The sequence below is a fragment of the Triturus cristatus genome, chromosome 2_1 (assembly GCF_964204655.1).
Source record: "Triturus cristatus chromosome 2_1, aTriCri1.1, whole genome shotgun sequence".
Taxonomy (NCBI): Eukaryota; Metazoa; Chordata; class Amphibia; order Caudata; family Salamandridae; genus Triturus; species Triturus cristatus.
In genome coordinates, this window is record NC_140581.1 from 210,870,844 (window position 1) to 210,942,932 (window position 72,089).

The following is a 72,089-nucleotide window of genomic DNA, read 5'->3' on the forward strand; positions in this document are numbered from 1 at the left end:
TGACAGGGCTGGGGGAACCCAGATGGGCAGGGCTAGGTAGCCTGGTGGTGAATAGGACGATCGACAGGTAGATGGGTGGGAGGAGTGCTACTAGGCTCTGAATAGGACAGTGCTCTGCCACCTCAATGCTGGCTCCGCCCCCTGTGGAGCGTCTGAGGACTCTGCCCTGCACTCTGAAAGAAGAAACCTGCATCGCGTAAACAAAGTGCTCAGAAACCGGACTGGACTAGGCAAGGGCCCCCCTGGCCTGGGAGAACAAAAGATTTGCTGTATAAATGTAGGAGCCCTGCTCCTGAGAAACTAGATCCGCTTTTGACCAAGAAGAATCTCTGCCTGAGGAGGAGGCACCGGGAAAGCTGTAGGAGGAAGACTGTCCCTATCCTGGGGGATTGGCCTGCAGTGGTGACCTTGCTGCCAAAGGGGAGAAGAGAAACTGTTGCTGAAGACTTTGCTTTATTTTTACTTTCAAGACTTGTGCTTTTCCAAAACGATCTCCAAGGGCTTGGAACTGAGCTTGCCCCCTGAACTGAGCACCAGGACCATTGGGCTCTACCTGATCTTCACTCGCCTGCCGCTGGACTGTGGTGTCCTTTCCCTCGCCGGAGCTGTGACCCTCGTGCCTCAGTCCCTCCCTGAGCCGTGACCAGGACTGCTTAGCCGCCCCCGCCTTGGGAAGAGCCTCGCTCGATCGGAGCCGCTCCCCCTACGCTGTGCTGGGCTGCCCCTGTCACCTCGCTCGCCGGAGGCTCGCTGCGCACCTTCACCCTCCCGCCGGAATCGGCATTGCATCTCCAAGCCTCGGACGGCCCGGACGTAACCTGCATGCCCGGCTGCCCCGCTTTGTTCACCCGCCACCTGCAAACACCCCTCTCTTGTCGTGAGCCTGAAGATCAGACCCCCATCGTGAAGTGTGGGAGCCCCGGACGCCGCCTCGCTCTTCTGTCGAAGAGCCGCTGAAATCCCGCACCCGCCTTTGCGTCAAGAAACAAGGTACCGTGCTTACGAACTCAACCGTGAGCTCGCATCGGATCCAGGGTCCGCAACGTTCTGATTTCCCTGTCATCTGCCGTGTGCTTCCTGGTCGCCGCCTCAGTACGGAGTGCGCTGAGGCCCACAGTACCTTGTGCCCGCCTAAAGAACTTTCCGTAACAAAGAGAACTTTACCGTATTTCCAAGAATTGTGGCCCCATCAGTTCAACGTTACTGGGCCTTGTATTTGAATCTGCTGAATCTACATAAAAGCTTATTTTTATATACTTCCGGATTGGTGTCCGTTTGTGGTGCATGCAAGGGGTTTGCTGTATGTGTAATTGCATTTGCTTAACCGTGTACGCCTGAGACTTAGCCTAGACTGCTCGCGCCACGCACCTAGAGGGTGAGCAGGGGTTATTCTGGGGAGTCATCCTTCGCCCTGACAAGAAGTAAAGGGTCCCTGCTTGTTGTGGGTTCACACCTGCGTCAACCAGAGCCCCCTCATTTCTAACACTCATGATGTACCTTTAGCTGGACATCTGGGGCAGGACAAGACCTTTGAAAGGCTTGTCACCCACTTTTATTTGCCCCAGATGTGGAAGAGTTCAGATACTCATTGTAGGACCTGTCAAACTTGCCAGGCAAGTGGGGAAAGTGGAAGGAAGCACAAGGCGCTCCTCTCCAACCTTTCCCTGTAGTCAGTACCCCCTTTGAACGGGTGGGAATTGACATTGTGGGGCCACTGGACCCCAAGACAGCCATGGGCAACAGGTTTATCCTGGTCTTGCTGGACAATGCTACCCGGTACCCGGAAGCCATCCCAGTCAGGACAGTGACAGCCCCCGTGGTGGGACGTGCACTGATGGGGATTTTCTGCCGTATGGGGTTCCCCAGAGAGGTGGTGTCAGACAGTGATACGAATTTCATATACAGTTATATGAAGTCCCTGTGGATGGAGTGTGGTGTTACCTACAAGTTCACCACTCCTTACCACCCCCAAGGTAATGGGCTGGTTGAAAGATTGAACCGGACCCTTAAAGGCATGATCATGGGTCTTGAAGAACCAATGAGGCGTAAGTGGGACATCCTCTTGCCATGCCTTCTGTTTGCTTACCGTGAGGTGCCACAAAAGTCCCTAGGGTTCAGTCCCTTTGAACTGTTGTATGGACACCCGGTAAGAGGCCTTTTGATTCTGGTCAAGGAAGGTTGGGAGCAATCTCCCAGGAAACCTCCCCAGGATGTATACAGTTACATGCTGGCCTTCAGGAACCAGACTCGGCGATTCAGAGAGCTCGCTCAGGCGAATCTGGAAGACAGCCAGGAAGAGATGAAGAGGTGGTACGATCAGAATGCCACTCTGATTGAGCTTCAACCTGGACAGAAAGTTTGGGTCATGGCCCCTGTAGAGCCTTGTGCGCTCCAGGACAGGTGGACCGGTTCATTTGAGGTGGTGGAGAGCAAGAGTGATGTCACCTACCTGGTGAATTTGCGGTCTCCAAGGAACCCTTTGCGGGTCCTACATGTTAACCGCCTGAAGTCCCACTTAGAAAGGTCCGAAGTGGGCATGCTCCTAGCGACGGATGATGGAATGGAGGAGGAGACAGAGCCTGACCTCCTGTCTTCAACAGAGCAAGATGGGTCAGTGGATGGTGTCAGCCTCTCTTCCACACTGACCACTGATCAGCAGCAAGATTGTCGCCAACTGTTGGGACAATTCTCTGATTTATTTTCCTTGGTTCCTGGTGTCACTGAGTGGTGCGTACATTATGTGGACACTGGGGACAGTCCTCCTGTGAAGCACAAGGCTTACAGAGTGACTGACAAGGTCAGGACTTACATCAAGGAGGAAGTCTCGGGGGGAGGAGCCTAGCGCGCAACCAAGATGGCCGCGTAGGCTTGTGGCTCCCAGGGCCTCCGCAACCTCCCACGTCTATCCTGTCATAATCCTGATCTTTTCGATGGGCTTTTGTCTATGATCTTACGCTAAGGTGCCACTCGTTTTCCAAATCGAAATTGGACTCCGGGAACCTGTTTTTTTGGCGACCTGAAGTTTGCGGCCTTCTCCGGCTTTGGTCCCGGACTCGGGTTGGTGAGGTGCCCGGCTGCAAAGTGAACAACAGCGGCATGCCAGGCTGGGCCTGCCCTGGAACTCGTACTTTCACTTTCGGTTTCGAGTTGACCGACCGAAACTGTTGAGGAGACATCGGGAGAGCTGCACCGAGTGCGGAGTGCCAAGCCTGGACATCAGCTAGCGGCCCGGATCCCCGGGCCTTCCTCCGGGTGCTGGAGGGTGCTGACCTTGCTGATCGCCAACGATGACGACAAGAGTGGATGGCGACAAGCTACAACCCAAATCTACCCGGAGGGGAGCCTATTCTCAGGCCAACAATATGGACCGCTATGCTCAGCCAAAGGGATCCCCTAGTGGATCACGTAAATCGCCTGAGCCGCCCAAGGAGGCCTCGGGCGCATCACCCGAATTGACTCTGCTGGATGTCATGGGGGCCATCGAGGAGATGAAGGTGACCGTGAACCAGCAACTGGATACTCTGGCCAACAAGTTGGACTCGGTGCTGATCGATGTCACCTTGGTCAGAGCAGACCTGTCGAAAACCAACGACCGGGTCGACTCGTTGGCCCAAACGACGTCGAGCCTAACGGTGGATGTGGCCGCTTTGCAGACGACGGTGCGGAGGTTGCAGCTCGCAAGCGATCTGACCGAGCGTCGCCTCGAGGACTCTGAAGGCAGGGCAAGGCGGAACAACGTCCGCATTATCGGCGTGCCCGAACGATCGGAGGAATCTGCTGTGGACCTCTTTGTGGAGGATCTAGTGGTGACTCATCTAGCACCCAAAGGGCTGAGCAAATTCTTCGCCGTGGAACGGGCCCACAGGGTTCCAGGGGGTGCGCCTAAGGTGGGTGCCCCCCCGCGGCCGATCATTGCCCGACTTTTTAATTTTCGGGATAGAGACGCTATCCTGCAGGCGTCGAGGGTGGCGGGGCCATTACGCTTCGAGAACTCTAATGTTAGCTTTTACCCAGACTTTACGCAAGCTGTTCAAAAGCAACGGATGGGTTTCTCGGCCATCAAACGGCGCTTGAGAGACATGGACTTTAAGTATGCGATGCTCTTCCCGGCTAGGCTGCGAGTCGAGCTAGATGGTCGCTCACACTTCTTCGACCGGCCGGAGGCGGTGGGAGAGTGGCTGGATGCCCTGCCCAAGAGTCGGGAGCCGGAGGGGCGGATGACGGAGAGCGGAGAAGGTTCGCCGGAGTAGGAATGGAACTGTGATTCTGGCGCTGGACTGCTTTGGTAACGTTTTGCGCCTGTGGCTGCACCGGACTCCAGTTGTTGACACTTTGCCCCGTGGTGTTTGGAGGTTGCGGGGGGCTTGCTGGGGCCCTTTCCTCCTTCTGGGGTTCTTTTTTTGTCCTTCTTGTAGTAAATTTTATAATGGGGCGACAGGCACACTGCAGGTTGGGGGGGCTGTTTGGGCTCACGCAGGGGTGCAGGGAGGGGGGAGTTTTGTTGGGGTTGATGGGACGGGGTTGGGGATTGTTTGTTTGTTTCACAAGGCGGGATAATATTTCATGCTGTTCTACTATGATTGTGCCACCCGGGAGGGGGATGTTCTGTGCTGGGAGGGATGGGGGGTAGGGGGCTGAAACTTCTTTCCTGGAATGTGAATGGGCTGGGGGACAGGATAAAGCGGGGGGTAGTCCTGCAGTTTCTGAAACGTATCTCGCCAGACATTGTGTTCCTGCAGGAAACACACCTCATAGGGAACTCTTTCCATGCCATGAACAGACGAGGGTATCGCCTTCTGGCCCATTCTGGCTTCACTTCTGGCTCGAGGGGAGTGGGCATTTTGGTCAGGACCTCTCTCCCGTTAGTGGTGGATGAGGTGATCCACGACGACAGAGGGCGCTACGCTGCGCTGGTGGGGAGGTGGGAGGGTAGATTGATTACGCTGGTCACGGTCTACGTCCCGCCGGGCCTGCAGACGGCCACCTATGCTGATTTGGGACGTTTGCTGCTAGGGCTCCCGGGGGGGGTGGTGGTCCTGGGGGGGGATTTTAACGCTGTTGTTTCCGGAGTTGAGGATCGATACCCCCCTAGGGACCTCCCTCGGGCCCAGAGTTGGTTGGGGGGTTTTCTGGATGCCCTGGGACTGATAGATTGCTGGCGGTTGAAACACCCTGGACAGGCGCAGTATACCTTCCATTCTGGGGCCCATGGTAGTCTTTCGAGGCTTGACTATATGCTAGTTCCTGCGGCCCAAGCTGGGATGATCGGGGAGGTGAGACACTTGGCACGCGGTATTTCAGATCACTCCCCCCTTTTGTTGCACCTGGATATCGCCCTGGGGGCGGAAGGGAGGGTGGCGCCGATCAACCCCTGGTACCTACGGAACCCCACGATTAGTGCAGACTTGGTCAAGTCTCTGGAACATTACTTCAAGGACAACGTGGGGTCGGTGTCTTCCGCCATCTCCCTTTGGGAGGCCTTTAAAACGGTGCTCAGGGGACAGGCCCTATCTCTCATTTCCTCCACCAAAAAATGCGCTGCGCAGGAGGTTGTTCAGCTAGAAAATGAGATTACTGAGTTGGAGAGTGAGTTGGAGCAAGGTGTAACGGATGACAGATTGCATATCTTGGAGCTCAAGCAGGCCGACTACAAGGCGCTGGTTACTGAATCTGCTAGGAGTGTGAGCAGGGAGCAACAGGGACGTTTGTATGATATGGGTGATAAGGCCGGGAAATTGATTGCTTGGTTGGATAAGAAGGAGAGAGCGAGTCGAGTGGTACCGGAGGTTGAGAGGGTGGACGGTGTGCGTATGACGGACCCCGGTGATATAGTTGATTGCTTTGCGGAGTATTTTCACGGGGTCTACTCTCCGGTCTCGGAACGCTCGGAGGATGACTCTCGACTGCTGCTTCGGGACGTAGCTCTGCCCTCCTTGTCCGATGAGGATAAAGTAGTGATGGATGCGGCCCTGTCGTCAGATGAGATTGCTTTGGCCATCCGCTCGATTGCATCGGGCAAGGCCATGGGTCCTAACGGACTCCCCATTGAATTATACAAGTTGCGCCCAGATGTTATTGCGCCTTATCTCAGGGACATGTTCCTTGAGGCTAGGGCGGCAAGCTCTCTCCCCTCTGACCAACGTCTCGCTACCATTGTTGTTATCCATAAGGAGGGGAAGCCTCGTGATCGATGTGCTTCTTACAGGCCCATCTCCTTGTTAAACGCGGAACCTAAAATCCTCGCCAAGGTACTGGCCAATCGTCTGATCCGGGTTGTGGGCGACCTGGTTCATCAGGATCAATCCGGCTTTATACCCCATCGCAATACAGCTTTGAACCTGCGGCGGTTGCATGGCGTCCTTGCTCGCGCACCATTCCTTCGTGAACCGGCCATCTTGGTGTCCTTGGACGCTACCATTGCGTTTGATACCCTGGAATGGCCATACATCTGGGCAGCATTGGCGAAGTTTGGTTTTGGCCCGGGGTTCATCGGTTGGGTGAAATTGCTCTATGACAATTCGCTGGCACAGGTAGTGGTCAACGGACGGGTATCGGCTCCCTTTATCTTGGGCAGGGGCACCCGACAGGGTTGTCCGCTGTCGCCTCTCCTATTTGCGCTTTGTTTGGAGCCCCTTGCGGAGTGGTTGCGATGGGAACCCTCGATGCGTGGTCTTAGATGGACGCCGGAATACGAGGACCGGGTCTCCCTATACGCGGACGATATACTTTTGTATCTTGCATCGCCGTGCAAATCGCTCATCGTGTTGGTGGACGTTTTGAGCTCCTTTGGTCGCAACTCCGGATTGGTCATCAACTGGGCTAAGTCCTGTGTGTACGTTCTTTCCGGGGAGGCCCCCCCCTTCCGCGGGGGTGCCCTATCCAGATTGCGACGTCGGGATTCACTTATTTGGGTATTTTTATAACACTGGACCCAGTGGCCCGCTACGAACGGAATCTGCTCCCCCCCCTCCAGCGCCTAAGGGCGGATGTGGCGGGTTGGCGGCGGCTGCCGCTTTCGCCACTTGGCCGGGCAGCGTTGTTCAAAATGATGTCGCTGCCACGCTTTTTGTACGCCCTACAGAACACCATGGACCTGGTGCCGGCCCGTTATTTTCGGGAGGTGGAGTGTCTCCAGCGTCGATTGTTTTGGGATGGGCGGCCGCGGATTGCTCTTGCCAAACTAACCCTGCCATGGTACGATGGGGGGGTCGCCCTCCCGGACATTAAGCGATACTACTGGGCCTCCCAGTTGGCTGCCGTCAATCACGGGATGTATGGCCCTGCTTTGAACCCGGCTTTTGAGATGGACAAATTGCTATTGCCGGGCGGTGACTATAATCGAGCATTATACTCGGGGTCCCTCGATGCGCGGTTGACGGGCCCGACGCGGGTCGCGGTACAGGTGTGGCATGCAGCAAATGCGGCGATGGGGTGGAGGGATCGCTTGACTCGGGCTACACCACTGTATACATCTCAGCGCTTGGGCTATCTGTATACTACGAAAGGCTTTGAGAAGTGGGATACGATTGGTATCAGCACGGTAGGGGATCTCTGGACGAAAGGGAAATTCAAGACGTTCGACATGCTGAAAACTGAATATCAGTTGAATGATAGGGAATACTATCGGTATGCTCAGGTTCATCATGCCCTGTGCTCCGTGTTTCCGGACGCGGCGGCTATTCCGGAGAATTCCCCGTTGGAGGACAGGGTCTTGGACGGCCATGTGCCGGATAGCACCATTTCGCTGATTTACAAGAAGCTTATTAATGATCGGGTGGGTTTGCTGGCCTCATTGCGGGAGACTTGGATTGCCGACGGTTTGGAGCTGGACGACGAGGATTGGGTGTCAGCGGTGGCCTCCCCGAAAGAGGTGGCTATCCCGGCCCGATTGCGGTTCGTCCAGCTTAAAATACTCCACAGAGTTTACGTCACGGGGCCTGGTTTGATGCGTATGGGATATTCGGTGGATGGGTTGTGTAAGCGAGGCTGTGGGCTACTGGGGAGTTTCCTCCATATCCTGTGGGAATGTCCGGAGGTGACTCGGTTTTGGTGCAGAGTGCATGCTGTGTTAGAAGAAGTCACGCATGTGGCCTTGTTGCCGGAGGCACGGCGATGTCTGTTGAATGTCTGGGAGCCTACTGATTACAATGCGACGCAGACGCAGTGGGTGACTCTGGGCTATATGGTAGCGAAGCGTGACATTGCACAATTGTGGGGCTCCCAGAGGCCGCCCACGGTCATCGAGTGGAAAGAACACATGGACTGGTGAATGTTCAGAGAGAAAACGGTGTACGTGGCGAGAGAAAACGGTGTACGTGGCGAGAGGCAAGCCTGGCAAGTGGAGTAAGGTGTGGGGTCCTTGGAACTCCTATCGCGGGGATATATGTGCCCCGCCTCAGACGCGTGAGATAGATGCCGCGCTGTCGCCCTAGCCCGCGCATTCCTGTACGCTCCTGCGACATGCGAGTTTGGTTTCTTCGGCCTTGCCCCCCTCCCCCTCTGTTTACCCGGGTTGGTTTACTCCCTCGATACGATGGGCACATGCTACTGCTCTAAAATTCCTTGCCTTGTGTGTTTGTTGTTTTTCGTTTCTTAAAAATATGAAACCTTTGTTTGTTCATGGACTGCAACTGCGGCCGACGGCAAGGATTTACACTCCAGTGACCCCCTTTTATGGCTTCATCGACGTGAATGTTCCAGTTGTACCTAGGGTCACACTGCATTTTAGCGGCCGGCCTATTGGTTGTAGGCCCATACTTGTATTTCTCTGAAATTGTAATAAAGGTTTTTCAAAAACAAAAAAAAAAAAACAAAAAAAAAGGAGGAAGTCTCAAAGATGTTTGCCTTAGGGGTGATTGAGTCCTCCAACAGTCATTGGGCCAGCCCAGTGGTCTTGGTCCCAAAGGCTGCCTCGCCTGGTGCCACACCTGAACTCAGGTTCTGTGTGGACTACCGAGGGCACAATTCAGTCACCAGGACTGACGCGCACCCCATCCCCAGAGCTGATGAGCTCATTGATCGGTTAGGGGCTGCACTGTACCTCAGCACGTTTGATTTGACGTCTGGGTACTGGCAGATCGCCTTAACTGATGGGGCCAAAGAGAGGTCATCATTCTCCCCACCAGATGGGCACTACCAATTCCGGGTTATGCCCTTTGGGATGAAGAATGCTCCTGCCACATTTCAGAGGTTGGTCAACCAGGTGTTGGTTGGACTGGACGATTTCAGTGCCGCCAACCTGAATGACATTGCAGTGTTCAGCGCCAGTTGGGAAGAACATCTGTGCCACCTCTGGGAAGTGTTGATGGCACTGCACAAGGCAGGCCTCACGATCAAGGCGAGTAAGTGCCAGATCGGGCAGGGTTCCGTGGTGTACTTGGGGCACCAGGTAGGGAGCGGCCAAGTGGCGCCCCTGCAACCCAAGATTGACACCATCCTGGCATGGGAACCCCCAAAGACTCAGTCACAGGTAAAAGCCTTTTAAGGACTCACAGGGTACTACAGGAGGTTTGTCAAGGGGTATGGCAACATTGTTGCACCCTTGACTGAGCTGACTTCCAGGAAGCAGCCCAAGAAATTGAACTGGACTGACACCTGTCAGAAGGCTTTTGACGCCCTGAAGACTGCCATGTGCACATCACCGGTGCTTCAGGCGCCCAACTTCTCAAAAGAATTCATTGTTTAAACAGACGCTTCAGAGCATGGTGTGGGAGCTGTTCTAGCACAGATTAATGAAGAGGGCCTAGACCAACCTGTAGCCTTCATCAGTAGGAGGTTACTTCCACGGGAACAGAGGTGGAGTGCAATTGAGCATGAAGAAGTTGAGATCATATCTGTTTGGGACTCACTTCCGGGTTCAGACAGACCACATGCCCTTCAGATGGTTGATGCAGATGAGGGGTGACAACCCAAAGTTGTTGAGGTGGTCCATTTCCCTACAGGGGATGGACTTTACGGTGGAACACCACCCTGGTACAGAACACACCAATGCTGATGGTCTGCCCAGATATTTCTGACTTAGTGAAGAGAACTCCCAAGGGGAAGGGTAGTTCTCCTCACATTTCAGCTGGAGGGGACACGTGTTAGACCTGGTACCATTGGCATGAGTCCCCTTCCATTTTTTCTGATTGCCTCCTCTGTTTTTAATACGTTTTGCTGGTTTAGATGCTTTGGGCACTGTGCACAGTGCAAGTGCTCCCTATGTTAAATTGATGTATTGATTAGTGACTCCATGATTGGGTTATTTGATTTACTTGTCAGACCCTAGTACAGTGCACCATGTGTGCCCAGGGCTGGTAAATCAAATGCTGCTGGTGGGCTTGCAGCACTGGTTGTGCCACACACAGAAGCAGCTTGTAAAGTGTGTCTCAGGCCTGCCATTGCAGAGCCTATGTGCAGTCTGGTACTGCCATGCTGACTGACCAAGTGCACCCACTTGCCAGTCCCTAAACCTTCCCTTATCTTCATATCAGACACCCCTATGGTAGGCCCAAGGGCAGGGTGCATTGTACGTATAAGGTAGGACATGCCCTGGTGAATTACAGCCATTTTCGCTTTTCACTATTGCAAGGCAACCTGTTCCCCATAGGCTAGAATCGGCAGTTTGATTATTACATCTTATAATCCTAACTGACTCAGGGAACATGGTAGAAATTCGAATTTAGTATGCCTGAATTCAGAATGATAAAATACATCTTTTAGTAAAGTTGGTTTTAACATTCTGTGTTTGAAAATACCACTTTTAGAAAGTAGGTATTTTCTTGCTTAATTGTCCAAGCCTGCCTCTGCTAGGTTGTGTATTGTGTGTCTGGTTCTGTGAGTGACAGGGGCTGGGGATTCCAGGGGAGAGGGTGAGTCAGCACAGTGTTGAATAGGAAGATCTGCATGTAGATGGGAGAGAGGAGTTGCACCTGGGACCTGAATAGGGCTGTGCCTTCCCTCCACAATGCTGGCTCCACCTCCTGTGGTGTGTCTGTTGTCTCTGCCCTGCACTCTGAAAGAAAAGAAGTTGTCAGGTAAACAAAGTGCTCCAGGACTGACCAGAACTGGTTTGGACTAGGCAAAGGCCTCTCTGCCTTCAGAGAACAAAGAGAAAAGTAGTATAAATATGGGGACCCAAACCCCAAGTCTTTAGATCACTTCTGGAACAACAACAAGAAACCTCTGCCAAGGAGAAGCACCAAAGGAAGCTGTAGGAGTTGGACTGCCCCCCCTGCCAGTGTGCTGTGTTGTTGGGTTGGCCTGTAATGGTGTCTTCATTGCCAAGGATAGGAGAAGGAACTTTTACAGAACTTTCATCACCTTGCAGAATATTTCTCCAAGGGCTTGAACTTGTGTTTGCCTTCTTCTGAAGTCTCAGGGACAACAGACTTCACCACCAGCTCCCCTCTGAATTTCCTTACTGGGAATTCTATCTGCAGAAGCCTGCGTGTCGCTGGGAGATGGAAGCGCGACGCAACGAGAAGAAGCGTGTCGCCGCCACAGCTGTAGTCATCGCATCACCGGAGAAGTGTGCCGCCGCCGCCGCATCTCCAAGAAGTGTGCCTTTGTCGCAGCTGTCTGCTGTCGCCTCACCGGAGAAGCGCATCGCAACCGTGAGGGTCGCCGTCGCATCATCGGAGAAGTGTGTCGCAGGGCCTGTCGCGGCTTCAAGGTACAGAGTCGCCGCAAGGCTGCCAGAGCGTGTCGCATCGTCCCAACGTCGTCACATCAAGGACGCCATCTTATCGCATTGCACCGGAGTGTCGCATTGCATCGAGGCGCCATCTTGCCGCATCGCAACCGGTCTGCGGCACGAGAATCTACGCATCACCTCCGCTCCGGTAAGGATCAAGACTCATCCCCTACTCTGTGCAAGCATTGAGGCGCGACGCATCGTCTCCCCCGAAGCAAGGAACCGACGCATCTCCAACGCTGCGAGCCTTTTGTTTATTTTGCGTTACACATCCAGGTACTTTTGTGAGAACTGTGTCGCATTTACCATCAACTTGAACTAAGCTAATCCTACCCTCTTTAAGTCAATTTTGAGTACAGTATTGTGGATTTTTGTTGTTTGTGGTCTTGTGTTAAGTCTATATAAAGAATACTTTTTTTTTAATAAAACCTGTGTGGTGTCCATCTGTAGTGTTTTCACTGTATTACTGTATGTGTTCACAAATGCTTAACACACTGCCTCTGAGATAAGCCTGTCTGCTCGTGCCAAGCTACCAAGGGGGTGAGCAGGGGTTATCCAGTAGTGTAATCCCCTTTCCCTGACTTTGAAGCAAGGGTCCCTATTTGGTCAAAGGCACCTACCTCTGCCAACTAGAAACCCCCAGTTCTAACAGTCACTGTGTCCCGTTAGGGGGACTCCCCTGCTCACCGCTCAATGAGGGGACCGCTTCTCTTGCTGCCTTCCATTGTCCCACAGCATCGCAGCTCCAATCTCCAGGCAGCTCACTCTTCAACACTTCTAGCTGCACTCCACCTGCCTCAATTGCGGGTGTGTTGAAGAGGGGATGGGCCCCCTGTACCTCCAAGGCTGTAAGTGCAGGAGACCCCAGCAGTTCAGCATTGTCTGTGCACCTCGCGAGTGGTGGCTGCCATTTTCAATGATGATGGCGCGGTCGGTCCAGGTAAGCTCGGTGACATGACTGTACTTGACTCTGTCACTGGCGGTGAAGATCGGGTCAAGTATGTGTCCTGCGCTGTGTCCGAGGGTTGGTGACCAGTTTGGTGAGGCCGATGTTGCACATGTTTTTTATGAAGTTATCGGTGTATGCGTCTTTGGGGTAGTTGAGGTGGAAGTTGAGGTCATGGAGGAAGATGCGGTGCTTGGAGTCAATTGCGAGTGGGACAATGAATTCGGGCATGGCGTTGCAGAAGCCGGGCATCATCCTTGGGGTACGTAGGCGAGGGTGCCTCTTATGGTCATTTTGTCATCAGTTTGGAGTTGAGGTGCTCCATGAATGGTGCAGTGTCGCCTTCGGTGCTGGTGCAGTAGATATTTCTTTTGTGGATAATGGCGATGACACCTCCATGTTTGTTGATGCAGTCCTAACTTTGATTGAGGAGTTGCAAGGCAGCAGTTGGTGTTACAACAAACGGGGTCCAGGCTTCCGAGCTCAGAGGTGGTGTATCTGAGGATGGCCGGAGGGACAGGGTTCCTGGCGCTGGGAACGGTCCAGGCGTGGACGGGCGCAAACGGGCTTGCCTTTGCGCACCTGCAGGGCGTCTGCTGCATTTATCCACTGCATGGCCTCGCCTGGCCTTCATTAAGTAGGTCTTGGCAGTCGGAAGGGTTGCTGGGAGGCGGTGAGCGGAGCTAGGCAGGAGGAGGTAAAACAGGTGGCAAGCAGGAGCAGTAATGAGGGAAAAACAGGGCAAGAAGCAATGAAAATGAGGGAGAAGGAAGGAGAAGGCACTCAAAAAAGAGGAAGAAAAGCAAGGAGAAAGCAGGGAAAACGAGGGAAAAGCAAGGAGAAGGCACTAAAAAAAGGGGGAAAACAAGAAGAAATCAGTGAAAACAGGGGAAGAGCAAAGACAAGGCACTCAAAAAATGAGGGAAAAGCATGGAGAAAGCAGTGAAAATGAGGAAAAAGCAAGGGGAAGGCAGTGAAAACAGGGAAAAGCAAGAAGAAGACAGGCAAAAGAGCAATCCAACAGCACGGGGAGAGCTGGGCTTGGGACCTGCTTAATGGGGTTGTGGTGCGGCCTCCATTAAGTAGGTCCTGGAGGAGGAAGGGAGCTGAGAGTCAGTGTGCGGGGCTAGGCAGGATGTGGGAAAAATGGGCGGCAATGAGCTAAAAACAGAGAGAAAAATAATTAAAACTAGGGTAAAGATAGGAGAAGGCACTCAAAAAATGGGGGGAAAGCAAGGAGAAGGCACTCGTAAAACGGGGGAAAAGCAATGAAAACTAGGGTAAAGATAGGAGAAGGCACTTAAAAAACAGGGGGAAGCAAGGAGAAGGCACACAAAGACGGGGGGACAGGCATGGAGAAAGCAGTGAAAATGAGGGCAAAGCAAAGTGAAGGCGCTCAAAAAACGGGGGAAAAGCAAGGAGGAGGTAGGTGAAATGAGGGAAAAGCAAGGAGAAGACAGGAGCAAGAGCAGTGAGGCACCACAATGAGAGCTAGGTCTTGGAACTGCCTAGGTACAGTTAGAGAATTTCCACTAGTCCAATAGCCACTGGGCTATCTGTAAGAGGGCAGCGTGTGGGTAAAATGCTAGTACATCCTGATATGCTCACGTGAAACAAAAAGGGGTGGGGTCCTGTATCTAATAGTCCACTCGTCACACACTACAGTGCCTAATAGCAGGGCACTCACAGGAACAATGCTGCTTGAACTAGTCCAGGAGACATGCAAGAGTGATGGTGAACAATGTGCAAGTTCTAGGGACTAAGGGTTCGAATGGGAAGTTCTTCAACTGGGCAACATTCTCCAGCTATGGATTGTAACTGGAAGCACCCATAGGCTCCAGCAGCACGGGAGAGAGGTTAAGGTTGAAGCAGTCTAACCTCCAAAGACTGTAAGGAGCTTTGTCTGCTTCCATCATTGTTGTTGTACAGCACGTTTCCGCATGCTGAGCAGCTGGCTCAAGGCTCCCTGACCTTTTCACTGTTTGCCCTTGCATTGAACCTTTCCACGGGTCTCACAGATGGCTGCTTTTATGCGGAGCTGCTGCAAATTCCTTCCTCTGATGAGCTGAAACCCAGCACCTTCCATCAAGATGGCAAATTATATTCTGCATGCAAATCAGTCAAATAAACACCTTCACTACCCCATACCTTCTCAAACCCATACCCTATTCCGAGGTGTGGCAGGACGAATGGCAGTCAAAAGGCTTCCCATTCCTGAGCTTTGCTTACACAACAAGACAAGTGAAAAGTTGGCAAGCACACTGGTCGATGAGGCCAGTCTTTTACTGTTACCTGATGGACAGGCTTATCCAATCTGGGGGAATGTTGCTTTTGAATTCCTTGGTGCCTCCAATCCTGTGGGCATGTTTCCTGAATGTTCAGTGCCTGATCACTACATGGGTGAGAGCCTTCTGTCCTCCTCTCCTGACTCTTGAAACCTGCATGTGCTAGTCCCTGAGAGGAATGGTATTAACTCCAGGCAAGGGCATAGATGCGAATCACAATCACCCATGAAAAGAAAGGCCATCCAGCAGAGCAAAAGCATGAGCTAAACCCAGATAACAGCCAGATCCTTCCTAACCCACCAAGCTTCTATAAGTACTAGAGAGCACGGGGAGCTGGAATATCCAACAGAACAGGTATCAATTTGGTGTACATTAAACACAATGGCTGATCAATCCATCCTCGCCCAGTGAACACATTTGTCTCAATGAAGATGTTACAGACTTGATAAATGCCTAAGGAACCCAGGTAAGAGAAACATTCAAAAGTTTATGAGGAGGGAGCTGATAAGCTACCCATCTCAAGGGGTACAAGTGCCCCTGTCTATAGATTAACACTGATTAACGCTGCTACCACTGTCAGTGCTCCACAGAGTAGATAGGGCACTAGCCTGTCACAGTACAGGAGAGATACACTTTTCAGGCCCCCTCAACCAGGGAGGCAAGCTCTAGGGTTACAATTGATGCAAACAGTGAGAGCCTCAGTGGTCACACATGATTGTCATCTTCACTGGGGTACAAATCAAAAAACCTACTGCAACCTTTCAGTGAGTTGCTAGGAGCTCAACAAATGGTAGGGAAGCACGCCCACCAAAGCCATACGGAAGACTTTCTGGGCCAACAACCGTATATCACCTTTAATAGCAAAAACACTTTTTTGTAACATCACAAATGGTACGCAGAAACGTTTAGAAGCACAAATGCTGCAATGTGTAAGGTCTTTGGTTCACCTTCCATGAACAGAAGCTAGTACCACTCTTAAGGCGCAAGAATTAACACACCCTTAGTTAACACTGAAACTGAAATCCTCCTGTGGCCTGACACAAAATCTGAATGGTTCTTTCTTTATCTTCAAGCAATGGCTGAAGGGAGCTTGCCCAAACGGTGACTGGTAGGAGAACCTTATGCCTCCTTATTAGACACACTCCTTTAGTGTAAGGTCCAGTCCTGAAGAAAGCTGATTGACCCCTCGGGGCAATGTGTTTTTTGGATGGAACATGAAGGCATAAGAGGTGAATGGATGAGAAAATCATGCTTTCAAAATACATCCAAAGCATTTTTTAAGTATGGGAAGGGTGACCATTTAATAAAGGGAAAACCTGTTTTACCCAAAGTCATTTTTAACTGGAACCATGCACTTGTCCAGGCTATTATTTTATTACAAACCCACCTAGTTATATTCCTTTGGTTGAGCCCACTTCTGGGTGGTAGTATACCTAGTTTATCACAAAAAGAGCCGCTCCCAGTCTAGTGACCTAAGTGCTATAAGGTTATTTTGTGAGTGCTGGCATCTCACAAAAAGTGAAAGACTGGTCTCACACACCACCTGGTGTCATGCTTCATCATTGACCAGTCCTCACCCCCTAAAAACTTGGTTTGATAGGGGGCGGGCACACACCTGGAGACAGGGATGCACTTCTAAATCTAAGTGGGGGACCTTACAAATAGTGAGTTTAAAAGTCCATTACAGATGTCTAACTTAACTTTAATGTGACTGGCATCTGTATGGTAATTAAAACCAAAAGTGTGGTGTATTGAGGATATCATTGTCCTCCCACCGTAAAGTGCGTAGTCAACATGTTTCTGCCTATTGGCCCGGTCCGCGGCATTCATCAGGACTTATCAGAAACAATGGGCTCCAACCTTACCGTTCTATGGTTAGAGAGTTCCACTGAGTGTGGTGATCAATATCACACTCCACCTTGGTGAAGTAAAAATACAAACCCTATTGGTGGGACCTGCTAGCCCCATAGGAGGCTGTGGAGGGAGGACCCTTTGGTCAAGCATGTTGCTGGTCTGTCTCCTGTTTCTACACCTATGTCTCAGCAGCTCGCCTCCTCGAGGTCAAGAACTCTCTAACCATAGAACGGTAAGGGTTGAGGCCATTGTTTCTGATACTGTACCCAACAGTTCTGAGACATGGAACGCCCAAATCATTCATAGTCTAAATATTGGCACCTCAACTGTGTTGTAACAACACTGCGGCAAAACCCCCAATAACTCCTGCAACAACTCAAACGTGATGGCCTCTCTCAAAGCTCCCTCCCTCCCCCTGATACCGCCCCTAGCCTTTCAGCATTCTACTCAAAATGTCATCCTTGGCTGGATCGAAACCGAGATGTAACTTGCTGTAAAAGCATATTCCGGCTAACCTTTCTGCTATTATCTTCTGTGAAAAACCTTTATCCATGCAGCATAAAACAAAGCTCAGTTCACCGTCAATGCCACTAGGAGCGGAAAAAAACAAAAATGCAATGCTCCACCCTTGCCTCAACCAATGTGCTGGCCAACTCTCCGCACACCAATGTCGATCTCAAAACAGCCCAAAGCCTGCAGTGTGTGCAGCATCTGAAAAGATCTGAACCTGCCAGACTGTGTTCTCCTCCACAACATCCAAAGATACACCATTAAAATCAGCCAAAAACCTCTGCCACACTCTTAGATCTGCTCTGACCCCCATTGAAAACCTTACACTGTGATGTGGTAATACTGCGCCTGACATGGCCATGCCAAGGCGCCTGCAAAACGTTCTCCCCACTTGCACCACCCTGCAAGCAGACTTCAGGAAACCAAGCAACTTCTGTGCTACACTCAACTCAATCTTCCTTTCTCCCATCACTTGAAACAAAAAGGCCTGAATGTCATCCACTTTTCCCTTAGGCAGTGACGCCCCCCAGTACACCGAGTCCAGTTCTATGGTCAGAAAAGTCAACCTGCAGCTGGGACCAGCCATTTTCTCTGGCGCCAAAGGCACCCCAAACGTCTGTGTCATTTCCTCAAATTGATACAATGCCCTCACTCCGGCTCCGGAGCCTCCTTTCCCTACAAACAGAAAGTCTTCCAGCTAATGTGACACCCCCTTGTGACCACTGCTCTTGATGAACATTCACTGCAGGAAAGTACTGAACATCTCAAAAAGTGCACAGCAAATTGCTCACCCCATTGGTAAGACTTTGTCCACATTGATGGCACTCTCAAACTGCATGCCCAGTAGCAGAAAATCCACCAGGTGTATGGGCAGTAGCCGGAAAGCAGACTTGACATCACACTTCGCCATTTCCGTTCCCTGCCCACACGCCCTTACCAAGCGGATGGCATCATCTACTGAGGCATAGAGTACCCTTGAGTCTTCTTCAGCAATGAAATCATTGACTGATCCTCCTTCAGTCCATGATAGGAGATGAATCACCCTGGACTGCTCTGGTTACTTTTTAGGCACCACCCCTAGGTGATCTTCCAGTGGCCAGTCCGTGAATGGGTCTGCCATCCTCCCTTCCTCAGCTTCCTTTTCTAGTTTTGCTGCCACCACCCTCGGTAGTTCTTTGGCTGATTTCAAATTGTCTGCCCATCTACGCCCCTTTGGACCCTGGAATCCTACCCTAAAACCCTCGATGAAGCCCCACTGTATCCGCAGGGCTGCCTGCCTGTCGGGGTAAATTGAGAGCCAAGGGGCCATGGCCTCAATCCTAACTGTGCCCTCCCCTTTGAGGCCCTCCACTGTTCAGCTGGGGTGGCCAGGGTAAAACTGCGTGAGTGTGTGTCTCCCCCCCACATTTGGAGCATTCGTGCTGGAACTTACATGGGTGCCTGTAACAAATTCCCTTATTGAAGTTCAGCATGCCCCAGTTGTGGCTCCCATCAGTTTTGTTGATACACCTGCTCCACTTGCCCTGAAACTAGTCCCTCCTGCCCCTTGTTGAGCGGGACGCGCCTGAAAGGACCGATACGTCACAGGCAGGCCGCTGACCATGCGCGTAGATACCAATGATTGTGTGGATGACATCCACTGCATCCATAGTTCTTGATCCACCTTCCCCCACGGCTTATCAGGATTGATGCTGACCTTGGCCCTAAATACTTCATCATAGCTCAGCCAGGCGAAACCCCCAAAATGCATCTGCTTTTCGTATAATATAATATCCATTTACTTCATCAAGGCAATCGCCCTGTCTAAGTATTTTTCACAGTCAATGCTACTGTATATTGGGAATGCCGAGGTCCATTTTTCCATGTTAATGGGCGCCCTCAGTCTCCTTATCAATTCCCACTCTTCTTCTTTTGATCCCTCCTTAGCCCGTATTTCTGTATGCAATAATTTGAAGATGTCGACATATTCATGTTTTCAAATCCAATTTTTTGTTTTGTCAGAGAGATGCAAATCCAATGGCATCGCCAGCCCCATGTATAGCAGTTTTTTGTGGTGCTTGTCGTTCAGTTTGTCCTCCTTCCCTTAATTTCCTCTCATCTTGTCCGTCTGGACACTTGCACCTACTAAGCGTTTAGCGCCGCCATTACCCTTGCCCACGGCAGGAGCTGCAGCTAGACCTGTTTTCTTCAACGAGTTTCTTACCGTCCCTTCACCAACACCCACTGACCGGCAGGATTTACCCTTCCCACCCTCATCACCACCATCCCATGCTGTCCACCAGTCCCCATTACCAAGGAGTCCTTCTTGGACATCTTTATCTTTGCCCCGGCTGGTGGGCTTTCTCTGCGCCACTGTCTTTGACTTGTGCTTGGCCACACTGGCATCCAGTAAAACACCAACTCTCTTGGCTGTCTTCTCCTGGGCCCTGGAACCCCCCATGGTCCCTTCTTCGTCAACTCGCACTTCCCCTTCTTCCCACTCGTCACTCTCATCCTCATAATCCAGCACTATATCAGCCTCATTGATCATTGGCTCCCAAACATCATCCTGCACCACTCTCGTCTGTCCTTTCACAACTACACCACTCTTTCAGGCGCAATTCTTTGTCGCAGTGGTCGAAGCATGATCCCTCGTTGGAGAGTAGGCCGCCGCGGACCCCCTGCTGCTTCCGGCCAGTGTCCCAGAGCCGTTGTGCGCCCCACTGGGGTTACCCCACTCCTACCTGCCTCACCCACTGGTTTTGCCCCCCCAGTCTGCTCCAACCTGGGGGGTCCCCCGCACCACCTGGCTTCAGTGCCGTGCTGGCTGTCCCTTTTTTCTTTCCTGTGTGCTGCTTGGCAGCGACCCACACCCATTTACCCTCTGCAGGCTCCTCCTTAACATCCTGCTCTCCTCCTACATCCACATCCCAACCCTGCGGCACTTCCGGCCACCCGGGGTTGCCTGTCCTGCCCTTTTCCTGGCTTCACACATGGCTGCCCATCTCTCCTCACACTCCTGTATAATGCGCCGCTGTTCCCTGATTTTCTCCTCCAGGCTTAAACCCTTCCATTTGGGTAATGCAGACGACAAGGCTCCCCTAACCCAGAAACCCTAGTGGAAGATCCTGCTGCCCCCAACCCCTTGCCAGAAATCTCTGCAGTGTGTGCTGGTACCTGGGCCCCCTCCCACCTGGATTTTTTAATGCGGGGCCTAGGCCTGAAACTGCCTCATATGTCCCACTCCCACATGAGGTATAACGGGCCGTGCTCTCCCTGGGGGTCGTGTTCCTTCCCTGACTTTCCGGTGCCTGTGTTCTGTAGTGCCGGCTCATGTGTGGGCAGCCCCACCCCCCTCACCTCCTCTATGCTTTCCTCGGCCTAAGGCAGCTGCGTGGGCAGGCTCAGTTTCCTGCCTCTGCGCTTGGCCTGCTGCATCTTTTGCTGGCCAAGCCCTCTGGCAGCAGACAACTTCTTGGCATGTGGCAGATTGTCCCTGCATGCCACCACCACCGCTGCCATTCCTGCAGATGCTGACCACGGGGTTCGAACCATGCCGACCCATGCTTGGTCCAGCATGCCAGGCCGGAGGAGGTCCACCTGGCCTGCCTGACCCAGCACGCGCAGCACTTCCTGCACCGAGTCGCTGTCGGGTGCAGACATTGCCTGCTGACGACTGTTGAGGTAGGTAGTAGTATTCCTACCTGGTGCCACCCCAAAAGCTAAGAGGGCTCCCGACATAAGTACCCCTTGACTAGGCCCTAACTAAAACTACCTACACTAACTTTGCTCTGCCCTACCCGGTGGTGCTAGGTGTCAGGAAAGAGGCCAGAACCTCCTCTCCTGACACCTTTATAGCCCACTCATAACCTGTCCCTGAACTCCCCCCTTTAAGCTCCCCTCCCACCTTGTCCAACTGACCTGCGCGAAGTGCCCTGGGGAAGACTGGTCTGCGACCGTTGCTTTGCCGGTTTTCCGGCATGCCAGATGCGCTCATACACAGCTGGGTCTTCCATCCCTTTCATGCTGCCTACAGGATGTTTTTCTCTGTTAAACAGGTGGGAAATTGTTAATTCCTCATTAAAGAGACAGTAGCCACTCTGTGAGTAGTAGAGAAGTAGACACGCTTAGGCACCAAGTACTATCGTCTCGAGTAAACTAGACCTGTGAGTGGTGTTGTACCTGTAAGTACCGTCTCCCGCAGCCACATTAGAGCAGCGTGTTTTCCTCCGTCAGGCTCAGGCTGTGTTAGCGCCTGCGTCACATGCCAGGCAAGCCTGCGCGCGCTCCAGTACATTTACTCTAATTATCATCAGAAGTGCCAGTTCTTTCGTTAATGTCGCTGACTGAAAAAAGGGAAGAGATTAAAAGAAAAAAAGAACAAGCATTTGCAATGCAATAGGTCTGCATTTGCGAGAGTTAGAGCTATTGGCGTTGTAAATTACGTCTTTTATGTATGTGTATTTCTTTGGAGTGGAGTGGAGTGGATGTGTATGGTGTTGAGTGAAATTATGTGGGTTGAGTTGGAATTGTTAGTTGTTGAATTGTGTGGGTTAGAATTGTGTAGTGTGTTTGTGTAGTGGAATTATGTGGCATGGTGAATACATAGGGGTGAGAGCTGCACTGAATAGATAGAAATCAAGATAGAGAGGGATAGGTTAATTTTACACGAAGCGTTGAATGAGCACCAGACAGAGGAACAGAAAGAGTGTGTGAGAGAGAGAGAAAGAAGGGTAGAGCAGGCCATAGATGCATAAAGAGGGAGCTCCTGTGTACTCAGAAGACACCTCGTACTAATGTTTATAGCAAAGACTGAGCAAGCTATGCAGAATGGAAAACAGAAAGAGAATCGCCAGATAATTCTATGGGCTGTAGCAGCTGGCGATGAAGGGCTATCATTAAAGCCTTTTCCTAGGGAGAGGACAGACAACAAAAACCTTCACGGTCCACCATGTTCGACAGTACCCCATATGTAGCATACATTGATGTCCCATGGATAGAATTAATCAGCCTCTACATTGTACACTGTAATTACAGCTCTTTATTTATAAGATATTTTATTGCATTTTGTATAGTAAGGCAGCCATGCATAAAAATACTGTTAGGACCGAAGTCCAGGAAAAGCAAACAAGATGCAAAATCTAGTATCACTCCCCATTCTAATCTCCACCCTCACCATAAGTCTCCCACTCCTTCCCATGAGCAAGGATAAAGTTCTTAGTTGGTCGTGTGATGCAAGAAGAGGCTATGCTTTGTTGTTGTATCATCCACATAGATCAACTCTATCTGAGGTATTAGCATCCAATTCGAGCCCCTGCACTTGCGTATCTATGTGAGCCTCTATGCTAAAGGGTCTATGGCCATGGTAAAAAGAAGCGGTGAGAACGGGCCTCCCTGTCTTGTCCCCCTCTCGAGCAAGATGTGTTTAGATGTTTCACTGCCCACCCGGACACAGGCTGTAAGGTCTATATTTAAGCAGTTTGATATACATAATGAATTTGGGCACAAAATTCAGGCATCTGAGGAGAGCAAACAGGTACTCGCACCCCATGGAGTCAAAATCTTTTCCAATGGCAGGTAGGAGGACTGCTGCAGGCTGCTGGTTCAGTCTCTCCACCAGTGCCAGGGCATTATGCAATATTCAAATTTTGTGTCTAGTGGCACAGTATGGCATAATGTTGGTTTGATCTGGGTGTATCAACGCAGAGATTACCCCCAGCAGGCAGTCGACCAGTGCTTTAGCAGTTATCTTCACCTCAGTGTTGAGAAGAGAGATAGGGCGGTATGAAGAGCAGTGTTCTGATGTCTCTCTGGTTTCGGGATTACCACTGTTTTTCCTGGATGGAAGTCTGGAGCCAGTGTCACTACAGTGGTTGCATCCTCTAGCACTTTTTCTAGGTACTCTCCCAATTTTATGCATGAAGAATTTAAAGAATTCCATTAGGAATCCGTTCGGTCCTGGGATCTTTCCTGTGTTTATGCAGCTTAGTGCAATTGAGAGCTCTCCCGCCGTGAAATCAGCTTCCAAGGAGTGTTGTTTGGTCACAGACAGGGCCCGAAGCGGCAAATCATGTACAAATCTGTCTATCATGCTCTGTTAAAGGCTACCACAGAATGCCAGTAGAATCCACCGACCCTTGTGTTAAACCTGTCATCCTTAGGGTGTTTTTTTGCCTACCATTTTTTGCTCATTCTTTTTGTTGGCCTTAGAACTCAGAGTACATTACCACTGCTAACCACTGCTAAACTGCATGTGCTTCTCTCCTAAACATGATGACATTGGTGTAAACCTGATTGGCATATTTGTTGTACTGGTAAGTCCTTTGCAAAGTGGTATACCATATACCCAGGGCCTATACTCCATATGCTACTAGTGGGCCGCAGTACTCATTGTGCCACCAATAGGAGTAGCCTCTCAAACCTAACTCAGCTTGTAAGAACAATCCTTTCCATTCGTACAATGACACAGAACACATCCAAGATGGAGGGACCTAGGTGCCACAACTTGGGTAGGGAGACTGTCGAGTTGAAACACACCCACAGGTCATACAGGTTGAGTGGATACGTATAAATTAACTGTGAAATTTGGAGTTCGCCGTTTGCCACTCGACTGCTTGGATAACGTTGATGGGAACACGCCGAAAAACAGGTGAGATATGTTAGTTTTTTTAATCGAATTGTTAGGGGACGATACTAGTCATAATGATCGTAGCCAAACTCCTCTGCTTTAAATGCAGTGAGAATATCATGTGGAAACAAATTGGTACCACTAGAGGTTTGCTCGACAGGCAATGAAACATGATCAGTGTTTGCTGTTTACTTTTTAAAAAAAGAGCAATTTTTACAGGTCTTTCATGAATACGTGAGGTATTTTAAATGGTGATAATTAAATTCTCAGAATGACAGTACTTAACCCGATAGGCTTGAATGTTAAGGGAGAGAGTCTTGCTGTATAGCACGTGGAGTCACATGTGGCAGAAAAGGACACATCAACTTTTGGGGTGTACTGTATATGAAGGGAGAGGTGGACTGAATCGAATAATATGGGACGGTACGATTCGGAATGACTTTGGCTATATTCCTCTGCCTTAAAGGCAGGTAGAGTAGCATGCAGAAGCAAGTTGGTATCGCTAAAGTTTCACCCGGTATGTGGTGAAACATGTTTAATGTTTGCAGTTAACTTTAAATAAAGAATAATTCTTATGGATTGCTTATAAAAGTGTAATGTATCTAAGATGGTGGGATTTAAAGCTTTGAAATGACAGTATTTAACCCTACTAGTAGAAATGCACCAAGGCGCACAATGTTGATACATAAGAAGCAGGGTGACATGCGGCAGAAAATGAATTATTAATTCATAGGCAGTGCTGAATATAAAGGAGGAGGTGAATTGAACATAGTCATACATACATAGGCGATGGGTGTTATGTAATTGGTCAATGATGACCTAAAATGAGAAATACTGGAAAGAATTATCAAAGAGGGCACTATGGTCACTATACAGCTCAGGTCAGTTCGGAGATGTGCTGAAATGCACTGTGGGACATGTGGTTCAAACGACTTTGGGCTTGCTGTAATAGGGAGCACATACTTGAATACTTTGGACACATTGTAATTATCTTGAGTCAAGAAATGAAGGAAATGTGAAACATCATTGCAAATAAGAAATTAAATCAGCTGAAATGTGGATACAAATGTTGGATTGAACTATAACCTGTAGATCTGAAACTATGAGTGAACGTATTAGCTAAACAAGTGATGTTCATGGTTTAGACAGGGACATTAAAGGGAAGTTGAAATCAGAAAACTTTGAAAGAACAGACTGGTTGATGAATGATGCAATTGTTCCCAAGAAATTCAACTAATGTGATACGTATCATTAGTATTGTTGAATGGAAATTTGAAATGAGAAAAAAAAGAGGAAACACATTTTGACATTAATTGATCAACTAGGCACCTTGCTCGCACAGAGAATCACATGCTGTATGAAATGATTCTATCATAGTCCACCCTCCCCCTTTGGTAATAAATCACCATTTTATAATTAATAATAGAAGTATAATGCATAGATGGCATTTACTATGTGGTTGTGTTGTTACATTACATTAACTGAGGGTTAATACACTTTGGATATGACATGTAAGAAGTAAAATGTCTTGTGGCAAACATGTTTTTAATGTATTATTTATTGCTCGCACTCTGGTAGCCCTGAAGAAGTCTCATGTAGAGACGAAACGCATTGGTGATTTTTTGTGGCTACTTTTGGATTATTGGTTTTTCTATAAGAAGAGAAAGAAGATATAAATAAAAAGGAATATTTTAAGAAAATTGGAGTCTGCGCATTAAATTTCAAATTAGAACTTAAGGCGGAATCTGACGACATAGCCGAAGATACTGGTGAAACAAACTAGTTGGGGCGTGCAGATCATTTGTTTTGATTCAGCCTCTCAAACCTGTCTCAGGTCTGCCACTGCAGTGTCTGTGTTTACAGTTTACTGCAACTCAGACTTGGCATTTAAAACTACTTGCCAAGCTTTAAATTCCCCGTTTATTACATATAAGTTACCCCTAAAGTGGGCTCTAAGTAACCCTAAGGGCAGGATGCTATGCAAGAAAAAGGAAGACATGCACCTTTATCCTGATAGTGACAATCAGCCTATTTTGTTTTTTACTACTGTGAAGCCTATCCTTCTCATAGGCCAGCTTTGGGATTTCCTTAATACACTTTTAAGCTGTAATTACTGATCAGAAAGAAGTAGACTTGTCATGTTTGATATGTTTGAATGGTAATGATAAATCCTCCTTACTGGTCAAGTTTGATTTAACATTACTGTTTTAGAAATGCACTTTTAGAAAGTTTACCCTCGTGTCTGATTGAGTTGCACGCAATAAACACATGCATGTGCGATGAGATGCACAGAAAGCAGCAGAACGGCCCAGGGACAGTGAATTGTTCATATGATACCTGCAAGCAAGAAAACGCACATGATACAGGGACCACGGGCCGTTGGGTATGATATACACTAGAAGGCAGATATCATATAAGGCCCTACCAAAGACATCACAGGTACCCCAGTACGAGGAGCCTCGAGAACATTTTGCATGTTTACTCTTAACGCCTCCACATTATCAACCGGCAGCCACCACTAGAACATCAAATATAGCCCATTCCATCCTGGACTATACATTAGTAGATATAGAGCTGTTCCAATTAATCTCAAGCTACCATATAACAACCAGAGTAGAGAGTGGTCGTTTCCCACCTCTTGACAAACTCCAAATACGTCCACCAAGAACAACAAGAACTACAGTCTTGATGGCTCTACCCAGTGCCTATAATCTGAAATGGCTTTCTTGGAGAGGAACGGTGACCTCTACAATAATGGATTTCACAATTATGTTTTCCATCCAAATGAGTGACATTACTAAGCGGCCAATGTGGCAATGTTGGGACTCTTTAACAACGGTACTCACCGCCAACTTCACCCCCAACCAATCACAAAACGCCAACACTCTGAGTAAAGTAGCAACTTAGTGCACCAAATCTCTCCTATGGAAGAACAGAGAACTGAATAAGTAGACCAGGAAACTGAGGAAAAGGGACCCATTTATCAATGTCTCTACTAAGCATCAAATTAGTAACCTAAGGCAAATACACAAAAAGGCAATTTGGTCAGCTAAAAAAAAACACCAAACAAACATTTGGATAAAGCTTCTGCATACCAGCAAAACAGAAAACAACAAACAGTTCTGGGCAGAAATAAATACTCTTGCCAATGGCAACTTCCCACATCATAATGCCCACATTTAAGAAGCATGCTGGATAACTCATAGTGAAGCTGCAAACGCTCAAGCGGTAAATACCACAAACCAGTCAGACACAACCACACCAATATCCATGCCTCAGGATAAACCTCCTGTGGGTCAGTGGTTGAAAGAAACCCAAGTACGGAAATCATTAAAGAGATTAAGATCAGATGTGTTGCCAGACCCAAATGGCTTGCCAAACGCTCTATTCAAATACGATCCTTTTTTTTTGGGCCACGCACCTCACCCCACTGTTTAATCAGGCTTTTAATACCAATATAATTCCTGCATCCTGGAGAGGCAGTGTGCACCATCCTATTTTTAAAGCAGGCAGTGAGTCCAACTCAGCTAACTACAGACTGATCGCGCTTGTTGACATTGAAGCCAAACTCTACGCCGCTAATATACTAACAGATCTTGAGGCCTGGGCTTTAGCCAGAAATATTATTCCGATCACTCAAACGGAATTCAGAGCCAGTATGAGTGCCATCTACAACCTTCTTGCCCAGAGTCTTCTCGTCGAAAAAGCTTTTCATAAAACCTCTTAACTTTACACTTGCTTTGTCAACCTAAAAGCAGCATCAACGTGGTTTCAAGAGAGAGCATCTCTAGGCAGAGATGGCTAGATGGGGTGTAAACCCTAAGCTATTGAGAGCAATCGTCAATTTGTACTCAGAGACCTGTGTTCTAGTCAAAATAGGCAAGGATGATAGAACAACCAGTAAGATCCCCACACAGAGCACAGCATAAAAAAGGTTCCAACTGGCAGGCGAAAGTCAGTAAAGTGTTTAATACAAAACTCAGAAATGATTAAATAATCAGTGTCATGTGATCTTGATTGGTAATTTCCAAAATCTAGACATGTAGATGTAGCAAATACACAGCCGACACGTGTTTCGTCGTAAAACGACTTCCTCAAGGCTGTTGACAAAATAGTATGACAAGTTGCTTATTGTCAATCACAAGAGGGAATTAACTCTACAGTTTACCAAGAATAAACAATCCATTATTTACCAAGTGACGACCCAAACTCTCAAAAAAGTGTCAAAAAGGTGTCAAAAAATCGCTAGTCCCAAATAGAGATGTAGAAATCCATGTGTAAGAGAGAAAATCCGTGAGTGTCAGAAAAGTAAGCCTACATCTCACAAACATGCAGTCACCATCGTGCAAACAAAGATAGAAATAATGAACCATAGTACCAGATCCAACACTCAATTTTTTGTAGATTAGATACAAAATAAAAAAATTAAAAAAAGGAAGAAAGAAGACGAGAAAAAGGGAAAGGGGAAATATTTGCTGCAATTACCTTAAAATGGTATTTAAATGCAGTGCAATCAATAACTCAAACTCAAGTCTTTTCCAAAGCAAACGGTCAAAGGTGTGTAGAGATTTCAATTTACTTCCGGGCGGCACAATGCATCCAAGTTGTCGCTAAAATTAAGACACATACGAACTTTAAGAATTGTGTCTTCTGCGTGTCTCCCTCAGAAAACAATAGTGGTTACATTTCAAAATTCAATAGTCTTGTAGTAATGGAATCCTTAAGATTTTGCAAATGATTAAACACAGAAAGAGTCCACTAATATATCAAGACCAATGTTTCGAATTTGGCTGTACTCAAAAACCTCGGTGGCTAACTGGAGTCCAAGCAAAAAATAAAACGTAAAAACGTCAAAAGCAACAATAGTGAACCTCCTGTATCGAGAACTGGAAGACCGTAGTCTACTTTCCCTAAAACATACTCTAACTACAGTCAATAATGACAATAATACAAGAGTATTGCCGTAATCCATCAAGTAGAAACCTAAACTTGCTCCAATCAATATAAGCAATTATCAAAAACTTACTTAAAAGTGAAGTCAGTCTGCCCACATACTTTGGATAAGATCAAAACATTTAGATACAACACACAGACTGAGTATGGCTTTAAATCTGAATACTTTTCGGTATCCAGGGGCACTAAATAGGGCTTTCTGCTGTCTGGCCCTGGATCCATTGGCTATGAAAGTCAGAGCTTCACTGACAATATCAGGCATATCTACATCGGCATTAAAGTCAATGAGGTCACCTGGGTATAGATACATAAAGCTACAGTTGGTACCGTTGGGCAAGAACTAAAGAAAGTTTTTTTGACCCCTATTATTTCTTTAGACACAGAATTCACTTTATATATATACATATATATATATATTCAGTGAAAAAACCATAGGTTTCACACATGTTATAGTTAGCTGGACATTTTACTCGTAAAAAACCAATGAAATTGCCCCGTTATAGTTAGTTCAGCTAACTATAACTCGCGCGCCCGCAATGCACTGCTGATGACGTCACATATTACATCACTCATGACATGGTCAGTGACATCACTCATGACATCACTGATGACATCTCAAATGACATCACTGATGACATCACTGATGACATCATCCTTGTGATAGAGTGGCAGACCTCCTCTCACCTTAATATAAGCTTTGATACACACATTCAAAAATAGAGACTAAAAATTTCAAAACAATGGACATACCAATACCAGTTACAACAACCTCTTCAGTAATTCAAAGATCCACATACACATCCACTCATTCACCAACAGTCCTACACAGTCACTCATACATGTACTCACTCATCATATGTACTCATACATCTATACATCCTGTTACACAATGCCACTCATCCATAGAGTTACTCACACACATAGTCACTCATGCTAAAAAAGAATAAAACATACATTTACTTGCATATACAGTAATACACACACCACCATACTTACTTCTACGGAAACTTACACATACTTAGTCTTTTAAACAATCACTTATAGAAACACATACTTATTCATACAGGAACTCTTTCAATCTCTCCCTCTCATATATACTCACATATATACACCAATACTCACATATACTAGTTTAAAACATATGTAGTTACTCCTGAAGACACTATTGAGACAGTCATTCACTCACTAACACACCCATACACACACTCATCCACCCATACAGTCCTGCACACATGCTGTCTTCAACACATACAAACAGTGAGTCACTCATTCATGCATCTATGCACTACGTAATACCCCCCACCGTACCATGCAGACACTCAGACTGATACTCAAAAAAACAACTAATAACCTATATAGACACCCATGTAGCTACTCACCAACCCATGCAGCCACTTATACACAAAGTGAGAGATACACTTAATCAGTCAGTTACACAATCAATTTTTCAAAAACAAATCATCCATTTAGACACTTATATACCCATTTATTCTTCCATCGACCTTGAGATATACATATATAAAACATATTTAATTTTCAGAAAAACACACATTCACTGGATGATGTCATCAGTGATGTCATCAGTGATGTCATTTGAGATGTCATCAGTGATGTCATGAGTGATGTCACTGACCATGTCATGAGTGATGTAATATGTGACGTCATCAGCAGTGCATTGCGGGCGCGCGAGTTATAGTTAGCTGAACTAACTATAACGGGGCAATTTCATTGGTTTTTTACGAGTAAAATGTCCAGCTAACTATAACATGTGTGAAACCTATGGTTTTTTCACTGAATTTCTAAGGTTTTTTAAATGCTAATTCCTAACTATAACGTGTGTGAAACCTATGGTTTTTTCACTGAATTTCTAAGGTTTTTTAAATGCTAATTCCTAACTATAACGTGTGTGAAACCTATGGTTTTTTCAGTGAATTTCTAAGGTTTTTTAAATGCTAATTCCTAACTATAACGTGTGTGAAACCCATGTTTTTTTCAGTGAATTTGCAAGGTTTTTTAAATGCTATTTTTTTTTTTTTTTCTTCATTTTTTTCAAACATATTTTTAATTTAATTTTTTACCTTTTATAAAGACTATGCTTAATTTTTTAAAATCATTAAATATTTATTTTATATAAATTTTTTAAAATAAACAAGTAAAATTTATTTCTAGATTATTTATTTATTTTTTTTTTTTTTTATAGTACGCGTACCGTAAGCTCACGGTAAGCGTACGGTTTACGCAACGTCCGTAATCTATCTACGCTGCTTGCGTATAGTTACGTACTTTGCGTAGCGCGCGTACTGCGCGTGGGACGCGTGCGCGCTTACGCAACACGCGCACGTTACGCGGAAGTGCCGGGAAATGACTGTTATGCGCATGCGCGCAAGCGCGTGTCTTTTTTACGCGCACGCGTACTTTTTGCCGTAAGCGTACCGTAAGCGTACCGTAAGCGTACGGTTGGTCATGTGATCATGAAACACAACTTTTGATTGGTTGAAACTACTTTCAGTTCTAGAACTCTCCTACACCACACCCATTCCCCTCATTTCTGCTTGTGATCCCTTGGGAGAAGGAGCTGGTTTGTCTTTGGGATACGATGGCAGAACAGCAGAGCTCTTCTGAGAGTGAGGCTAGCACCAGCAGCACTGTCTTGAGGCAGAGAGCGAGGAAAGTAAAGCCTTCTTATGTTTGGGATTATTTTACTTTTCCAGAAGGCCAGCAAAAGGTGAATGCACCCTTAGTTACTTGCAAGCTGTGTCAGCGTGTACTTTCTAGAGGTAATCCTGACAGGAAGTATTCCTTTGGGAATCACACCATGATGAGGCACCTCAAGGATGTACACAAAAGGACACATGCTCAACTTTTTGGAGGTAACTCTTCAGAAAGACGAGCCAGTACATCCACAGCAGCTCAGCCTGGACCATCACCTGCAGAGCTTACTCCTTCTTCTGCAGCTCAGGTGAGCCCTTCATCTGTGGAGGGAGAATCTCCTTTTGCTGGCCCTCTGGAAATGAACCCTCGATTTCGGAAGGTTGATATTCATTGCACATTTTGTAAAGCTCTAATTTGTTATAGGGAGACCAGTGTTTCCCTAGTGAATAACAAAATAGATCAGCACATTTGTAGCTTTGAATGATTTTCCCATGGTTCCTTTCCTCTGTCCCTGCATGAACACAACGGTTCTTTTAAGAGCCAACCTTATCTTTCATCTTTTTTTTACATTTTTTTTAAAAAACTTTTTTTTTTTTTTTTACCGTACGCGTACGGTAAGCCTACCTTTTTTTTTATTTTTTAAAAAAAACACTAAAAATCATTTTTCACATTACAAGGTCCTTGAGAGACTACAATTATTACTATTGACTTACCATACTCACTGAAAAAAATATTTATTCATTTGTTTTTTTAAAAAATAGTTTTTTAAATGGTTGTAGTTTACGAAAATTTTCTATATCGATCTGAAAAAAAAGAAAAAAGTATTAATATTTTTAAACCATTTTATAATACAGTACACATATTTACATTTTTTACCAAAAAATATTTTTGCCTTATTTTTGCTGTTTTCAGAATATATTGCATTTCACTATAAATTGTGAAAGCAATTGCATTCATCATTTTACAGCGGGCAAAAAAAAATAACAATCTCAAAGATTGTATTAAAAAAGCCCAGAATCTCTTCTCACTTAAACTTATCATTACAGAAATGCATATTATTCTAAAAAAATATCATCTAAAAACAATACTTTTTTCTTTAAAATACCGTCTGATATTTTTGTTTCAGGAGTATAATCACAATATTATATCTCAAATAACTCCAAAATACATCTGATTTTATTTCCTTTAGGCCAAATTGTATTTTTTTTTTTTCCCTGGAATAAATTTCCAAGGGAAAACCATTAAAATTCTAAAGTTTAATCTGTCCAGATCTCACCGATTCTCTGTAACATTTTGGTTCACAAAAATTTTTTGAATAATTTATTTAGTCCACAATAGAATTGGTTACTTTTCCACATGGCCAAATAGTAATTTTTTAAATCATTTTTGTAAAAATTTCCAATGGCAGTCCAATAGCATTCCAAAATTTAAAATGTGCAGAAGTTACCGATTATCTCTAAATTATTGGTTTTTCAAAATTGCATTAAAAATTTAAAAAGTCCACATTACAATTGGTTATCTTTCCTTTAGGCCAAATGATAATTTTAAAAAATATTTTTTCTACAAAATTGCAATGGTAATCCAGTAAAATGGTAAAATTATTTTGTCCAGATCTTGCCAAGTCTCTCTAAAATTTAGGTTTCAGAAAGATTAGATAGGAATTTGCTAAATCAAAAGGCAAACGTTGTTTGAAAATCAATTGGGAATCATTACACAGTGTCCAGCCTTTTTCACATTTAAGATAAACTGTGTAATGTCCAGAAGTAACAGTAGGTCCATCATGGAAAATTATTGCAACAGTTACAAAAGTTTTTCCTGAAATTGATAATTGCTGTCCTGTAAACTTCTTTATTAAAGTATCCAATTTTGAACCATCAGCTCTACATCGTTGCATCATTAAAATTACATACTGTCCGTATTCCCTTAAAATTAATGTTGAAAACATGTCAGAATTACACTCACCACATTTCATGCTATGATTAGCATCTTTAACTAATTTTGCAAAAGTGACTGTTTTACTCTCTGGCAATGTCAAATAAATAAACCTTTCATTATCAACAATAGAGCCACATATATTATAACAATTTTCACAACTATGTTCCCATTTATAAGAGAGACCAAAAAAAATGTCAATGGGAACTCCTTCTTCTTCCACTACCTGAAGAAAAAACAACAAGAATTCCTGTGCGTCTTGCTGTACATTTTGAGAAAACTGTGTTCGTCCTGAACATACATCTAAAAGTTTTCTAATGTCAGTAGCACTTTCTATTTGAGTTTTATCTTTACTCAGCTTTTGAAAAAGGAGACTGAGCTCTGAACAGAATCTTTTTCCCTGATTTACTATTATCTGCTCTTGCAAACTTTCCAGATAAAATACAACATTCAGCACTACATTAGCGTAGCAGTTGACACCAGAGCTATTTTCAAAATGACATCCTACAACCTGTTCTTCATTTTCCTTATTCTTTTTGCTTGCAATTACATCACTCCTCTTTTTTTTCCTCTTCTCTACATCTTCATTACAGATATTCTCATTTCTCCTTTTACGAGAAACTACACGTTTCTCCAACACAGGATACTGACCTAAATGAGGAGCATAGGTTCTTCTTAATCTATTATACTCCTTTACACAGTTTGTATCAGCACTAACTTTTGAATCATCAAAGTCAATCATGAATAAACCTGATAATGTTTTGACTCGTGACAAAGCTACATATGCCATACCTTCTTTGAACACAGTTGAACCAATGTTCACAAATGCACAATCTACAGTCAATCCTTGAGACTTGTGGATAGTTACAGCATATGCTAGTGAAAACGGAAACTGCTTCCTACGTACATATAAGTCTTTCACAAGCATGAAACGAACTGAACAACGACAAATGTCTTTAACTTCCTCTATCTGATCAAATTTTATTTTTAAACATTCAATTCCATCTTTTTTCTGATAATTAATAAAACCCACAACTCTTCCCATCGCTCCATTCACTAAGCCTTTTTCAACATCCAAATTTCTCCTTAAAAACACTCTACAGTTCATGCAAACATATAGATTTTTTTCTAATCCTGCTGTTTTGGAGATATTCTTCTCTAGTGAGTCCAATTTATTTTTCAGTTTGCCTGTTACTGTGACAGTAATTCTTCCATCCTCAATTTTGTCCACTGCTTCCAATTTCATGATGTCTTCATTTTCCAATTTCAAAAGCTCCTCATTAAATATTGAGCATTCACGTAGAGTTGGCATTAAGCAGATGACACTTTTGTTTTCTGCAATATTCTTGTATATTTTCTCTGCAACTATTTCTTCCTTTGGAAATAAGTTATGTAACAGCCGACTCTGTAATGCTTTTTTGCCAACTTCTGTGAGTAGTCCAATTCTGATATCTTTCAGAATACTTCCATATTCTTCATCGTTTGCTTGCCTCATATTAGTTGTAAGTTCCTTGTACTCAAAGAAGGACCAAATATTTGTATTTCCAATGCTTCCCAATGACTTCTTCGTGTCTTCATGTGTCACAGTATTAAACACTGGTTGTCCTTTAACTGGAGTAAGTTGCAAAAGATCCCCAAAAACTATGATGTGTTTTCCACCAAATAACACGTCATAGTCTGTCTTCAAAATTTGCTGCATTCTTAAATGCACAAAGGCAAGCATTAAGTTTGATACCATGCTCACCTCATCAATAATGAGAACTTGCATCTTCTTCAATACTCTTGACACTTCTAAGGATGCTTCTCCAGTTAGCTTGTTGAATTGTATTTTGTTCTCATGCTCCACTGGTAACATTAGCAAACGATGTAAGGTGATTCCTTTTATGTTATATGCTGCTAACCCAGTTGGAGCAGTAACCACACAAGACAAAGTAGAATCCGTTTTTTGCTTTAGGTAGCTTCTGATGACTTTAATTAGGAAACTTTTTCCAGTGCCAGCTTGTCCGCTTACATACATCCTGATTGGATGAAATGATGTGCATGAGCACTCTTTTTTGATATGTAGAAATCCGTGATCAATTTTGTTTTTGATCTCTTCATAAATTTGTTGCTGCTCTTGATTCAGTTGTCTTTCCAAATTTTCTAAGTCTATAAATTCTTCTTGAGCTTGATTCATAGCCGTTTCCACTTCATTCATGGCTATTGATGCTTCATTTTCAACGATTGGTTGTCCTAGGGGATCTTGACTGTATGTTCCTGAACTTTGGCTGTCCTGAGAACTGTCTCTAGCTATTTCTGCTGCAATTGTAGTTTCCTGTTCAATTTCTTCATTTAACATTTGCAGATAAGTTGAGAATGTACTGCATTGTATGCTGTCTTTGCAAGCATTAAAAGAATCTTCATAGCTCTGGAATTCTCCCAGTAGTTCATCCTCTGTACGCCATGGTTTAAACAACTGTAAAAGAGCCAAGTAGTAAAATTCTTTCTTGTCGGTAGTGTCGCAACTCAGCTTCCGGTGATTTATCAAACTTCCTTTGGTTTGCTTCACCAAACATCCTTCTTCACCAACAACTTTATATTTTCCACTGTTGATGTCTTCTGCAGCTTTCCGTGAATAAATGTAGTTCTGCAGCACTTCATAGAGACACATGTTCTCCAGATGATGACTTCTCTTGGGATAATATGTGTCCAACATGTTTGTTTTCAATATGTCTGTACTTTCTGGGTCATTCTCAGCCAAATATTCAATTTCTCCAACAGATTTCAGTACCCGATTTCTCATTGCTGCAAGGCCTAAACTTGCCCAAATTATTCTTCTTGACTTCGAGTAGAGACTTGCAGAAGATAACCTATCTGAACATTCGTAGGATCCAATTTCTCGATGCGATAACATCTTCAAACTGAAACTGTACAGCTTCTTACTGACAGTCTTCTCGTGAGAAATCTCTTCCCACATTTCCTTCAATTCTGTTTTTTCTGATTTCGTAATGTAAGACGTTACATATCGAGCAACAGCAATGGAATTGTCAGCAACATACTGTATATCCATGTTAGCGTTCCACATGGATAAAATGACTGGGTTGTAGTCATTTATATTTTTTGATTCTTCTTTTCTTTTAAGGTTGTAGGTATTCTTAGGTGATTTTCTTGTGATAGTATGTCTCACAGCTGACATAAAACTGTTGACTCTTCCATTTGTAAGAACAGGTCTAGGAAATCCAAATCGACATTTAGTGTAGTATTTTTCTTTGCTCTTGTATTTCCGTCGACAGTATTTTCCACACCGATGACTTTGGAAACGTAGAACTTGCTCCTTTAACTTGTTCTCTTCTGTGCTTTTAGGTATAGCACATGTTGCATATTCTTCAATGTAAGATAACACTGCTTCATCAGTATCTGTTCCAAACTTTGGGGCATCCTTGATCCACAGCAGCATATGAATATGAGGAGCACCTCTTGCCTGGTACTCTTTTCTCCAAAAGAAATCCACTACTTCTCCAAGGGGTGGATTTTTTTTATTGCAGATGAAGGACATCATAGCCTCAAATCTATGATTGAAATATCTGCAAACATTAACCGGATCCAATGAGCACAGTTCTCCTGCTGTCTTGTATTCGATGTTTTGAATGTTTGAATTGGCCTCTCGTAGAAAATCCAGTAAATCATCCCAAGCGTACTCGGCGCAGCTTAGGGTAAGGAACCATGTTGGTGTTCCTAAGTTGCGTAACATGCATTTTAGTTCACCATGGCGTCGGTACCAATATTCATTTGTCCCACACTGACAAGCCATCAGATTGATCAGTTGTGTTTCCAAATGATCATCTCGGTGCTGCACTTTCTCCATAAAATCCTTAGCAGACACATTTTGTAAATGTACTCCACTTTTTAAAATGTGATTTACTGCATAAGACAGTGCAGACAAGTCGCTTTCAAATAAAAGATGGAACAAATAAGGGATACTTTGTCGAAATCTGGGATCTTCAGCATATAGTCTTGTAGTCCGATACTCAGAAGCTGGAATCTGTTCTGGACGTTCATCGTATCGTCCTCCTTTTCCTGTAGGAAACAGCTGGGGAAAACATCGAGCTTCCAAGCTCTCCTCCCATACACTCACGGGATTTCCTTTTGCTTTCTTCATCTGAAAGAGATCAATATTGTCTCCCATAACTTCTTTCGAATGGAGAGGATGTATGCTAAAATGTTCATAAATTTCTTCTTCCTTTGACTTGTCCACTTTTTCAATTTGTCCAGTTGGTGTTTCTGTGTCTCCTTGTAAATCTTCTTCTTCTTCTTCTTCTTCTTGTATATAAATTGATTCATACCATTTGTTATTTTTTTTCAAATACAAATTTGCTCTTTGTACTTTCCGCACATCTACCAGCTCCTGCCAAATCTTCTTATTCTTTGTAGGGACACCATTAACCAGAATAATTAATGGTTCAGTTTCCAAAGTATCTGCATCAATAGTTTCCATATTTTTTTTCAAATCCAAGGGCAAATACACCACTCTACCTTTTAAACCTCTCAGTAAATCTGAAGGAGGTAATTTACCAGTTTTGGGCTCCATACGTACTATGGTCTGGAACGGATGAACACATTGAATGAGTATAGACTCATATGTATTTAATTCAGAAAGTTCAGCAGGAATAGCATCCAATTCTAAATTATTATGTACAGCTCTGGTCGGCATTCTATTTTCCTCTAACTTGTTGTAGCAGTATTTACAAATACGCTGATCTTCACCCAATTCAAAACAATTTTCAAGAAATATATATGTGGCAAAATCCATCCACTTATAATTATCTTCATTTTCACTCTTTCTGTAGAGATCAACATTCCTAGTTTGTTTTCTATAATGAGTTCTGCGGCAACAAATACAAGTAACATTTGGTCTTTCATTAGAGACTATTGCAAATTTTGTTATGTGATCATTAAATGTGTTACTTACAGAGGGTTCTACATTCTCTTCCACTTCTGCCTCATTTACTGTGTCCTTCTCTGCACTGTTTTCTTCAGGACCAAAGTAACAAAACTGAATTTCATCAACAACCTTCTCTACATCTGATACCGTTCCTCGGAACAGAGCCCTATTCAATTCATTTAACTTTATTGCTGGACTTTTGGCAAAATACAACCGTCTCACAAACTTTCTCATTTCAGTATGATGAACAGCCAGCATCCTAAAATGATGGAAAACACTATTGCACACTTTTCTAGATAGACAAGCAAGAGAATGACCCTGCAAACCAGTATTCTCTCTCACTCTGCATGGATCCAGACTTTGAAGCACCTTAATCTTTTGTTTTACACTTTTTTTACTATATTCTCTTAGAAACTCTCGAAATCTGTCAATAGATTCCTGACGCACAGTGCAAATACTACTACAATTCCAAGTGTACACTGGGGCTTTAGGACGTCTCCCCATTGCCTCATCTGCCATCACTTGTACCTCATCTCTTGGAACCATTATCTCCTTCTCCATTATGCAACCATTTTTTACTTCGTATGAACGACCTCTGGTGTCAACTGCATGCAGCAAACTATTACTTTGAAAATAGCTTTCTTCATTAAAAAAAGGTTCACTACTTGAACTATGCATCCACTTTCCTAAAAACACTTTACAAAAGTTTGTTCTGTTCACTACTCTTTTGCTTTTGCTTTGTGATTTCAGTACATTAACCATTTTATCTAATGTACGCATCCTATTCAAAATTAATATGAATAGTTTCCTTTTTAATTCTAATGCTTTTGCTGCAATGGCTTCAATTTCTTTTTTTCTCTTATAATATTTAGCCTTTTGCTTATATTTCTTTATATCCTTTATCAAATTGGACATAACTCTTCTCTGAAACATTTTTCTACGTATCTCTTTAAATGCTGTTTTTCTGTTTATGTTAAACTTTTCAATTGCAGAAGGTATATTTGCATTAACTAAATCCTCAATTTTTTGCTGTTCTGTAGGTTTTGTTACATTTTTCCGAGAACAGACATTTTGTACATTTTTGTTTGTTTTCAATATTTTGTTTAGGAATTGTTTTTTTTGCTTACCAGAAGATTTTTTCTTTTTCCCAACATCAGCATCTTCTACTAACTTTGGTCCTCCAGTTGTCCTCAAATATAGTTTTTTTTTTAGCGTTTTTTGAACTCGAGATTTTGTAGGCATCTTAAATTTTGTTCACTGTTCTTCAGCAATACCTGAAAAAAACTAAAAAAAAAAATCCTTTATTGTATTTAAATATATTACTACATTTCTTTTCACAACAGTCACAAAACGAAATTTCTTTGCCATTTTGAATGCACACAAACTGCTCTTTTTTAAAAATTTATTTAAATGCACATGTCCAAGCTTTTTTTTTTTTTCAGATCACCACCGTGTGTATTCTCTGTGACTGCCTACACTCCAGCAGGGGCAACCAGCCTTAGTGATGCTGAATATATTTGCATTACAGACTTAAACCTGAAAACCCCACTCGCTTCTAATTACTGTGCATGACTATACATGGCAAGCACATGGGTGTGTGCTAAGCCTCTGCTTTTTCCCCCAAAAATTCGCTCCTCTTTTCCATCTACTGCAACTGTGAAATCACCAGAGGAAGACGCAATAAATGTCTGACTATAATTCTTCTATGCACACAGAGTCATGTTATCACATTAGTGCCAAAACGAAATTTCTTTGCCAATTTGAAAGCACACTTACTGCACTTTTTTTTTCGGGCCAAGTGAAAATCTCTTTTTACACTTTGAAATCACTTTTACAGACTGACACATTCTGAAACCTTTTTTTTAAATTTATTTAAATGCACATGTCCAACCTGTTTTTTTTTTTCATTCCACCACCGTGTGTATTCTCTGTGACTGCCTACACTCCAGCAGGGGCAACCAGCCTTAGTGATGCTGAATATATTTGCATTACAGACTTAAACCTGAAAACCCCACTCGCTTCTAATTACTGTGCATGACTATACATGGCAAGCACATGGGTGTGTGCTAAGCCTCTGCTTCTTCCCCCAAAAATTCGCTCCTCTTTTCCATCTACTGCAACTGTGAAATCACCAGAGCAAAACGCAATAAATTTCTGCCTATAATTCTTCTATGCACACAGAGTCATGTTTTCACATTAGTGCCAAAACGAAATTTCTTTGCCAATTTGAAAGCACACTTACTGCTCTTTTTTTTTCGGGCCAAGTGATAATCTCTTTTTACACTTTGAAATCACTTTTACAGACTGACACATTCTGAAACCTTTTTTTTAAATTTATTTAAATGCACATGTCCAAGCTGTTTTTTTTTCAGACCACCACCGTGTGTATTCTCTGTGACTGCCTACACTCCAGCAGGGGCAACCAGCCTTAGTGATGCTGAATGTATTTGCATTACAGACTTAAACCTGAAAACCCCACTCGCTTCTAATTACTGTGCATGACTATACATGGCAAGCACATGGGTGTGTGCTAAGCCTCTGCTTCTTCCCCCAAAAATTCGCTCCTCTTTTCCATCTACTGCAACTGTGAAATCACCAGAGCAAAACGCAATAAATTTCTGCCTATAATTCTTCTATGCACACAGAGTCATGTTTTCACATTAGTGCCAAAACGAAATTTCTTTGCCAATTTGAAAGCACACTTACTGCTCTTTTTTTTTCGGGCCAAGTGATAATCTCTTTTTACACTTTGAAATCACTTTTACAGACTGACACATTCTGAAACCTTTTTTTTAAATTTATTTAAATGCACATGTCCAAGCTGTTTTTTTTTCAGACCACCACCGTGTGTATTCTCTGTGACTGCCTACACTCCAGCAGGGGCAACCAGCCTTAGTGATGCTGAATGTATTTGCATTACAGACTTAAACCTGAAAACCCCACTCGCTTCTAATTACTGTGCATGACTATACATTGCAAGCACATGGGTGTGTGCTAAGCCTCTGCTTCTTCCCCCAAAAATTCGCTCCTCTTTTCCATCTACTGCAACTGTGAAATCACCAGAGCAAGACGCAATAAATTTCTGCCTATAATTCTTCTATGCACACAGAGTCATGTTTTCACATTAGTGCCAAAACGAAATTTCTTTGCCAATTTGAAAGCACACTTACTGCTCTTTTTTTTTTGGGCCAAGTGAAAATCTCTTTTTACACTTTGAAATCACTTTTACAGACTGACACATTCTGAAACCTTTTTTTTAAATGTATTTAAATGCACATGTCCAAGCTGTTTTTTTTTCAGACCACCACCGTGTTTATTCTCTGTGACTGCCTACACTCCAGCAGGAGCAACCAGCCTTAGTGATGCTGAATGTATTTGCATTACAGACTTAAACCTGAAAACCCCACTCGCTTCTAATTACTGTGCATGACTATACATGGCAAGCACATGGGTGTGTGCTAAGCCTCTGCTTCTTCCCCCAAAAATTCGCTCCTCTTTTCCATCTACTGCAACTGTGAAATCACCAGAGCAAGACGCAATAAATTTCTGCCTATAATTCTTCTATGGACACAGAGTCATGTTTTCACATTAGTGCCAAAACGAAATTTCTTTGCCAATTTGAAAGCACACTTACTGCTCTTTTTTTTTTGGGCCAAGTGAAAATCTCTTTTTACACTTTGAAATCACTTTTACAGACTGACACATTCTGAAACCTTTTTTTTAAATTTATTTAAATGCACATGTCCAAGCTGTTTTTTTTTCAGACCACCACCGTGTGTATTCTCTGTGACTGCCTACACTCCAGCAGGGGCAACCAGCCTTAGTGATGCTGAATGTATTTGCATTACAGACTTAAACCTGAAAACCCCACTCGCTTCTAATTACTGTGCATGACTATACATGGCAAGCACATGGGTGTGTGCTAAGCCTCTGCTTCTTCCCCCAAAAATTCGCTCCTCTTTTCCATCTACTGCAACTGTGAAATCACCAGAGCAAGACGCAATAAATTTCTGCCTATAATTCTTCTATGCACACAGAGTCATGTTTTCACATTAGTGCCAAAACGAAATTTCATTGCCAATTTGAAAGCACACTTACTGCTCTTTTTTTTTTGGGCCAAGTGAAAATCTCTTTTTACACTTTGAAATCACTTTTACAGACTGACACATTCTGAAACCTTTTTTTTAAATTTATTTAAATGCACATGTCCAAGCTGTTTTTTTTTCAGACCACCACCGTGTGTATTCTCTGTGACTGCCTACACTCCAGCAGGGGCAACCAGCCTTAGTGATGCTGAATGTATTTGCATTACAGACTTAAACCTGAAAACCCCACTCGCTTCTAATTACTGTGCATGACTATACATGGCAAGCACATGGGTGTGTGCTAACCCTCTGCTTCTTCCCCCAAAAATTCGCTCCTCTTTTCCATCTACTGCAACTGTGAAATCACCAGAGCAAGACGCAATAAATTTCTGCCTATAATTCTTCTATGCACACAGAGTCATGTTTTCACATTAGTGCCAAAACGAAATTTCTTTGCCAATTTGAAAGCACACTTACTGCTCTTTTTTTTTTGGGCCAAGTGAAAATCTCTTTTTACACTTTGAAATCACTTTTACAGACTGACACATTCTGAAACCTTTTTTTTAAATTTATTTAAATGCACATGTCCAAGCTGTTTTTTTTTCAGACCACCACCGTGTGTATTCTCTGTGACTGCCTACACTCCAGCAGGGGCAACCAGCCTTAGTGATGCTGAATGTATTTGCATTACAGACTTAAACCTGAAAACCCCACTCGCTTCTAATTACTGTGCATGACTATACATGGCAAGCACATGGGTGTGTGCTAACCCTCTGCTTCTTCCCCCAAAAATTCGCTCCTCTTTTCCATCTACTGCAACTGTGAAATCACCAGAGCAAGACGCAATAAATTTCTGCCTATAATTCTTCTATGCACACAGAGTCATGTTTTCACATTAGTGCCAAAACGAAATTTCTTTGCCAATTTGAAAGCACACTTACTGCTCTTTTTTTTTTGGGCCAAGTGAAAATCTCTTTTTACACTTTGAAATCACTTTTACAGACTGACACATTCTGAAACCTTTTTTTTAAATTTATTTAAATGCACATGTCCAAGCTGTTTTTTTTTCAGACCACCACCGTGTGTATTCTCTGTGACTGCCTACACTCCAGCAGGGGCAACCAGCCTTAGTGATGCTGAATGTATTTGCATTACAGACTTAAACCTGAAAACCCCACTCGCTTCTAATTACTGTGCATGACTATACATGGCAAGCACATGGGTGTGTGCTAACCCTCTGCTTCTTCCCCCAAAAATTCGCTCCTCTTTTCCATCTACTGCAACTGTGAAATCACCAGAGCAAGACGCAATAAATTTCTGCCTATAATTCTTCTATGCACACAGAGTCATGTTTTCACATTAGTGCCAAAACGAAATTTCTTTGCCAATTTGAAAGCACACTTACTGCTCTTTTTTTTTTGGGCCAAGTGAAAATCTCTTTTTACACTTTGAAATCACTTTTACAGACTGACACATTCTGAAACCTTTTTTTTAAATTTATTTAAATGCACATGTCCAAGCTGTTTTTTTTTCAGACCACCACCGTGTGTATTCTCTGTGACTGCCTACACTCCAGCAGGAGCAACCAGCCTTAGTGATGCTGAATGTATTTGCATTACAGACTTAAACCTGAAAACCCCACTCGCTTCTAATTACTGTGCATGACTATACATGGCAAGCACATGGGTGTGTGCTAAGCCTCTGCTTCTTCCCCCAAAAATTCGCTCCTCTTTTCCATCTACTGCAACTGTGAAATCACCAGAGCAAGACGCAATAAATTTCTGCCTATAATTCTTCTATGGACACAGAGTCATGTTTTCACATTAGTGCCAAAACGAAATTTCTTTGCCAATTTGAAAGCACACTTACTGCTCTTTTTTTTTCGGGCCAAGTGAAAATCTCTTTTACAGACTGACACATTATGAATCCACCATGTGTAACTACAACAAAAACAATTCCCATTTCTATTATTCATTTCTTAAGTTACCACATACATCCCCTCTCAAACTGTAAACTCACCTTTAAAATTAGTTAGTTGTGAAAGAAATGTGTCACTCAAACAGCAGATTATCAGAGCCAGGATCTCTGTTCTGTACACCTCTCTCCTCTCAGCAGAACCAGATAATGGCAAACTTTCCCTCTATTTTTCCACACATATACATGTAAGTTTCAAATCTCAGTGCTTCCCCCTTTTTTTTCAAATGTAATGACACATTTCTATTGGTTGAAAACCAACCCTTTTCCAAAAGTACCCTGCCCCCAACTTGACTTCTGCCTAGTACCCTTCCCCCAACTTGACTTCTGCCTGCTACCATAGCAACAGCTCATGGAACACTGCTGTGTGCAGTTAGGTCAGAAGTTCGACACACAATGTTTCAATTCCACAGAGCAAGAGTGCTTGACTTTTCAATCCTAACTGCAAATCCATAGTACTGTTCTTTGGTTACACATTTTTTTGTACCAATACAAAACATGCTTCTATTAATTTTCACATACAGCCTAGTTTTTTTTCTAGAATGGTATGAAACAGCCAATCAGTTCTTTTTGTTTTGTAAAAAATATGTATGCCTCCATTTCCAAACTGTCTTTCTTTTCATATTGCCATTCTACTGAAAGACACCTCCTGAGTGCATCCAGTTCTCCTTTGAAGATGTTCACAGTGTGGATTGTAGGGCACAGCTATGTCTTCTGGAGTGAAAAGTTTGCAGAGAAAACAGATATGGTGAGAGACCTTGCTTTGCCAAATGTAGACATTAAATGGATTGGTCAGAGAGGGTTAAAGTGGCACCAATTGATGCCATTGGTGAAATCCTTCATGCAAATCCAACACCCTGACCTCATAATAGTGCACTGTGGTGGCAATGACCTAGGCACTTTGACTGGGGTAGGTCTGGAAATGCTTATGAAGGACACCTTTGCACAACTGTTTACACTTTTCCCTAAAACTGCCTTTGTGTTTTCCAACATATGCCAAAGGCAAAAATGGAACTGGTCCAATCATTTCTGTCCACAGATTGACAAAGCAAGAAAGCACGTCAACAAATCTGTTTCTGCTTTCCTCCGTGACTATGGTATGGGTGCCATTTACCACAACAACTTGCGTTACGACATGCAAGACATTTATAGAGGAGATGGTGTGCACTTCAATGATGAAGGGAACAGAGTCTTCCTCTTGAACCTTAGACTCTGCATCGGTACTTACTTGTAGGTACCACTAAAAAAATGACTCCATAAACACAACAGCTCTTTTTAGAGCTCCCTAATTTCTAAACTCTTAAATCTGATTTTCATTTATTTATTTTTATTTTTTTTACCGTACGCTTACCGTGAGCTTACCGTACGCGTACCCCGTGATTTTTTTTAAAATCAATAAATGTTTTTTTTGTACTTTTCTGTCCTTCTTTGACCCCCTTACAATTGTTAGGGGGTCTGTAACTCTCCTCATTGCCCCCTTTCCTTGTTTTCACTCTTTTTTTTCAGAGTGAAATACACAAAATGGCGGCCGCCGCTTCCTGGTTTCGGCCGATTCGAATGTTTACTAAGATCTAAGAGCCAATCAGAATCGCGCTCGCGCACGCCACCGTACGCGTACGGTAAGCGTACCGTAAGCGCACCGTAAGCTGGCTCAGATATATATATTGATTTAAAGGCTATTTTCTCAAAATCTACTGAACTGATTTACACCAAACCTACAAAAGGCACTTCCTTGACCTACGGACTACCTCTCTGCCAAATTTCTAGTAATTCTGTTCAGCCGTTCGGGCTGTAGGTCGTTCTAAAGGTCCTACGGAAAAATGCATGGGAAAAACGCGTTTTGGGACCCCCCTTTTATCTCAGCCCCCGCTTGACGGATCCCCCCGAGGCTTTCAGGGTAGGAGCGGACCGTAGCGCCCCACCTATTTTGAGAAATTCGCGAGGATTCGTCGACCGGCGCCAAAGTTATTCAAAATAGAATGTTGAGGTTTTCCTATGGAAACGTGGTCCTAACTATAACTACCTACTGGCGACCGCCAGTAGGTAATATATATATCACAGTAAACCTTTCTTCAAGCGATCCTCTTTGCCATGGATCAAGAAGGGGACGGACTCCACTTGATTTGTACCCAATTTGTTTTTTTTTTGTTTGTGCGCTATGCCGCCATGATGCGTTTCGGGCTCAACAGCCCTTGATCACATATATATATATATCCAAATGCCAACAAAGTCGCCTGTTGTGGAAGACACCGCACCACTGGTAAGTAATTCGCCAAATTTGTTTATTCAAGATAGCAGCAGCATGTAAAGTAACTCAGTCCACAAGCATAAAACGTCCAGCCCGACGCGTTTCATAATTAACTTCCTCGGGGCCATTGGACTCGAGTAAAGCAGCAGAACAGTTTTGGCGGCAACTCTTGTAATTGAAGTACCCCGCCTCAGTGGGCGTGGCCCTCACACAATGGCCTGCTGGTACTCGTAGTGCCGCTGTCTTTCTCCAGTGAGTTGCCTGCTGCTAACTCGAACATTTAAATTAATAGCATCACAGTGGTACATGGCACAAGGTTTACATATATATATATATATATATATATATCACAAACGCCGTTCTTCACTGCTTCCCTTTGCTCGGGAAAAGATGGACACAAACCCAATTGTTGTGCTCCCAGGTATTTTATTTCTCAACCACCACAATCGCCCTGACGCGTTTCGGCAAAACACAGCCTTGATCATATATACAGCATGCTCCACCGAGCACAGGATGAATGGGAACTCAAAATATTACTCTTTGTTATCCCTATTCCTGAGTTAGGTCACCTTCAAATAACTTCATAGTGGCCCATACATCCTATATTTCTTAAATGGCGAGCTTCGTGCCCCCGGTGGCTGGAATGCTTTCCTAACTCAGGAATAGGGATAACAAAGAGTAATATTTTGAGTTCCCATTTGTCCCCCCTGAGGTCGTCTAACATGACCAATGGGGGACATCGTTGCTATTTTGTATAAGCGGTTGGTGCCAAGTCTCACCCATCCCCAATTACTGACCGCAGAAGTTTTGGGATGATAACACATTGATGAACTTTTCGTTTGAGTAGGACATACAAGAGTAAGCTCTTCGCCCTCGGTCACGCTCTATGAGGGCTCGGTGGAGCATGCTGTTCGCACTAGCTTATTGAATCACAAGGGCTGTCAATAGGCTGCTTTGTCCTAAGGAAGACCCTATTTGATGTATCTACACACACATGTATCTACAGGATCGAAACATCAACGTGAAACAGTCTCATGTCCAAGCTCACTATCATTATTAATTAAATAGACAGTGCGTGTTATTGTGAAAGACCAGAGAAGGACAGTGAATTTATGTTATTGTCTTTTTTGTTCAAATCTGATGTTATTTACTTTCACCCTTTCTGTCACTTCAGTCACGTATTGAATATCTGTATTTTTACTGTGTTTTTGTGGTTTATGTCTGACAGCTCATATTTAATTGCGTTTGCAATGATTTTATGTAATCAATAAAAAATCAAAAAATCGAAATAAATTCATATATTTTTGATATCTTGTTGTAGGTGTGCTGTATTTAGCTTCTGTCTATCACGATAAATAAATATATTTGATGTGCATTTTATGTCTAAAGAAATAAGGGTCAAAAAAACTTACTTTATATCTATGTCCTCATCAGGAGAAATAAAACTCCTTCTGAACGTGGCCGCGATCCTACTGCTTCTCATTTATCTAGTGTACTTGAGATTAAACATTTTGGAAGGTTCTCCGGGTATATGATTATTGAAGTAAAAATGGGGCTTTACCCTTGAATGATGCAACATCACGCTCCGTTAAGGAAAGCACTCATTGTCAATGGTCTACAGCACAAACACTTAGTCATACATATTGGAACCATCTTGTCATAGGGAACAATGAGAAACATAGATGACATGCTTCCAAAGTTTAAATTAGGCTTTGTAAAATGGCTGCATGTATGTTTATCAATGTGTGGTTGAATACAAATAATAAAATTGGTAACAGTGCCTCGTTTTAATTACCTATCAGACTTTAATGACTCAAAAACTAGGTCTGGGATCACTGAAAACCTTTCCTGAAGCTTACCAAACTGCAAGGAGATATTGAGTCGAGAGGACTACTTCTACCTAACATGACACTATATGACAGACCTAGCCATTTGGTGCATTTAGCCTATTACTTTTTGAAAGATCATAAAAAGCCGTAGTGACTGTCAATAGAACAATATTGTATGCATCAGACAACGGGCCACGACTTCCTATATAGCCCAAAAATATCTCTATAAATACAAATTCAACCCTGTGATTTCGTAAACAGTGCAAGTCTGGATCTCAAATCAGAAACAAGTACATACACATCCAACACTTGCTTGAAAATGCCAGTTGGACTTGCCCCTCTCTCTAGGGTCACCGTCAAACCTTTTGCCTTTGCCCTTCATGTTTTCTGAATTAAATTTGTGTTGGCATTAGGACTAAATGCACTTTACCATTGCTAACCAGTGGTAGAGTGTTTGAGATCACTCCTTTAAACATGTTAAATTGGTTTACACCCAATTGCAATACAATACAATACATTTTCTTATATGTACCTAGTAAATTGGCACTACATGTGCCCAGGACCTGTAAATGAAATGCTGCTAGTGGGCTGCAGCACTTATTGTGCCACCAACTTAAGTAGCCTTTTAAAACATGTCTCAGGTCTGAAATTTCAAATGGTGTGCAATTTGAAACTGCCAATTAGATCTGCAAAACGAACCCTTTTGCCAGACCGAAGCTTAATACATATAAGACACCCCTTGGGTAGGCTCTAAACAGCCCAAAGGGCAGGGTGCATTGTATTAAAATATTTGAGAATGTGTTTTTAAGTTTTACATGTCCTGTTAGTGAAAAACACTTAAAAAACGTTTTTCACTACTATGAGGCCTACCTCTCCCATAGGATAACATTGGTTTACCTTATTACATTTACATGTTGATTGGGAACAGGTAGAAATATCATGTGTGGTCTCAAACAAATTGTAAGTTAAATTCCTATTATTGGTAAAGTTGGATTTTAAGTTACAGTTCTGAAAAAGCTACTTGTAGAAAGTTGCCATTTTTTTTATCCTAACGATTTAGTGTCCTGGGTCACATGACTGTAAATATTTGGCAGTTGTCCTATGTGAATTCTTCCCAGAGAGTGAGACAAATAGGGACTAGGTGATGGAAGAAAAGCCATCCTGCCAGGATAAGAGGAACAGAGTGGTTCCCTGCCCCAATTACATTTCAAAGGGCTTCCTCCAGCACACTCACAAAGTACTTGACACCAGCCCTTTGTCACCTTAGACCTCCTGGAGCTTGTACTGGGAAAGCAAGAATGTTTCCAGAACCACATGGAGAAGGGCCTAGCAGTTTCTCTCACTTTAAAGGCTGGCACAGGCTATACATATTGGATCCTAAGACCATCTCTTCACCTGACCTGTGAAGGACGCCCATAAGGACTGCCTTGCACTTCAGAGGATTGCCCTGCTGCTTGCGGTCTGCTTTGCACTTCAGAGTACTTCTCTGCTGCCACCAGAGGAATCTGCCTTGTACCCTCAGAGGACTGCCTTGCTGCTTGAGACCTGTGTTCCTGCTTGATCCCAGTACTACCAGAGTGACTCCAAGGGCTAGTTGATTGACCTCCTATGCTAAGCTACAGGGACATATAAAGCTCCAACAACCTTGATTCCGCACCTGGACCATGCCTAAAGTAAGTGCTAACCTCCAAGTGGCACCCACCCAGTCCTGGACCCATTGAACTGATGCTAAAGTTGCTCAAGCAGACAAAAACGTGGGAAAACTTTCTACTCAAAAGTGGTCTGAAAATCGACAGAAAATCGGAATCTACCTACTTGCTGACCCGCCCTTGATGCATTGTCAGTTGGTCTGAATTCGCAGTAGCTATCACTACGTTCTTCTCCACAACAGCATATCCTGTTCAGAGATTTCTCTCACGAAGGGTGTCCCGCCTTGTGCAGCCCTTGTAAGTGACAGCCTGCAGCTTTCCATATTCATAAAAGTGACAACATCCAAACATATACATCTTTACCGTGACTTCATCCAGCGTCTCCCAGACGATGACACCTCCTTCTCAGACACTGCTGGCTGTCATGTCCTGTTGAAATTTACCTTCTCAGGAACTTTTCCTAAAAAATTCTTCTAAGTCCGAAGATAAGCCAAGACTGGGCCAATCCACCTCGTGTATCCAAACCGCTCTCCATTGCGGTCTGCCATAACTTTTGAGTCTGCCCTGATCTCGCATGACTAGATGCCCGCCATTGCACTTCGTATTTATGGTGCTATTTTCACAAAAAACTTTAAAAAATCATAACTCTAAAATCATAAAATTGGATGTCTGTAATTATGGTGTCAAATTGTTTATTATAGTTTTCTCTATTTTCTTAAATTGGTGTGGGATTTTCTTGCGTTGTGTTTTCATTTTATAAATGTTTTAGTGCTGCATAAATGCTTAACACATTTCCCTAAGTTAAGCCTGACTTTTGTGGTTCACCCTAACAAGGGTTGTGGTTATTGCTTGAGAAGGGTTTCAATCAAAACCCCAACTTCCTTCTATGCCCCACTCTGGTCTACTAGTGCTGTTCAAATTGATGACTGTTAGACCTGTCAGCCTTAGGGTGCTTTTCCCACAAACTGTTTGCCTTCCTTCTCTACTTTTGCTGAATTTCTTTTTGCTGGCCTGAAGTCTCTGCACACTTTACAACTGCTGACCAGTGCTAGAGTGCATGTGCTCCCTCCTTAAAACATGGTAACAGTGGCTTATCCCCAATAGGCATATTTAATTTACTTATAAGTCCTTAGTAAAACAGTACTACATGTACCCAGTGCCTGTAAATTAAATGCTACTAGTGGGCCTGCAGCGCTTATTGTGCCACCCACTTAAGTAGCACTTTAAACATGTCTCAGGTCTGCCATTGCTGCCTATGTGGGCAGTTTTAAACTGCCATTTCGCCCTGGCAAAATAAACCTTTTGCCCAACTCAACCCTTCCTTTTTAATACATATAAGACACCTTTAGGGCAGGCCCTAGACATGTACTTTTAAGTTTTACATGTCTTAGTAGTGAAAAACTCATTTTTTCACTACTACAAGGGCTTCCGCTCACATAGGATAACATTCGAGTGCACTTATTAAATTTAATAAGCTGTAATTTCCAAACGGGAACAGGTAACAAGTTCATGTTTGGTGTCTTTGGAATTGTAATGAAAAATCCTCCCTTATGGTACGGTTGGATTTTAAGTTACCATTTTGTTTACGCCACTTTTAGAAAGTAGGCATTTTCCTCCCTTAGCCATTTAGTGCCTGTAGCCTGACTCTGGATCACATGACTGGGTGTAGCTGACAGCCGGGCTTTGACTATTCCTCCTAGACAGCCACACATATTAGAGATAGCTTGGGCGTGCCTGGATGGGCCATCACTGGCAGGATGGGAGGGTGGAACTCAGCACAGCCCTTCTTACACTTGAATAGGCTGTGTCCTACCTCCATACAAAGGGCTGCATATCCCCTGTAATTAGTCTTGAGCCAGGGCAGGGAAGGCAGGGTGTCTGGGGACTACAAATGGAAACCTTCTTACACTTGAAAGGCAGAGCTGGGTATAAATATTGGACCTTAGACAACACGTCTTCAATATACTTCTGGACCTGTGAAAGCTCTTTCATGAAGAAGGACTTCTGTGGTGCTGAAAGGACTGCCATACTGATGGACTACTACCCTGCTGGATTACTGCCTTCCTAGACTGCAGATTTGCTCTGCTGGCCTGCTGCCTCTTGCCTGGGTGAGAAGGACTGGACCTGCATCTGTTGAACCCAGGGCTCCAAAGTGACACCAAGGGCTAGATGGCAGGCCTCCTGACTGGAGCCTAAAGGACAGATGGTTCCAACAACCTTGAACCCAGCACCTGGACTCTGCCATCTGTGAGTCCTACCATGCCAAGTGGTGCCTTCTCTGCTGTGAGGGTTCTCCTGACAGAAAGGACTTTACATCAACCTCCCAGTCTACTTTGGAACCGCTGCTGTGTGAAACTTCACTGACACATGCCCTCCCATCATCAATCTCTTATCGACGACAGCCTCAACGACGACGCAGGTTCTCGCACCACGGCCGCTCAGCTCCTCAGAACCAACGTAATGTTAATATTGATAAAAATCGACACCAGTGTTTATAATGATATATTCATATGTAAGAACAAAATTGCATCTCTATTATCAAATTCACCCGTCATGAACTCTCTATCAACCCAGACACAGAAATACGTGGTCAGGCAGGTGCTTAGACCTTAGGCCTGAAGTTACTGATTGACAAGTCACAGGTGGGCAGCCAGCAGACAAACATGTGAACAGGAAACTCAGGTCAATCCCTCAGATAAGCGCAGCAGCACCACAATGTTCCAGGGAGATTGGCCCGAATAAAGTACATATGGCCGGAGGGGAGCGCGCATTCCTAAAAACACGATAAAGTCAGATGCCACATGAAGTTAGGAACACACAGCCAAACAGGAAACAGCACACACAGTACATGCAGTGATCAGGCACCCCTTATGCCAGACATCTGGACATATTACCCACTGGCGCCTTTTGTGTCGACGCAAGGTCGAGGCCTACCTGCATTTGTTATTTATTTATGACTCCAAAGACAAGCCCCACATTCTTTTACCAAAAAAGGATTGACGGATGCACTTTAAGATACCCAAACAAATGTATAAAATCTTGCTCAGATTGATTGCCCTTTGAGACAGTCCTCAGACCCGCTTCTGTAACTGTGCTCCAAAACCGAAGTGGTTAATTAAACCAACTGTTTCTGTTTTGCCAAATGCCTCTTGTCTTTTGTTTGGGCAAGGTACATTCATATTCAAGCAACATTTTGGCAAACCAGCCAGGAGAGATTGGTACTTCGGACTAGACTGCAGCTGAAGGAAGGGAACCCCACCCATGCAGATTCACATTCGCGTATCAAGGAAGGTGATACACTGCAACTGATTGGAAGTTCTGCTCAATACGTGGGCTGGAGGGCTGTCCTGTAGCCGTCGTCAGTGAGTGAGAGACCACATTTCATAATAAGTCTCTACATTTGGCATATGGCAAACTAGGAAGAAGCATAAAAAATGTATAACACACAAAATGGATAAGGGGGGTCCAAGGGAACAGATTTAAAGACCTGCGAGAAGTTTCATTCCCCTAATACGTAATATGCAACACACAAACATAAACTCTCGGGTCTGAGCAACTTTAGAACTAGAGCATGAAAGGAGAGATACTATAGTCAAGCTGTGTCTAAAATGACAGTGAACAAATCAGAAAGGAAAGGAATCCCTTTAAGGATGAATGCCCTCACTCACCCGAAGGTGACATGCTTCATCATTTAGGCTTTCTCCTCTCAGTGGGAAAACCTAGTCCCACTGAGGGCTACAACCACCGCACTGAGAAGTGGGAGCTCAGGGATGTTTTTGTTTAAGATTTTAGGATACTCAAATCCCAAAGATGAGCACTAATGTGAGAAGAGGGCGCAGCGCAAAGAAATTCAAAAGTGTGTGAAGTGTGAGCTAAAACTGGCTAGCGCTATTGAAAAAATGATTTTTATTGACTCATTAGCCCTGCCAGAGATAAAAAACAGTGCAAAGCAGTTACTATTGAAAACTGCTAGATGACAAGGGTCAACATGTTTCAGCCAATGACCATCTCAAAAGTATGTGTGGCTTTCATCAGGACCAAAAAACAAAGCTGCTGCTAGAAAGTGTTACACACGTGCAAATAAAGTTTGAAAAAAAGACCAAACCAGTTAATGCTTTAGCGGATACAATCTCGCTGGAACTTGTCTGAAAATAAAAAGACACATATAGAAAAAGTAAATCTCCAAAACTCATTAGTTAACAGTCAAGTCTGAAACACTGGTATATGTGGCTCAAACATAGTACTTATGTCCAAACTGTTAGAAAGCTCTAGTAAAAAGACTCACCCAATCTGTGGGACAAGTGAGCCCACCTCAACCTGGTTACAACTCAGGGAAGGGAGCCCCGCTCTGTGAAAATAAGCAAGTGTAACCTAATCAGTATAGTTTACTTGCTCAATAGTGCCATAAAAAGTGAAGAATATCAGTAATGTCCAACAGACTAAAACGGACTCAAAACGACATAGAGTGTTATAACGATGTCACTCCCCTTATATCCTGGAAGTGTATGTACATAAACCACTTGTTAAGATTTTACAAAAGTGGTCAAGGACGAGGGAAGTCAAGTGTCTGAAAATTACGAACTCATGTTCAAGCCAAGAATCTATACACCGAAAGACTACACCATGACCAAACACAGCAACAATTATCAATAACTTAAACCGAATCATCAAGCAGAAACTCACTAAAATGCATATCGACACACTCACCTCTCCGTCGGTACTCCGTCGATGTACAGAGATTGCAACCGGAGGAACCGACGGGGTGGGAAAAGTGAGAATAAATACCCAAACACTGATGGCTCCGAATGGAGAAATAAGGACCCCATAGGTGTCTATCCTGACTGCCTGCATTCGTGAAGGGACATAAGGACCCCATAGGTGTCTATCCTGACTGCCTGCATTCGTGAAGGGACATAAGGACCCCATAGTCGTCTTGCTGTAATGCCTGTCTCTGGCAGGACGCTAGTGACTTAATAAAGCAGTGTACGGCAAAGCGCGCATGCGCACTAGGATGCATTTATATCATGGAGTTTTGTTAGCGAAGCCCGACCAGAGACAGCAATGATTGTTTATCTGTAGCCTAGCAACGAGAACATATAGTTTTTTCAGAAGACGATACAAACCGGAACACAAGCTTTATTAGTCAATGGGCACAACCAAATTGCTGAATGTTTAAGCAAATCGATTTGTGCATAATTAATGAAGGCCCAGTATTAACAAAATACAAAACCCATTTGACACAAAAATGTGTAAAAAACGCTGAGAAGGCATGTGTCGTATTTCACCACAAGTACAGGATTCAGTAAATAATAGTGCCAAAGTTGACTCTACAAGTAAACAAACAATCGCTCCACAGTATAATCTCAGGAAGGATCTAGATATACCCAGTTGTTTTACGTATTTACTGTGGGAATGTTATAATATCAAATTATTTGTTGGAATTGCTAAAGGTAATTCTCATAGATGGTATAAGGTCATAGAGACAACCAAGGAATATCCTCGTTCAAACCTATGTTGTCACTTTTTAAGCGGAACACCCACCGCTGTTCTCTTCTGAAGAGAAATTTTGAAATATCTGTGATATGCTGGGGAATGAGAGGCTGCTCCAAAATGGTCCACGACAAATCATCTGCCTGATGATTAAAATCCAGGAAGTGGTTTGTCATTTTAGTAGCCCTCCTCTTGCACCGAATGGTGCTCTTGTGTTCAAGGATTCTGGTTTTGACCTTGCGTGTAGTCATGCCCACATACTGCATGGAACAGGGGCACGTGATGAGATAAATTACATTGTCGCTATTACAATTAGTGTGTTTTTGTAACAGCCAAGGTCTACCAGTGCCAATATCCACTTGTGTCATGTGTGAAGTCTGTGGACAAGCCGCACATGAACCGCATGGGTAATGTCCTTTCAGCGGTGGTAAACCCCATAATGGCTGTTGTTCACTTGTATTGTGCAAGATTCTCGGTCTGGTGTGTACAATGTGGTCTTTAATGTTGGCACTCCTTTTAAAAGCAAAAAGTGGAGGTTCTGAGTCCTCAGTACCAATGTTCAGGATTTTCCAGTGTTTGAGGATACTGCTCTTGATTTTGTTAGAGTAAGTATTGTAAGTGTTCACACAGGTGAGTCTATCAGAAGGTTCTTTGGGGCTGGGCAAATCAATCAGAGCTGCCCGATTGTTGTTTGCTGCTCTTTTTCGAGACATATGTATCACTTTCTTGGGGTAATTACGCTCCTTCAGTTGAGTGCTGAGATGTTTCGCATGCTCATTGTATTTGGCAATGGATGAACAGTTCCTCCTTATTCTTAAAAACTGTCCAAAAGGAAGATTCTCCCTGAGGGATTTGGGATGGAAACTCTCAAAAGATAATAACGAATTACGGGCTGTAGGTTTGCGATATAACTCAGTACCCAACACTCCGTTCTCTGGGAAAATTCGAATATCTAAAAATCACAAGAAAGTGATACATATGTCTCGAAAAAGAGCAGCAAACAACAATCGGGCAGCTCTGATTGATTTGCCCAGCCCCAAAGAACCTTCTGATAGACTCACCTGTGTGAACACTTACAATACTTACTCTAACAAAATCAAGAGCAGTATCCTCAAACACTGGAAAATCCTGAACATTGGTACTGAGGCCTCAGAACCTCCACTTTTTGCTTTTAAAAGGAGTGCCAACATTAAAGACCACATTGTACACACCAGACCGAGAATCTTGCACAATACAAGTGAACAACAGCCATTATGGGGTTTACCACCGGTGAAAGGACATTACCCATGCGGTTCATGTGCGGCTTGTCCACAGACTTCACACATGACACAAGTGGATATTGGCACTGGTAGACCTTGGCTGTTACAAAAACACACTAATTGTAATAGCGACAATGTAATTTATCTCATCACGTGCCCCTGTTCCATGCAGTATGTGGGCATGACTACACGCAAGGTCGAAACCAGAATCCTTGAACACAAGAGCACCATTCGGTGCAAGAGGAGGGCTACTAAAATGACAAACCACTTCCTGGATTTTAATCATCAGGCAGATGATTTGTCGTGGACCATTTTGGAGCAGCCTCTCATTCCCCAGCATATCACAGATATTTCAAAATTTCTCTTCAGAAGAGAACAGCGGTGGGTGTTCCGCTTAAAAAGTAACAACATAGGTTTGAACGAGGATATTCCTTGGTTGTCTCTATGACCTTTTACCATCTATGAGAATTACCTTTAGCAATTCCAACAAATAATTTGATATTATAACATTCCCACAGTAAATACGTAAAACAACTGGGTATATCTAGATCCTTCCTGAGATTATACTGTGGAGCGATTGTTTGTTTACTTGTAGAGTCAACTTTGGCACTATTATTTACTGAATCCTGTACTTGTGGTGAAATACGACACATGCCTTCTCAGCGTTTTTTACACATTTTTGTGTCAAATGGGTTTTGTATTTTGTTAATACTGGGCCTTCATTAATTATGCACAAATCAATTTGCTTAAACATTCAGCAATTTGGTTGTGCCCATTGACTAATAAAGCTTGTGTTCCGGTTTGTATCGTCTTCTGAAAAAACTATATGTTCTCGTTGCTAGGCTACAGATAAACAATCATTGCTGTCTCTGGTCGGGCTTCGCTAACAAAACTCCATGATATAAATGCATCCTAGTGCGCATGCGCGCTTTGCCGTACACTGATTTATTAAGTCACTAGCGTCCTGCCAGAGACAGGCATTACAGCAAGACGACTATGGGGTCCTTATGTCCCTTCACGAATGCAGGCAGTCAGGATAGACACCTATGGGGTCCTTATGTCCCTTCACGAATGCAGGCAGTCAGGATAGACACCTATGGGGTCCTTATTTCTCCATTCGGAGCCATCAGTGTTTGGGTATTTATTCTCACTTTTCCCACCCCGTCGGTTCCTCCGGTTGCAATCTCTGTACATCGACGGAGTACCGACGGAGAGGTGAGTGTGTTGATATGCATTTTAGTGAGTTTCTGCTTGATGATTCGGTTTAAGTTATTGATAATTGTTGCTGTGTTTGGTCATGGTGTAGTCTTTCGGTGTATAGATTCTTGGCTTGAACATGAGTTTGTAATTTTCAGACACTTGACTTCCCTCGTCCTTGACCACTTTTGTAAAATCTTAACAAGTGGTTTATGTACATACACTTCCAGGATATAAGGGGAGTGACATCGTTATAACACTCTATGTCGTTTTGAGTCCGTTTTAGTCTGTTGGACATTACTGATATTCTTCACTTTTTATGGCACTATTGAGCAAGTAAACTATACTGATTAGGTTACACTTGCTTATTTTCACAGAGCGGGGCTCCCTTCCCTGAGTTGTAACCAGGTTGAGGTGTGCTCACTTGTCCCACAGATTGGGTGAGTCTTTTTACTAGAGCTTTCTAACAGTTTGGACATAAGTACTATGTTTGAGCCACATATACCAGTGTTTCAGACTTGACTGTTAACTAATGAGTTTTGGAGATTTACTTTTTCTATATGTGTCTTCTTATTTTCAGACAAGTTCCAGCGAGATTGTATCCGCTAAAGCATTAACTGGTTTGGTCTTTTTTTCAAACTTTATTTGCACGTGTGTAACACTTTCTAGCAGCAGCTTTGTTTTTTGGTCCTGATGAAAGCCACACATACTTTTGAGATGGTCATTGGCTGAAACATGTTGACCCTTGTCATCTAGCAGTTTTCAAAAGTAACTGCTTTGCACTGTTTTTTATCTCTGGCAGGGCTAATGAGTCAATAAAAATCATTTTTTCAATAGCGCTAGCCAGTTTTAGCTCACACTTCACACACTTTTGAATTTCTTTGCGCTGCGCCCTCTTCTCACATTAGTGCTCATCTTTGGGATTTGAGTATCCTAAAATCTTAAACAAAAACATCCCTGAGCTCCCACTTCTCAGTGCGGTGGTTGTAGCCCTCAGTGGGACTAGGTTTTCCCACTGAGAGGAGAAAGCCTAAATGATGAAGCATGTCACCTTCGGGTGAGTGAGGGCATTCATCCTTAAAGGGATTCCTTTCCTTTCTGATTTGTTCACTGTCATTTTAGACACAGCTTGACTATAGTATCTCTCCTTTCATGCTCTAGTTCTAAAGTTGCTCAGACCCGAGAGTTTATGTTTGTGTGTTGCATAAAAAATGTAACCTGAGAGTCCTGCCACTGATAGTAATTTGGCATGTTACCTATTTTAGGCACCCAAAGTGAGTAATCGCAAGGCGGCCTCAGAGGCGTTCGAGCGGACTTCACCTTTTTTCGACAGTCAGCACGCTAGGAAAGAGGAATATTGGTTGTTGCCTGGACCACTGGGCCTGACACAGATGGAATGCTTGTCCCCTGTGTGTGATACAGGGTTGAGACCTCACTGTTTGGACCATTGGGCATGACACAGATGTCATGAATGGGCCCTAGGTGTGATATTGGACCGGCATCTCAATCTTTTTTTTTTTGTCTGAAAGGGTTTTCTTAGTGTTACCAGTTTCTTAACACTGTTGGTATCTGAAAGAAGTGAGAAGTGTTGTTCGCTTGGACTGCTAGATGTGACACAGATGGTATGCTTGGCCCCTGGGCGTGATACAGAGTGCAATTCGGACATTAGGGAAAAAGATTCTGAATCTAGGAGATCAGACTTAGCTTGTGTTTGGCCAAGAGGGGCTCGTGGTTCTTCGAGTTATTCCTTTTCTCCTCGAAAAAGAATTTTTAATTTCTTTATCCCGTAACTGATATTGACAGACTATCAGGTGCACTTACTCTTGTGTACTGCGCAGGGCTTCACAGGATAGCATGCGCGAGGAGCAGGCCATGGTTTTTCGGACAAAGTTGTCATATTTTTTCTCTGCCAGTTTTTTCTTTATTATGAGTATTGAAAATGATACAAGGTATATTTGACGTTGTGGTGCTAGCAATCAATGAAACTGGCTTTTGTCTAAGTGTATTATATTGTCGATGATTCAATGTGGTATATGAAGACGCTGCTGTTCTCGCAATTGTTATTTGATGCCAAAGAAAACATTCTATATTTTATGCCAAAGTCAGAATTCGTTTTTTCAATGCTGAATTTCATATTGCTTGCTTAACAATCACATTTTCGTCTAGGGTGTGACCCTTCTGTTTTTTTTTTTTTTTTAAAATCTTTTTATTAAACATTTTTACATTTATGTACAAGGCACAGTGCACTATTTCAAAAGAGGAGCGTAACAGCAGTGAAATATTCCATCTACAATAAATGCGAGGAGGGCAAGAAAATTTTATCGTAAGAGCAAGCATACATAGCGCAGATAGAGAGGGTTAACAAACGAGACCATAAAAAAAAATTCATTCATTAATTACCATAAACAAAATCCCCCACTCTTACGAAGCACTATCTGCGCAACTTCTAGTCAGCAGAGAAGATATATGAACACGTTTTACCAGACCATTTCAGTTAATTAAACTAAATTAGAGATTCCCTTCCTTCCATCGAGTGATGGGATCCCAAATTACCCTGCCCAATTTCCTCCCGTTTTTACCTTTCCTAGCGTATATCTCTTTCTCCAGATGATACATCGAGAGCAGTTTAGCAAGCCATTGATAAAATGTAGGCGGGAGAGGATCTAGCCATGCAGAGGCTAGGCACAATCTAAGGACTGCTACCGCTACAAACAAGAATTCCCCCCCTGACTGCATCCCTCCTTCCTCCTCATTTATGCCTAATAGAATGATTGCGGGAGTTAATGAGAAATAATTTATTCCTAGTACAGTCTTTATGAAATTCCCAATATCCTTCTTCAACAAGTCTAAATGGGGGCATGTGGCAAATACATGTTCTAAGTCTGCCTCATCACTTCCACATCTATAACAATTAGTTCCTACAGTTCCTCCCCACTGAGCTAATTTAGCTGGGGTGTAGTACAGATGATACAGCGTTTTATAATGCTGTGCCTGCAATGATGCAGAACACAGAAGTCTATGCCCCTTTTCCAGGGATAACTCAAAACAATCCTGACTAACTCTCAGACTATCCTTCCACTTATCACTCCATTTCGCTAAATCATCCTGCTTCCCTTTCAATAATTCAGAATAAAATCGTTTAATCGTACACTCTTTCCCTATTCGTATCAATTCCATTACCGAGTCTCTACCAAACCCCAGAGATCCGCCCACTTTACTCATCAAGAAACTCCTAATTTGTAAAAACTTAAAGAAGTGACTGTTGGGCAAATTGTACCTATTCTGGATTTCTAAAAATTGGCAGACACTTGAGTCCCCCAGAACGTCCCCAATGCTCTTGACTCCCTTACCTACCCATTCTGTAAACACCGAGTCCGCGAAAATCTCTTCTGGAATATTAGGGTTATCTGTGAATCTAGTGTAGCGGTTATACCTCCCCAGGCCTGCCCTTTTCCTAAATGCTTTCCAGACTGCATATGCTGCCATAAGAGTCTTAAATTTTGTTCGCTTGTAGTAGCTGGCCTCCGTGAATTTTAGAAACACATTTTCTACCTCCATACCCAAAACCAGTCCAAATATTGCAACCATGCCTAGATCACTCCCTCCTTCAGCCTCCGCACCCCCTACCAGCCCTAACATATTTTGAAACGTTGCAGCCCAATAATACAGTCTTAAATTGGGCACTGCCCACCCTCCCCTTTCCTTTGGCAATGTCATGAATCTTAGTGCCCTTCGTGTCTTCCCTTTTCCCCAAATAAATCTATTAAGCATGTGTTCTATCTTTTTGAACCACCTAGCATCAAACAGCAAGGGGATTGCCATAAATAAATATAAAAATTTAGGGAGAATTAACATTTTAATTATATTTGTCCTCCCCACTAAGCTCAGATGCAAGTTCTCCAATCTGTCCAGGTCTTTTTCTACTTTTTTCATTAATGGAGCAATGTTCCTTTCCACTAAAGAATCCAAATCAGCCGATATAGAGACTCCTAAATATATTCCTGAGCGAATAACTCGGTTATCAGTGCAGATGGCAAATCTGTTTTTAATTATTTGAGTCTTTCCCGTGTTTAACCTATACCCCGAGATATACCCAAATTTTGTGGCCTCAATTTCGATTTGATTAATGGACTCCGTTGGTGTTGGTGTGACCACTGCGACATCGTCAGCATAGGCTAAAACTTTACACTGCCCAGTTCTGGTAAGGAGAGCACTAACCAAACCACATGCCTCAATTCGCCGTATAAATGGATCCATGTAGATGGCAAACAGCAGTGGTGAACAAGGACACCCCTGCCTTGTTCCGCAACCTATTTGAAATTGCCTTGTACACCCTGCGTTGACCCGAACCGAGGCAACAGGATTCAAATACAATGCCTTAATTGATTTAATAAATCCCTGCTTTACACCAGATCTTTCCAATGCCCCCCATAGATAGCCCCAGGAGACCCGATCGAACGCTTTTTCCGCATCCAGTAGCATAACAGCCATCGGGTCTCCTGTAACTTCCGTCGCGTCAAATAGAGTAATCACTTTACGAATATGATGAGTTGTCCCCCTTCCTGGAATGAACCCATGTTGCATTCTGCTCACAGTGTTAGCAATCACTCCTGCTAGTCTTGTTGCCAATGCCTTGGAAAATACTTTGGCATCGGAGTTCATTAAAGTGATTGGTCTATAAGACCAGGGCTCCACCGGAGGTTTCCCTTTTTTAAGTATTAACACAATCACCGCGCCCCCCCACGATGCAGGGATTGAGGATCCTGCTTGCGCCTGCTTCATTATATTTGTTATAACCTCCTTCAGTGCCCCCCAGAAAACCTGATAAAATTCAACCGGGATTTGATCCGGTCCCGCTGCCTTGCCCGCCGGCAAATTCCGGACTGCCTCTTTTATTTCTTCTAATTGCAATGTCCCCTCCAAACCCTCCGAGTCCTCCTCCTCCAATACTACCCCAGGTATCCCTTCAAAATACTCATTCAAAGCCCGTTTATCAATATCCCCCAAATCATCAGTGTATAGCTTCTCATAAAAGCTCCTGAATACATCTCTAATTTCCTCCGGGTCCGTATGTAGCCCACCCGCTGTATCCCTTATCTCCCTTATTATTCCCGCAGACTCTTGCTGTCTTGCCCGAACAGCAAGGTGTCTACCTACGGCTTCACTACACTCATAACACTTCTCCCTTTTTGACGTGAACAATTTTGCCGCTTTAATAGCCACATCCCTTTCTGCCTCCCCTTTAACCTTGAGTAGCTCATTCCATGCATTGTCAATTTGGATACCATTCAAAAGACAACTTTCTAATTCTGCCTCCGCCTCGATCAGTTTTCCCCTTGCCTCCTCGCCCCTTGAACGTTCTTGCTTCTGCTTATAGGAGCTGAAGCTCATTGTCTCGCCCCGGATTCCTGCCTTAAAGGCATCCCAAACCACCCCCTCTGCCGCACTACCTCTATTAATCAGGAAGAAATCTTTAATCCAGTTAGTCATGTGTCCTACATAACCCTCATCTTTTAACAGCCCCCTTTCAAATGTCCAATTAGTACGCTGTCTCTCATTGGTTTTACTTAAAATTGTAAGTATTAGTGGGTTATGATCGCTAAATATCCTTGGTAATTTACCTATCTGTACATTCGAGACATCAGAGCTAGGGACCAAAAAATAATCTAACCTGACACACACTTGATGTGGGGCTGAATAATGTGTACCCCTTGTCAGCCATCCGTTTAATCCCCCAGACATCTATTAGGGCATTATTTACAATTAAGTTTTCCAATGCCCGGCTCACTCTTTTCTTCCTTCCTTTATATTTACCAAAGGAGCCTTGCCCTAGCCCATCTGACCCGTTAATATTAAAATCCCCTGCTATAATAACTCTCGGGGCCCAGGTAGCCAATTCTACATCTAAGAATTGAAAGATTTCCGGATCATCTTCCGTGGACCCATATACAGATATAAGCGTGGTCCATACCCCATCCAAGAGACACTCTACCATAGCCCACCGCCCCCACTGATCCTGCGCTTTCTTTCTTACCGCAATATTCCTATTCCTAGCAAGGATAGCTACCCCTCTCTTCTTCACCCCCTGTTTGGAGCTCACTAATAAGTAAAATCCCAACTGATTCAACAGGTACACCTGCGTGTCTATCATATGTGTCTTCTGCATGAAAACCAGATCAACATTCATTTGCCTTAAGGCAATGGAGATTCTCATTCTTTTTTGTGGATCATTTAACCCACACACGTTCCACGTTACACACCTAATACCCATGAGGACCCAGAGATATCATTACTCGCATCCTTTCTCCTTCCTTGAATTGTCTTTTTTGGTTTCTGACCCTCTCCCCCTAGATAAGCTTCCCTCTGCTTGCATGTACTCGCTGTTTTCCAGTTACTTGAACCTGCTTGTAGCTTTCTTACCCTCTCCTTGTATCCTCCTTGCCTGATTTGCCTCTTTTGCCTCTTTAGCCCTACCTGTTCTATGCGCACTGTGCCTTGTACCCCCCCAAGTGCCCCAACCCACTCTCCCCTCCCCCCCCTTACTGGCAAATAGGTCGATCCCGACCTATGTGTGACAGCCGGTCCTCCCGGGAAGCACCCCCAACCTGCCCACGCATCTTAAGCCTTCAAATCATTCTACACTGATGTGGTAACCCCACTTTTTTGTAGTCAAATCTATTTCCCCTCTTTTCATTTCATTTCATTTCTTTTTACTCTTAACTTCTGTTTTCTTTTTCTTTTTTTTTCCCCTTCTTTTTTTTTTTTTCCCCCCTCCCTCTTCCCCCCTCCCCTTTTTTTTTTTTGGGGGGGGGGATATTGCTATGTCACTATGGATGATACTAATGGATGATACTATGTCAGGCGTTCTGTGTTCCTGATAGCTGCAACTCGATCACTTTGCCTATTTTGTTCCCTTTCTCCCCTTCGCCCCTACTCTTCCTTCAAAAAAGTTAAATATTCCTGTGCCACAATTTCTGAGAAGAACACCCTGGTCTGTCCGTTAACGATAACTTTAAGACGTGATGGGAACATTAAATATGCTTCACACCCAATGTTCTGAAACGGTGTAATAAGTTGCCTCATTTGCCATCTTCTCTCAACTGTTCTGAGGCAAAAGTCTGGGCGAGCAAAGAAGGAGATATCTTTATATGTTCGTTTCTTCATTGGTTTGGCTTCTCAGTAAGTAGCTCCCCACATAGACTAAAATGGCTCTAGATTTGGCTCCTGACATGTTCTTCCTCTGAACCTGCGGAAATCTATGTGCGCGCTGCACCTCCTTATCCCAATCCCAGTTATCCATCTCCGGAAACGCACCTTTCAACAGCTCTACCACAAAAGCCCGCATGTCTCCCTCTTCCCTCCCTTCCTCCACACCAAGAATTCTTATGTTATTACGCCTCTGCCTGTTCTCAAGATCTTCAAGCTTCCAGAGGACATCCAATGCTGTTTTCTCCTGCTTTTGTCTAAACTCTTGCAGCGTCACCACCTCCTCCTCCACTTTGCCAGTTCTCTCTTCAACTTCCTCAAGTCTACTAGATACTTCTTCATATAACTTATCAACCTTGCGGAGAGAGGTCTGAATTTTTTTATTCGCATGTTTTGCCCTTTTGCTCTCCAAGCGAGCCTCTCCCTGGATCTGTTTCAGAGTTGTGAGTAACAAATCAAACTTATCCGTGTGCCCCTCCATTTGACCAGTAGGCTGCCCTCCGGCTTTTTCCTGGATTGAGTGTAACTGGTTTCCGCCTGAGGCACCCCCCAAGATCGATTGTGAGGTAGCTGACGCCTCCCATACTAACCTCTTTGCAATATCTCCTTGTGGTGGATACCCCATCTTTTTTGTTCTCCTTCGCGGTCCCCCCCTTGGTCTACTGGGATTCACCTTTGACTTCGCTACGTGATTCTTCCTTGAGGCAGTATTTTTCCCCACCATCGCCTCTGACATCTCTGAGGCCTCTGAGTCTACCTCCTCTGATTAGCTCTCCACCGAGAAATCTGTAGATGAACCAGTACTGGAACCCGTGTCCTCTGGCCCCCCATCCTTTTCATCAACTCCTGTATAAAAGCAATCATCGCTCGGTGAGCCCGTAGATCTCAACTGAGTATCTCTAATACCTCTGTTTCCAGCATGGGTATCTCTTATGGATTTACTCCTTACGACTAATGCGCCACTAATTGCTGACTGTGACTGGTTAGTCACACAATCCCAGTTGACTAAGTTATCATGAATCGTAAATCTATTCACAAATTGGACATCTTTCTGTGTAGTGGCAATGGCGCCACTACTCCCACCGTTCTTACCGCCATCCTCCTTCCTTTGTTTCTCTTGGGAGTTAAGCAATGCATCTTGATTCTTAGGAGTTGACCCGCTCTCCTCATAGCCAGAGCCAAGGAACTGATTATTTATTGTAACAAGCGCACCATTCTTCCAACCCTCCGTCTCCGTCTCCCTTTTCCTTCCTGTGCTCCCAGCTATTTGCTTGTCCCCCCGCCTGGGGCTACCCTCCAACAAATTTGTTTCCACCTCCGAAGATTTTGTTGCAACCACCAAATCAGCCTCACCGAGCGGTTCTCCTAATCCCCTGTCATCCGCTGCTGCTATTGGTGTCGTTGTCGGTGCCGGTGTTTGAGTCTCCGCGAAGTCTGACTGCGCGCTGACGGCTTGCGCGTCAATCACGTCACCCCCGCCTACTCCTCCTACAAGAGGAGCGATGTCAACTAGCTCTGTAACTTCTGTTGAGACCAGTAGCGGAGCAGCTGCTGCTGCTGACACCGGCATCCCTTCCACAGCTTTCATCTCCGCAGACGCTGCTGGGGCCTCCAATTGAACCGCCGCCATCCCCAGAGTTACCGCCAGCGTCTCTCCCGTAGCTTCTCCCTCTGCAAGTCCGTCAACAGGTGCAGTTACCGAGATTAGCTCCGGGTGAACCAAGGTAAAAGATTCATACAATGTCGATTGCCGAAAGGAGCTGTCTTTCTGCCTCTCGCCACTCGTAACTCTGTTGGATGCTCCTTTTCCAGGCAGCACCTTCCTCCTACTGTGTTCGACCTCTCGATCCTGTCTTCGCCTCTCGCTTGCAGCCAAGCGCTCCTCCTCACGCAGTCTAGCAGCCTCTTTTCGTGTCTGTCCCTTCCGGTGATTTTTGGCTCTTAGGTTTGCGGCTGGCATATCAGAGTCGCTCCCTGGTGTCTCTTGTCCTCCTGCGAGCTTCTTCACTGCCCTCTGTACTTTTGGGGCCATGTCGCGACTGAGGTCACTTCTGCCCCTTGGGTGATATTCTGAGACACAGTTGACCGCCAGCTTTATCAATGCCGTCAGCTTGCTCCGTGCAGTCCGCTTCTCCCCCAATCTCTTAATCAGCCATGATGCTAAGATGTTTGGCTCCCAGAGCATCTCTTCTTTTCAATGCCCTCTCGGTTTCTTTGACTCAATTCACTCCCCCTTACTCTTCAAACTTTCCAATTGAGATTCCATCACATCAGTGTATCTTCAATAGAAAATTGTCGGGAGCAGGTCTAGGGGCTGCTGCTCCCTACGGATAGTCGGCGGCCATCTTGCCTCAGTCCCGCTCCTTGGTGTGACCCTTCTTATGAATTATTATTTGTGTTTGTGAAATATTCATGTTGATGCATCTGTAGATAGTACTGAGTAGTTAGAACCAGTAAACCCCTGTGTATATATTTTCCCCACGATTAGAGCAGAACTAAAAGATTCCCTAAATAAGAGAAACTTGGGCGCATCTGTCCTCTAAAAAAAGTTGCCAACTTACCATGGAATCGCCAATAAAACACATGCAAATCAGGTTCCTCGCACAGGCTTGAAAATGTAACAAATTTTGCCACGAATGGCACACATACACTAAGCTGATCTTTTGCTACTAAATTAATTTTTTAACATTTATATTGTGCCTTTGTGAATTGATTTGCACCTGTATTGGAAGCTGATCTTTTGTTGCGAAATTATTTTTTAACGTTTTTATTGTGTTTTTGTGAATTGACTTGTAATCATATTGCATATATATATATCTTTTTCATTGTCATTATATCATATATTCATGATGTATTTTTCTATAAATTTGGAACATGACTAATGATATTAGATTTTTATAATTGATGTATTAATATATTTTCTTTTACAATTTATGGATGTTATTGACCCTATATTCCCACAAAAAGATTAGCTGTATTTTTGCAATAAAGAAATAAAGCTTTTTAATAATGATGAGTTGGTACACTGTGTTTTATTAAATATTTCACTGCTTGCTTGTTTTGTAAAAACACATTTATTGTGATATTTATCCTTTTTGGATTGCCTAGGAATTTGTTTTTCACAACACATACACTAAGGCACATGCATTTCCCTGGCCAAGAAATGTTGACACTAAACCCACAGAACACATAGGAACTCACATACTGGCCAAATACACAGGACAGAAGATGGACAGGAGAGAGGCATTATTAGAGCAGTGGGTCATCTTCGAGGAGGCCCAAACCGATAATCCAATCAAACAGACAACAAGCAAGACGTCCACACCTCCCGGCCATATGCAGGTATGGGGGTGCCCTCCCCGATGCCTGCTCTCCCCGCATTAGGATACACCAAGCCGCCAGGTGAGGGAACCGAAGGGTCCCCGACCGAACAACAAATTGTTAGGCACTGGCATGAGGTCTAACAGGCCCAGGCAATCCCAGCGCTGCCCCAGTCCAGTGCACGGGCTCCCCCCTAGAGTTCGACCCCCGTCAGTCGGTTTTCAGCCCATCGAACCCCAGTAGCACAAAGAACACGCCCTCCAACTGGAGCAGGCAAGCACATTTGAGTGACGGGAGGGTTATAGCAGTTCTGGACAGTGATACAACTAGCGAGGGTGAAGAAAGGAGTCCCAGTCCTCCGGAATCCGATGATGAGGGTGGAGCTACAGGGTTTGTGCAGGTAGGAGAAGAAACATCAGAAAGCAAATTTGAGGGTAAATGCCGACCAAAAAGAACAGCTAATAGCTCAGAGCGAAGGAGGCAACCTAGATGGAATTTGGAAGAAAGGCGTGTACTAAGTAGAGAGAGAGAAAGAGAGCCGCATGCTCTCCATCAAAGGAGGGCAGGTATAGGTACAGGGCACCAATCCGAGAGGAATAAAAGTTAGAACCGGATAAAAACGGTTTAGCTAGGATCCAAGCCTCACCAGATTATCAACGCAAAAGAAGGGCTGACCCAAAAATATGAGACCAAGGAAGACTGGTACAGACCCAACCACGGTGCAGAAGAAGCAAGATGGCACCCTTGCATGCGCACAAGGGGAGCAGCGATGAAGAGAAGACATCCGCTACCCCTCCCAGACTCGCAAGACTGATAGACTGACCCCAAGAGAGATAGTGACCCAAGAGGAAGGTGAGAACTTTGTGCGGTCATTCTGTCACCTGCTAGCCCGCTGGACCAAGGGAATGGACCAGTACGATAGACCTTGGCCAGAGGAGAGATCCTTTGAACTCGAGGACATGGCCATAGTGGCACTTCCCTTACATGCAGGATGCCTAAGAAAATGGAAGCGTTACATCAGGGAGAATTCAGAAGAGCCATCCAAAGCAAAAATATATACGCTACTACAGAAGGGACCATCTATGTGCCATGGGATCAGATGGATAATGAAAGACTAAGGACCAAATTTCCGTCATTGCTGGATGGAGCGGGGAAATGGATCTCATGTTTTGAGAAGAACACCGCTGGAATAAATCTAGCGATAGGTGATGTCAAAAGTCTGCTATCTAGTCTTATCTGAGAGCAGACTAACAGAGTGTTCACCTGAGCTCACATCACAGCAATCACACTGACAAACACTGAGCATGATGGGGCTGCATATAATTCATACAGGCATGAAATATGGATGGCGCTGAGGGAGAGGTTCCCGGACCGCCCTGAAGTAGGGCAGTTAATGGCGGAAATTATGAAAGCTGGAGAAACCATAACTGATTTTCTGGATAGGATGAAGGAATCATAGGGACAAGAGACAGGACAACTATGAACTGATAGGGGCGGGCCTGCCAGTCGCATTCTTTTATAATATCCTCAATAAGGGGCTGCCCACCGAGATACAAAGCGGTTTGGACGATGTAGTGGGGTTGGAAACCAAACCCTAGATGAGATACAGGCCCACATATTCCACTATTAGAAAAAGAAACAAAAGAAGGAAAGGGAAAAACAGTAGCAAGCCTAGAGAGACACCGCTAAGTTGGCCCAACACAAATTGAAAAAGACCGCCCATGGGGGGGCACATTGACAGGGAGCTTCTAATGCCATCAGTCTTGAAGGGGTCTCAACCACAAAATCCCAGAGGGTCTCAACATAACTATACTGGCAGAGGCCATGGTGGTTGGCAGCAACCATATGTTAGGGAATGTTATTATTGTCACAGAATAGGCCACATGGGAGACAGATGCCAGCTAAAAGCATACAACAGAGGCCGATGAGCCAGTGCCAGTCTCCACAAAATCTCCATCCACCAAAGCAGACCCAGCGAGATACGAATACACCCCACACTCAGTCGCAGGAAGGTCAATCAGCCACTGCACCACTGCAACAGGGACAAGCTAGTTGGACAAATGCATGGCAATGGCAACAACAGACAAGGAACCCAGCCCAACAGGGAAGGGTAACAGCCTAGGGAGGTAACGCCTTCACACAAATGCATGATCCAAATGTGCAGTAAGTTAAAATTCCCCAATGCATACCTCCTAGTTCACCCACACCTCAAAGTCCACTGTACCAAAAATCGAAAAGAAGGACCAATTAGACAATCTTAGGAATTCAAGCCTTTACTTGCGTTCAGGAGTTCAGGGCTGCTGTATGTATTTTGTCGATCAGGTATCCCCACTCTGCTGCTAATACTCCAGGGTGGGGCTGGCTGGCCACATCCTAGAGACAAGGCAGTCTGATGAGAGGGAAGGGTGACTCCTCAAGAAGTCCTCAAAAGCAGGCACCCAGGTCCCCATAGCCAAGTCCAATTGGGATGGGTTCCAATTACCAAATCAAAAGGTCCCCATTCTTGAGCATCCAGCCCGGGACCAACATTCCTTCATGGCTTGTAGCCCCAAAAGCTTCCCTAAAACCAGAAGCCTCCAGCCAAATGGTGGCGCCCTTCTAGTTCCAAAACAAAGCAGTCCTCCAGTGTCGGGAGCCATTGTTCCTTTATGGTTGGGATAGTGAAGAACCCATGACCTCCACCGCACAAGATCTGACAGGGCGCAAAGCGCTGCATGGTGCTGAGTCAGTCGGGAGGGGGAGGTACGCATGAATAACAAACTGTCCATCACCTCTATTAGGAGAATTTCGACGAGTTCACGATCTCAAAAACCCCAGATTCTCCACGCAGCAATGTCTGTCCCCCTCCTTTTCACTCAAATTTCCCAGTCATTTAAAACTGTTTGCTGGGTCATGCCCCTCCAAAATAATGACAGAAGCGTGCCACTGGTTAGAAGCCCCTAGCCACAGCTAGACACCACAGGTTCAAAGAGCCAGGAAGAGACTTGTTCGAAGGGTGAGGGTGACCTGAAAGTTGGGTGTCCGCAAAATCCATCACAGCTCCAAACAAGATTAGAACGCAGAATGTGCTCACCTCCGCATCAGGACTAGCAATCAGCCAGCACACCAGGCTTTACATACTTCATTAGGAATAAGCAGTAAGCTAAACTTCAGACCCCACATAACAACAGAAGCAGAGGTACATGGAGGAAACGGAACAGCTATCCGACCACCTCCATTCTTTTCATTATAAATGAGATAGCAGTCATGTGAGATCTAGGGAAGCGCCCAACATACTAACAAAAAGAATCCCAAACTAAGCCCAAGAAGAAGTCTCTAGAAAAAGGATGTAGTTAAGACACCTGGTGCCACGAGTGAGGGTCCCGGTGCACGCCGCATGCCAGGGACTAGAGGGGTACACATGTGAACTCAGGGCATATTGAAACCACCAACAGCGCTCAGACAGTGACACACAACCTCATTACACATTGTTCTGTGCACATGTAGGCCAAAAGCTA